The sequence below is a fragment of the Aptenodytes patagonicus genome, chromosome 7 (assembly GCF_965638725.1).
Source record: "Aptenodytes patagonicus chromosome 7, bAptPat1.pri.cur, whole genome shotgun sequence".
In the NCBI taxonomy this organism is placed as follows: Eukaryota; Metazoa; Chordata; class Aves; order Sphenisciformes; family Spheniscidae; genus Aptenodytes; species Aptenodytes patagonicus.
In genome coordinates this window covers 675,166-736,113 of record NC_134955.1, presented here as the reverse complement: position 1 = coordinate 736,113, position 60,948 = coordinate 675,166, and the positions used below count along the sequence as shown (strand labels likewise).

Below are 60,948 nucleotides of genomic sequence, written 5' to 3'. Positions count from 1 at the left end.
GGAAGGCAGAGCCAAGATCCCCGGGGGAGACCCGCGGCCGGCGGGGGTCCCCACGGGACGTCCCCCCTCGCCAGCCCCGGCGGGGCACGGCTGCGGGGCCGCTCCACCGCTCGGGGTTAAACACCCCCCCAAGTCCCTCGAACCCTCTGAGGGTTCACCCCAGCCCCCCCGGGGCTCTCGGGGCGCGGCTGCCCGGACTCCCCCCAGCAGACGGGGCGGGCGGGACCCCGCTGCCCGGGGCCGGCGGCGCGGCGGGGCGGGACGCTGGGGGCCGCCCCCGGGCACGGCCCCCCCCCCGGAGCGGCGGCGGCCCCGGGGCGGGGCGGCGGCGGCGGCAGCGCGGGGCGGCAGCGGCGGCGGGACGATGCCCTACCTCCTCATCAGCACGCAGATCCGCATGGTGAGTCCGCCCCGCCGCGGCCCCCCGGCCCCGGAGCGGCGGCGGGAGCTGCCGGGGATGGGGGGGGAACGCGGACGGGGGGCGCAGCCGCCACCGGGACGGGGAGGGACCGACGTGAGCGGCGGGACACGCTCAGCCCCCGGTTGCAACGGGCACCGCTGTCTCCGGCTGCCCTTGCTGCTGTCCCGGGCTGGGCCGCACCTGCTGCTGGGGGGGGGCGCGGGGTTCTGGGGGTGATGCCCCGCAGATTTGGGGGACCCCCGGCACGGCCGCGCTGTGCCCCAGCTGCTGACGCCCGGTGCGAGGTGTCGGGCGTGACCAGGCTGTGCACAACCGCCCTCGCGCCCCCCTTCACCCCGTCCCTTCGGCGCTTCCCCGGGGCAGCGGGTGTCGGGGAGGGGGAGAGCGCTCGGGTGCCCGTACCCCTGCCCCTTTCCCCCTAAAACCCTCCCCTCTTGAACAGCAAAGAACACGACTAGGGAAACTTGTTGTAGGATCCCATGAACGTCGAAGAACCGAATCTCTGGCCATGTGTCCTCACTATAGGTTTTCCCTCTTCCCCGAATAGCCGTTTCACAGTGGAAAATGCAGCCGTAGCCAAAGGGAAGGGCATTGCTGGCAGCGGGGCTGTTGCGCAGCAGCCCAAGCAGCGGCAGGGATCTCTGGCCGAGACCTGGACTGAGGGCGCAGCCCGTTATTCCCATATAAAGACATAAAGGAAACGTTACTTCCTAATGATTGCAGCATCTGCAGTCCACAGAGCAGTTGCTGCTGACCTGCTGTCGGCTGGCACGTCCCGCCAGGGCTGCAAGAGCAGATAGCCATGTATTTGGGTTTTTTTCCTTTTCCCAACACAAAGGGGAACTATACGTCTGAAGGCCAAAACTTGACAACGTGTTTTTGCGATAGGAAGGGGGTAATGGTGCAAAAAGCAAATCGACAAGCTGGCAGGAGTTTGGTGAAAGATGCTGCTGCTGTCATTGAAGATGTCCCGCTACACACACGTCTCAAACCAAGTGAGCAGCGAATGGAGAATGAGGACGTGTGGGGATGCTGCGGCACCGAGGCATCTGTTGGCAGTGATACTTGGCATCATACAAGTTGATTAAGTGATTATGGACTGAGATAACAGAAAGTGCCACAAGGTTGGGGTTTATAGCGCTTTAGGGAAAGGCATGCAACAGGGCAGGCTGGATTATCATCGCTTAGCATGTTTCCCCCCCGGAGACTTTGGAAACTCTGCTCTTCTGCAAGGCAAAGCAAACAATTCCAACCTGAAACGTGGCACTGAGCCGTGGCTGGAAACAGCCTGTTCTGGTCTAGCAGGGGGTGCTTGACTTGGCTGCTTTTTCCTGGCAGCGGCTGGGGCGGGGACAAGTCACTCCCTCCCATGGCATCTCTCCCGTGGGGTTCACAGTGCTGGGCTGCGGGCAGGAAGGCTGCACAGGGAGCAGCGAGCGGAGAAGGCTCTTCCTCTGCTTCAGTTTCTGTCTTTTCCAGTGCTCCAGGCAGCGGAGCATGCTGCGTGTTTGCACAGCTCGCTAAAACGTTTGATTAGTGGCGCTGTGTAAGTGCTTCTAGTTGGGGTCTGATTGAGGCTCATGATTTACATGCAATTTGCCAGCGCCGGTTTGTAGGTGGATACTGTCAGGAAGGGGTTTCACCCTCTCTGCTGCATTCAGTCCTCACCCATCCGCTTTCCCCAAACCAGCTATCTCAGCTCTCCCAGCCAAGTAGAAATTCTCTGCTTTCTCTGCTGTCAGACTGTCCGGCCACTTCGTTGCTAAACTCACCGTGGGTCAAGGTGCGCAGTTTCCCATCCTGCTGCGTTTGCTCCCGGGACCAAGGGCTCCTCACCACAACAGCGGAGCACGCAGCCTGCGAACCTCCACGTGCAACCTCTGTTCGAGGCTCGGGGACCCTGGTCCTGTCCCTGGGGTTTGCTTTCTCCAAGGGGTGATAGAGAAGAGAGGGGTCAAAAATGGTCTGGGTGATACTTAGAATATTTCTGAGGTTATTTAGGGTTGAGCGGCCCTTTGCATATTATAAAGTGTTGATAATAAACGTGATATAGGTTTGCCAGTGGATGGGGGACATCCCTCGGAAGAACAGTTTTCACTTGCAAACTTTTAATGAGTAGTGTGGAGGAGATTTAAAAGGAAACAATTGCTCCACCTATTAAAATCAATTAAAACTCACTATTTTTGGGGATAGCCTGGAGGGTGCAGGGGTAGGTTTTGGAGCACGGAGCGTCTTAGCACCCCCGTCTGCGCTGAGCAAGGAGGGGTGGGTTGTGGGTCCCACAATGGAGGTGCATGCGATGTCTCTCCCACTCACCAGCCCTCATAGCTATGGACAGTGTTCAAGGCTGTGTTTTCTGGCTCTTCCAGCCTCCCTGGCTGCTCCCCGGCTGTGCCGGAGGTGGGTTGGGAGCGGGTGATCATTGTGGAGGTCACATTGGCGCTGTCGTTATCTGCTGTGCCCTGGTACTTAGTTCTGGAAAACCTCCAGCCCAGGAATATCTCATAAAAATAACACTTTTGGAGCACTGTGCAGAAATGTCCCCGTCCCCCCCATATGACGTGTGGGAAGTCCACCTGATGGCTCTGGTGGTGAGATGACTCATGTCTCTGACTGCCTCCCCCCAGCTCCTCCGGTCTCCTGTCGCTTCCAAGGGAGCGTGACTGTCCCTCGTCATCCCATGGGTGCTCATCTGCCCCAGTCACTCCATGGCACCTTCTCACCCCGATCTTCTCACCCTTCCCAGTTAGTGGAGCCATTCCCAAAGCTGCCTTCTACCAGGACAGGCAAACGGTCCCTAACTGGCCCGGGGGTGCTCATTTCATGGTAAAACACACAGATTTGCTGGTTTTGCACGATGAAGCTGTGAGTAGCACCTCGTTGCTGTCCTACAGACTTCCCAGTGGTGGATCCCAGAGGACCAGAGCCACCGTGAGCTCAGCCAGCAGGTGGCCCTCCAGGAGCAAAGCCACCAAGGTCCTCTCCTGAGACGGGCAGGTGGCTCACAATAATTCCCTTCCCAGTAAAGCCCTTACTGGAGCTGTCCCGGGGAGCGGGGAGGGGGCTGGCCGTGCTGCCGCACATCGCTCACCCACTCTGCTGCCTTTCCCTGCAGGAAGTCGGCCCCACCATGGTGGGAGACGAGCATTCGGATCCCAGCCTGATGAGCTTCCTGGGGGCCACGAAGAGGAACATGCTGGGGAACCACTTGTAAGTCCTCCTCTGCGACGTTTCAGGCTCTCCCCTCTCCTTATTTTCCCAAGAAAACTGGGAACATTTTCACTCCTTGTATTCACCATGGCACCTTCCAGCTGCACATTTAATGCCGGGACTAGTTTGATGCTGAAAGGGCATGCACGCGTCCTTGCCCCTGCCTGTTAATGCTCACCCAAGGAAATGCTACCTGATATTTCATTTAGTTCTTTCTTTTTTTCTTGCTCTGACCCCATTTTAGCACCTGACCCACATCCTCCCCTCTCTTTACCCCTTATACACTTGGGATGCTTCTGGCTGTTACCTGATGTGTGCCCTGGCTGAAATAAAACAGGCACAGTGAGCATTTGAATCTTTCTGCGTAACTTTATCTGCCTTTACCCCACCCGTAATCCTTAAAGACAAACCTCCTCTGTCTTATTATCATTTCCAGCCCTGAGATGCTCAGAAGGAAACGGTGCCCATCCCTCCTCTCGCAGCCGTGCTCTGGCTGTGGCCTTTTTTGGGGCCAAACCACCCGACACGCTCATCCGCAGTCTGTCCCGTCACACTCTCTAGTGCAGCTTGAGGTTCCTGCCCGTTACTGAGCATCCGACCCAGCCCCTCTCGACGGCTCCTTTTGGAGCTGCTTCCCATCGTGCGTCCCCCCAACTCCAACCCATTAGCCTGCATGTTCCCAAGCCGTATATATTTGACGCTTCTCCATGTCCCCGTCTCTCTCTCTGCCCACACCGAGTTTGACACCAGCCTTCACCAAAGTGCAACTTGGAGATGTTACCAGCATGTTCTTTACATCTTGGCCCACTTTTTTTTTCTTTTTTTCCCCACTTGGTATCTCACTTCTCGTTTTTTTCCAGGGAAAAAAAAAACCCACAAAGCAAAACAAAGCCCCAAATGCAAATTAAAACAACAGAGAGGAGAAGTTAGATTTCTGCTGAAGTTTGCCCACTCACGCCGTGGCGCAGAGGAGGAGTAGGAGGAGAACCAGGCGTTAAACAGAAGGGGCCTCTCGGTCCCAGTATGTTCTCAAACTTCCATCGGCGGAGCTGGGAAAACCCACCTACTTGGTACCAGCCTGGCAAACATCGAGGTCCGGGTCCTCAACTCCTGCAGCGTTAAAAACCTGAACAGGGTGGGAGATTTTAAAGAAAGAGGAGATTAGAAAAAAATACCGAAGGACCCCCATTAAAGAGAAACCCTTCCAAATGCAAACTCGGGCCACTGCCAGCTCCCCGCATCTGCAGGAAGGCTGATCTCGGACCCCTCCTGTCACTCATCTCCCTGCCAAACAGCCCTGGGTGGGTTTGCTGGGCTGAGCCGTCTCCGCGCTGCTATTCCCAACCCTGTGGGTGGCCGGGAGATTGGCAGCAGTGTCAGCGTCATGCTGCTGCCTGCCAAGCCGAGCCCGGGAGCAGGCAGGGAGTTATGCAATGAGGGCAGGGAGACCCGAGGGGGAGAAAAAGAAGAGGCTTCAAGAAGGAAGAAGTGCTGCTGGCTCCTGAGAGACAGGGGCAAGGATCCCTAGGATTCGGGTGGAAAAGAAAGGCAAAGAAAGATAAAATGCCTCCGTGGTGTCTGCCCCAGCAGCCAGGGAGGAGATGCAGCGTTACAAGGAACCGGAGTGCCACATTTTGCTTGTTTGGGAGAAGGGATCTGAGCCGTCTATGGGATCTCCCTGGTGGATTCACCACCTTTCTTCCCTCCCTGTGGCCTGGAGCCACACCTCTTGCCCCACCTGCTCCTCGGTATGGCTTGTGTTATACCCAGGGTAACTCCGCTGTGTCCCTGCGGCACGTCTTCCCTGTTTGCGCTTGAGCAACAGGGGGTGGAGAAAATAACCTGGCTGGAATGTGGCTGCTGACACCCCGAGAGGCACGGCGGCATGCCAGCGTGTGAGCCCCGGCCGCCTCTCTGCCAGAAATCCCAACCAGGGATGAGAGCTCCTGTATTTGCACCGCGGCCGAGCAGGGTTTTCCATCCACCTGACTGCAAGGCTTCGCTAGCAGTAAGCCCGGCTATAGGACGCTGCAAATCTTGCCCTTCCCATAGCACCGTGGGCCCCAAAACTTTAAACATGACCTCGGAGGGAGCCTGAAAGAAAAGGTCTAAGCAGCATGGACCTGCTGGGGCACTGTAATATACAGATGAAGTACTTAATTGCCTCTAATAAGGGAGAACACTGATCCTGTTGTGCAGCTCTGCACTAGCTACTGCAAATGGCACGTCATTAAGTTCAATCAGCTGCCGGCACGCACTGCTGCTCCCCTATCTGATGTGCAGAGGCAGAACCCGGGGGGCATCTGGGCTTCAGCAAGCGGGGAGCCGGGCTCTGCCCCAGCCTGCGTGTTTCTCGTAGCCGGTGCGGGGCCAAGGATCAAAAGCCTGCCCTTGGCTGCTGCAGAAAAGGGGATTCTTCTGGGTCCACCCAGGTGGACGTGCACGTGTGGATGACTGCTGGGCACCGTCCCCGGCACCTCCTGTAATTATAAAGGCCATCAGCACTGTTTGGTCTTAAATGAAAACAGATGCCTCTCTGTCAAATTTTGGGAGTTGAGGTCTGAGGCACCTGCTAATACTTTAATTTAGCTGTTCCCCAGGGCACAGCCAAACCCCATCCTCGAGGACGCTAAAAGGACAGCTGGGCAGATATCACTAGGAGGTTGTCTGCTCCACCACTAAAAACAGCTGCGTGTGGAGCACGCTCCTGCCCCAGCTCAATCCCGTCCCCATGCACACTCATCTGGGCTCTCTGGTTTTGGCACATCTGGGAGGCAGGGCAGCTGGGGTCAGGTACTTAAGGATGCGCAAGTGCAGAAGTCCTCTCCGATCTCGGGTGACTTTTCTGTTCCCTGCTGGCATTTAGCTGGGAGGAAAGGCTTTGCAAACGTTCCCAGCCACTCCATCCTGATTCAGACCGGTTGCACACGGAGACAGTGGCATATTTGATACGCGCTGCATGCAATCTTTTGTTTCACTCAACACAGAGCTGTGTTTAAAGCCCTGGGCAACTCAGCTTTCTTCCTGCTTTTAGCTCAGCCACTCAGTTTTTTAGGTTCCTACAAATAACAAACAATCCCTGCCTCAGCTCCTTCCTTTGCATAATGGGAATATTTACCAACTCCAACATGTGAATCTGAAGGGTATGTGGCAAACCTCTTGGAGAAAGCATTAAGTTCAAAGACACTTATAATAATACATATTATCTTTACACCACATCTATAATTATAGCAAAGTATAGTCTGTCTTGAGAAACTGAAAAAAAGCTTTCACATCTTGGTGTTCTTTCATGCTTTAAAAGCACTCACCACTCCATTAATGTTTTGCAATCTTAGCAAGAGCAACTCCGGAAATGCTTTTGGGTCTTTTTTATTGTTATTAGTATGAAAATCAGGAGAGTCTTTGTTAAGGTGCCCAAACAAGATCACCAATGATCCTGTAGCCCATCATTATCAGCTTATCTGGCACAGTGAGTCATCTAAGAGCTAAACTATTATGAAGCTTATCCCATCTGCTCGAATAAATACTGCATCCAAAAAGACTGTGTTAAAGGAACAGAAAGGCTGCCAAATCCAGCACTGAAGGTTATACTTGCCATTTCAGCTCTGCTACTTCCCCACCTAATTCAGCCCATTTTGTGTCTGTATTGTGCCACTCTGCAATCACCGTCTATTTTCTTTACGGGGGGAGCAATCTCACAGCCCTCAAGCCTTCCGCGGAGAAGCAGCCTCAGGGACCAGGCGGAGGGAAGGACAGCTTCTGCTCCAAATACACAGAGCCAGCAGAAACCATAGAGGAATAAAAGCTGGACAAAGATCCCAAGCGTCAGCTGCCAGACATCCACAGCATGCAACTGCTCTGAACTGCCCCGGTAGAGAGGAGCCTGTGCTCCACCTTGTTTGGCAGCTCTGTTGAGGACTGATGACTTCTGGTTTTTCAAAGGCTTAATACTTGGCTAAAGGCAGCATTTTTTTTCCAATCCTCAAATTTCAAGCACAGGCTCTCAAAACCACCCAATTTACAGACACGCTCTGACATAGGCAAAACATTGGTCTTTCATTCCTTAGAAACACCTGAATCATTCTTCCCTGCTTTGTGGAGATTATCCTCTTTTTCCATGAATTCCCAGCTGTGAATACTTGTGAACCCTCTCTGCTGCAGTTTCAGCCCAGTTAACTGAGCAGCACATGGCTTTGGATAACCGGTCCCCAAACCACGTTTCAATTTAACATGACCCTTCCATTTTGGACAGGCTTCCTCCTTGGTTTGGTAGCTGTGGGTTTTGGCCTTCCCCATCTGGTTAGCCAAGACATTGCATCACACAGACAGCATGCCAGATGTGGTCACTGCAGTGTCTTGTATCAGTTTACTAGTGAGGCAGTCACTTCCACAAGGAAATTCCTGTCCCTTCCTTCTCCACCTCATTTTATTTCTCCTCTTTCCTGCTTGCAGCTGGGAGTACTATGTGAACGATGCACCACGGATAGTCCTGAACAAGCTGGAGAGCTGTGGTTACCGGGTGGTGAGCATGACAGGCGTAGGCCAGACATTGGTGTGGTGCCTCCACAAGGAATAGCGTGGAAGACTTCTGCATTCCACCTGGACAAGATCCTGCTCGGGATCATCTCACACAGGACTGACAGCAAACTTTTCCCCTTAATTCCTTTCTGTCCCAGACTCCAGGCATGGGGAGAGGAGTGTAGAGGCAAAACTTGACCCAATGGAAACTTGCCACCCCTGCCATTTCACAAGACCAGGGGGAGGAAGGTATGCCCAGTGCAGATGAAATCACACACAGAACAGATGGCTCTATCCCTGCATTCATCTGAATGGCAGTCTGGCAAATATCTTTTTACATTTTAATCATCTCCTATTTAGCATGCATTGGAGGAAGCTCAAACAACAGACATGTCTGCCTGCTCCTCAGGGCTGCCCCAGAGAGGTACATGCTGAGCTGTGAGAGTTCAGGGCATGCCTTCTCCCAGGCCATGGAGGGGAGGCCAAGCATGGATGGCATACTATCTCATCCCTGAAATGTAAGGGGGAACTACTAAACCTACACAGTGCTCTGAGAATCCCTTCACCCAGCAGCAAGGCCAGTTTCTCTCCCAACTGGGATTGTGGTTAGCAGCATCAGCCCCAAGAGTGCCATTCAAGTGAACACATTATTCCTGAAATAGCCTTAGAGCAGCACAGAAAGGGCTTGTGAACATTTCAGGTACAGGCTCTGTAATCTTAACAGCAGCAGCTGCGATGCTGGATTGTTTGGGACTGTGTATCAATCCTGCTGTAGAGGTAACACCAATAAAACATTTCTCTAAAGAGACCAGTGTCTTTCTGTGGGTTGTTTTAAACAGTTGTTGCCAAAGCCTTCTGGCTCCACAGCTCCTGAACAAGCTTTCAGGAATTAAAAAAACGCTCCAAGGTTTGGTGTTCTGATAGCACCTCACACCCTGTCCTCTGTGACTGGGCAGCTGCTCTGAGTACACAGACTGACAGGTTAATACACTTACTCTGAAGCTTATGCAGCCATTTTTTCCCCTGCTCTGGAAAGGGATAAGGGCTGCAGTCACTGAGAGTTTGCATTCCTACAACAGTTTTAAAAAAAAGGAGGTTTATTGACTTAATTTAAGAAACAGCTTTGGAAATGAAGAATGATGGGGTGGGGAGAATCCATACTCATGTTAGGTGTGAGACTCTTCCTCGTCTTCCCGCTTGAGCTGTTCAATAAGCTGCTGCCTCTCTGCTGCTTGGCGCATCCGCATCATCACCAGGCTCTCGTAATCCCGTTCTGATACCACTGATGCCTAGGAGCAGAAAACAAATGCAACTTGTCAAGGGCAGTATATACCCCAGCCCCCCTCTCCAGAAACCACGCTCACAACATGCACATTTGAGTCAGGAAGGTGGTTCATAGCATGACCCCAGAGAAATCAGATAAGGTGCAAAAGCTGCCTAGCCTACAGAAAATAGCCTGCTTCATAACAGTGTTACCGACGAGACAGAGTGGGACAGACAGGGAGCCTGAATTACCCTTTTGCTGCTCACAAGGTTGGACAGGGAAGCATGGCTTGCCTCGTTGTGTCTGGTTATTTTGGATGACAAGCTTGCTCTGCACGTACAACACTGGTGCACAAAGTCCAGCATACACTTCATCTGTTATAAAGGCTAATGCCATAAAAAAAAAATCAAACCTTTCTGTGGTTTAGTCATGGAAGCGGCTGCAGAAAGAAAATCACCAGGTACGTTCCCAAACCTGACAAGAGCTTTTTAGTTCTCAAAACCTCTTGGAGCCTTTCTGCTGTGTGTGGTAGCAACTGTCACATCATCTAAGTGGTGGTTGCAGACTCTAATAAATGTAGGCAGCAGATGACAGCTGCTATCACAGAGCAAAGTGGTGGTTTTGGCACTCTGCTTTCAAAAGCCATTTAACATTAGTAGGTGGCCTTACTATTTCAGATGTATTCAAAGCACTACAATGCTTGGAAACACCCATCTCATTTGCTTGACAGTTCAGGTAGAAATAAAAGCATCTTGACAGAAGGTGAATGAAAAAAATCTCATGTTCATTTTTCTAGGAACTAGATTTAGTGGTGATTTAAGGACATCTTAAATAGAAAATAGAAGGGATGAAAAGGCAATAGAATAGCTAAATAAGATTCTGCACGAAAATGGGGCAAGTGCAAATTTGTTATCATGTGCCAGCAAAGTGGTTCCACCAGCTGCAGAGTGTCTAGCTGCAAGGACAAAATAGAAGCCCACAATAGATGAGAAACAGACCAGGAAATTGAGACTAATATGCCGTAATTGGTGTCTTAGGAGCTGCATGAATGAAGTAACCTTTCAATACTGCACAGCACAGATTTTCAGTGTCTGAGAAAGCACCAGATTGTATCAGCCTTCAGTGGCAGAACTAGGCTTCTTCAAAGTTCCTGTTCACTAACCACAGATACTTACTGTCACTTGCTTGGCTACATGAAATAGCCTAGATAAGACTCATGCAGATGAATCACCCATACAAACCTGAATCACTACCTCACACTCTGGATTTAAATTTAAAACAGACAAGAGATTTCCAGCCTCATTTGGGAGCCCTGCTGATACAACAAGCCATCAGAAGTGGCAAAAGGGAGAGCACCAAGAGAAGAAACAGCCTGATTCAAGATGGGCTACAAGTCGATATTCATGTTGACAGTTCTCAAGCAATCCGGGTGCCTCTAAGTGAGCTTGCTTTCTCCTCAGGCAGAGTGTGGGCTGATGCTTTGCCACTCTACACACCTACTTCCTGCAATCCTGGCAATTACCAATAGTGTAAAACCCAGTTTCTGACGTGGCTGACTCAGCAAGGGCTTGGCTCAAAACAAATACATACGCACAAGGAACTGCAGCCTGGGAAGCAGTGACAGGAGGCACATGAAGAGAAGGAGGTCTTGTGGATTTTTAGCATTCCAGGTCCAACCTGGCTGAATCATCCGTGGACTGACTTGCTTCTTCCAACATCCCAGCATACTGGTGAACGTGGCAGTCACAGTTCTCCAAGCGCTTCAGCAGTTTCTCCTCTCCGCCTGTTGGACTCAGGTGCTGCTCTCACACAGCGTAAGTCTATTTTGCATTCAATTTTCCTAACATTTGTCTTCTACCTCTGCATTTTGTTGCTTTTTAAATTTCCACTTGACTGTATTTCTTTGGTTTCCTTCAGTGTGACTGAGTCACCGTCTTCCTTCCTAACCACCCACTGAGATTTTTATACTGTGCCCTTCACCATGAAGGTGGCTGGTTACCATGGTACCAAAGTGCCCTTCTGTTCTAGATGCTAGATTAAATCTGTTCTCATGGTGACTGTGTGCCTTTGCTATTCTTCATCAGCTTGTTTCTGCAGCACAGATTTAATAAGCTCAGACATTGCCATTCCTTCTCCACTGAAGGAGGAGACTCCTTAATATCTAAGACAGGCCAATTGCTCCTTAACACCAGGACGTAGTGTGAAGTTTGCGTTTCCTGCAATACCAGCCTCTCTGTTCTCCTTCCAGCTACGGGAACAGGGAAGGAAGAGGTTGTTCCTGTTGCGTGGCTTGCTGCTGATCCTGCGACTTAAGTCCAACACCTGTCTGTGAAGAATCAGCAGTTTCCTTCTCGTTGCCTTTCATCAGCATGGATACTTGGCGGAGAGGGTCCATTAAGTCCACAACGTTCTTCAGACGTTTCTCACTCAGGAGACACAAAAAGCTGGGCAACCAAGTCATCATCTTGAATCAGAACAGCCACACTCTGGACAGCGATGGACAGTGCCAGAAGAGGGAATGCTTGAGGGATCTGAAGGACAAGTCTGATTACCTGTCATGTCAGAGTGAGCAAAACCTAGCCAAGGCACAAGCACCTCCCAAGCCTCCCCGGCTGTACCTGGACAGTTCTAGCTGCCCTAACATCATTGATCACACAGATTCTCACTCTGACCTCTCCTTTTCTGGTGCTACTCATCAATACCACAAGGCCACTCAAACTCAATTCCACAAGGACCAGGCTACAGACTGTGGGACCTCAGAGACAGGTTCCCAGAATGGCACCACTCTTTCTGACCTGTCTGATCCCTTCCTGTCCTTCAAAGTGGATTTGGGGCTATCGCTTCTCGAGGATGTTCTGCAGACCCTCAGGAAACAGAATCCAAGAGATTATGCCATTTGAAGGTATTTATCATTTAACATATCACCTTTACTTGCTGCTGCCAGTTTCTCTAGTCCTAGCGGGAGGAAGCATACTGCAGCATTCCTGTTGTGTGTGGCCTGTTTTGTTGTTCTTGCCTTACCCACTACAGACTGTCCTTGTCCTTGCCAAGGAGTCCTTTGGAGCAGAGCTCACAGGCTCTGTGCTCAGATGAGAGCACTGTCTGCTGGAACCTCGTGGGCAAGTTTCCATTCTCCACACCAGGAATTTCCCACTCTTTACTGTGCATCTCCTTCTCATGGAAGAATGGCATTGTTTGGCAAAAGACTTGTTATTTTGGGGATGTGGCTGTGACACTGCGGAACACGGACAGAAAGGGATATGGCATACATCATTTGTGGATAAGCAGGCAGCTTGCAAGGAGACAGTAGCATTGCATCTCAAAGCCATAGCTATGGCAAGGGTCAAGAGACAAAAATTGGTGTTTCTTCTCCCACCATGTTTGGATGTGAAAAATCAAAGCCATTCCTCCTTTTTTTTTTCTTGTGGGTTTCTTTTCCCCTAACTCAAGTGCAGTTGGCACTCCCAGCCTGGAAACAGGTAAGCATCCATGTAGGCTTGTGATACAGCAACAGCAGTTTATTTATCCTATTAGCAGGAGAAGTTTCTCTAGATACTGCTGCTTGAAGCATGCACTGATCTATCAGCTGTACAGATGTGGAAGAATAAATGTATCTGTGACTGGAAGCGTCTTGTTGCCTCATTTCATTGGTAGCAAGCCAGAAAGAGCCCAGGCACCAAGAGCACAGGTCCCTTATCTGTAGTGACCAAGATCTATCCTCTAGCACTTCAGGTTTTTATGAGGGTGGGGAAGCAGCATGGCTCTGCTTTTCTGGGCTGGAAGGCTAGAGCTGCTGGTACTTTATCTTCCCCTGAGGAGAGTGCACGCAGTCCAGGTCAAGACCCAGCATTGAAATGAAGAGTTCTTTAACCTGTGAGCTGGACAGCGGGAAGGGCTCTGCCAGGCTGAGAACATTAGGCAGCGTCAGGGCAAACTATTAAAAGGACACTGCAGAAACTACTGGGTCACCAATTCTTACCTTTTTCATAGCTAGATTAGATACTAGGACTTTTTAAAAAAAAATCAAAAAATAAAACCTCCATGCACCCAGATAACCATAAGCTTTGGAAGCTGGCTACAGCAGAGTGCACAGAGACATTTCAGAGAAGGCACAGACAGCTCTTAACCTACTAGATTCACATCAGGCTGTAAAGTCAGATAATATAAAACAAACTCTGTGAAACCTCAAAGGAGCTTAGAAAAGATGCAAGAGTGCCAAACAGAAGGCTTTTCTCAGCACTTTAACATGGCTGAATGAATGTCCCAAAATGAATGAGGAGCACTGGTGGGGAGATCCTGCTACTAAAGGTGCAAGGAAGGCTTTCCCAGAAGCGAGTGCTTCATGCTGTTCTAGTGGCAAAATATGCTCTTCACAGCATTGTACAGCTGTTGTGTGCTTTGAACCATTCAGAGCTGCAGCAATCAAATAGTCATTGCTCTCAGTTAGCCTACAGTAACACTGGCTAATCCACAGCTTTTGTAATTCAAGCATAACTCACCTGTTTGGCTCCAGCAGCTCTCCAGGAACTGCTGGACAACGTGCACCCATTGCTGTAGAAGAAAACAAGCCAACCAAGACTGTGGAGGGCAAGTATCTTGCAACTTACTGCCTCCTCACAGCACCACTTTTCAACAATCAGCCTTGCTTTCACCTGGGAACTGCTTCCAAAGCCCCCCTGGTCTAGTTAGTGTGCAGCTGTCCTTTATTTGAAGACTTTGGTGCACAGCTCCTGGCTGACTACCCCAGGCAGGGAGCAGACAGCTCTGAAGCGGATGAGTTGTGAGTGCGTTGCCATGAGAACGCTGCAGGTCTTCGGCTGTTTTCTGAAGCAGAGCAGGGAAGGAGCTGCATTTGCACAGAGTGGGAGCAAACAGGGATGGATTCAGATAAAAATAGGAGCAACCCAGAGGGAGCAGCAAATAGGAAGCGAGGGCAGCTTAAATCAGAATGAGACTAGTGCAGCTTGAAAGCAAGAATGTGGACCCTGATGGCTGGGAAGCCAGACTGGGTATGAAAGGATGAGGCAGGGAGTAGGTTGAGGCAGTGGTAAAAGATATCTGAAAGAGTTCATTTTGCATAGTCTAGAGTTGAAGAGCTGATGACAAAGAATAAGTCAACTGGAAGCAGTACAGCCAAGAGAAGCTATTACATTACAGATTTTGGAAGCATCCTAGTGGAAGCAGCAGGAGGATTTGGGGAGGGTCTAGAGTAGGAACTAGGAAAAGCAGGAACCAGAGCAGCTTGGAGATCTTAGCCTGGACAGCAAGACTGCAATGTAATCAAAGACATTGCAGCTGCTTACACAAAAGCAGTTGAAAGGACAGAAAAGCATCAGCAGTACAATTTTTGGGAAAGGATGTAAGTCACTGGCCATAACTCCTCACCATTTTGAGAGCTAATATGGGATTGATGAGGCCATGTTGGGACAGAAGGGAGTCACCACCTCCACACAACACAAACACCATTTGCTGCTTTAACCTGCTCTCTTGCTGCTCCACCAAGCTAATCCTTCACAGCAGGCAGACACTGCAGTTCCACACCAACAAGCTTTGGTCATGGAAACAAGCCAAGATAAACTCAGTCAAAAGCCAGGGCTTTTGAACCCACAGAGGCAAGAATCCACTACCAAGCTCCAATTGCACCAGCAACCCCCTTAGGTATGAATGAGCTCTTCAGAGCCAGTTGTCATTCTCTACTAGCAAGAGATACTCAAATAAACTGGACTGGATTCTGCTTTTTTTCCCCCAATTTGCCTTCTAACACTCTGGCCACCTCTGTGAATCTGCTGTGTCTGCAGGACTCTCACTGGTTCTACATTGTGCAGATCTGTCTGGCTCCTGGGCTATGATGCTGTAACTGCCTTTGCCCCAGATTTCTGGGAAACTATGCTGCTCAGGCCAGGCTGTTCAAAGAACATGCATCCCAAGTGAAAACATACAACCCTAAACAAAACTAGGTTAACAACAAGGCATTCTGATGTATAAATGTATCTACTATAAAGTACTTAACAAAAAGTCAGGAGGGTGAATGTACAGAACAATCTCACGAACTGCTAAAATATTTAGGTAGTGATCACACACAAGGCTGACTGAGACAGACACACAGACTAAGGGCACCTGTAGAGCATGAGGAAGGAGTCCTCTCAGCAATTAGATCTTTTTGATCTTTATACCACAGGGAAGGAGTAGAGGGGAATAAGTGTCACATGAAGTTTGGACTGGAACTGAAAAAAACAGCAAAGGATCTCAGGTCCCTTCACACCTTCACAGCCAAGGAATTACTAACTAGATCAGAAGACATGCAGAGCACAAGATAAATTCTGTGCTATAGAGCAAAGTTTAATGTACCATCCTTCAAAAGTGGATACATCCCCCACTCCAGAGGGCCAACAGGAGCAAGGGGTAATGGAGAGCCAACAATGTGCTGCAGCACGTCCTCAGATTGGTTTCTATATTTTTAACCACTAGATGTTATTGCCTTCCATGTGTTTTGGGATTGGAATACACTTGCTATTCAAGAGCAACAGCTTCAGAGGGATTATCTGGTGAAATAAACAGGAAGCAGCTAAGAGTTAACAAACACCCTGCACTCAAAGTAACCACACTGGTAAAGAGGACCCAGAACAGACAATAAAGTCTCTACAAGGATATTTAATTTGATATTGCTTTCTCTTCCCTCCTGCAGACCCTAAGAATATAGGTTTCCTTTCAGCACTGAAATTTCATCCTCTTGTGAATGCAGTGCGTAACCAAGCCTCTCTAAAGAGGCTTTCTAGGAGACCCATTTCAACCAGCTATCAGCCAGAGGATTCCCACAGTCAAAGTACATTAGAAAAAATCCAGAAGAACGGCACTAGAGGTTTTGGGCTGAGCAAGGAACATCCTTGTTTTTCACTTGGAAGACAGAGCATGAGATTATGCAAAGATCCAGTCATCCAAATAGCTTGTGTTCTCACTGTGCTGCTACTCAGGCAAAAGGTCCTTTAAAAAAGCCACTGCTTCAGCACAAAAAGGCTCATCAGAAAGGCAGGCCTTTCATTAAGAGCTTCTTTTCAGCTCTGCTGAGAATCAATGTATCTTACCATAAATGCAAAGCACACTGTTAAATTTAGGTTGCTATAGAAACAGATTCAAATAACAGCAGCCTGTGTCTCCTTACCTGTGAAGTCCTAGGCTGACTAGTGCTGTCAGAAAGGACAGTGCTGGGATTGTTCCGGGGCTGGCCCTCCAGCCAGGAAATCTTTAGAGGATTATCTATTAGGCCAACTTCATTCTTCACAGCCATCTCCTACCAATGAAAATATTCTTCCATCACCATCTGAATTTCAGACCCCACTCCCTCACAGGTCACTAACAATCAAAAGTTTTTCCATCCTGGCCTGGCATCAAGGCCAAGTAGGGCACAAACAATGAAGATTTCACAGCTGCCCTACATGAGAAGCACCCTTTAAGGTCTGTATCTGCATGAAGCATAGATAGAACATAACACTGCCAGTACGTTTGATAAACAGGTCACAGACAATTCTGGGTTTTTGATTATTTGGATATATGAGTGAAAGAACAGGTGACAAGGAATAGAGACTCTTGTACAGTATAAGTTGATGGAACTACTAAAATTAAGGGTAACTGATGAGTTCTGTTTCCACAGCCACATGAATTATTAGAACTCAGTGAGTCAAGACATTTTGATTTCTTTTAAACTGCAAATGCCTGATATAACCTTTAAAACTCATTAAGCCCATCTCCACAATGGGTAATTCACCTTCAGTGAGAGCTGATTAAATGGCTCAGTGCCTGCTTTTTAAAACAGTGTCTCTTTCCTCAGCCTTTTACATGCACAGCCTGCTTGTTTATGTGCATGATCTGCTCTGGGTTTATGCCTCCAGCTTTGCCACTCCCTTCATGCATCTATACCTTTAGACTCTCATTACCCTTCTCCACTGCCTTAATGACAAGGTAGCATCTCTAGGCTGTCAGTCTGCTAACCCTTCCCTTCTGCAACACCCCTTCTTGCCCACTCTCCACTACACACATCTGGGGTCTCTGCCAGACTTACAGCAGCCTTAACCGTAGCAAATTCCACGACTGCACTCCCAGTCTTCCTACTTGAGATCAACAAATTGAGCACATCGCCATACTGTAAGACAAAGGAAGAAAAAAGTTAATTACAGACCCAGAAGAGGAGCCAAGTTCATCTATGGAACGAACGCAGAGAAAATGTGTTTTCACAGACATGAGGCTTGAGACATCACCCTTTGTCTTGCATGATGCTTCCACTGATCCCAACCTGTCATAATTTGTCCCTCCAGGAAATAATTCTGGGGAGGCATGGAGCTACACACTTTGCTTCCAGCAAGCCCCAGTGCAAGAGGGCCACTCAGCTCAGTCAGAGCTACAGGAGATACTTGCATGAAGGGAAAATAACAACCACATGCTGGGATTAATCAGATCAAAGGCTTGTCTATTCCTGTCTCTGAACTTCCCACAGCAGCTAATGTACAAGTGCTTTAAGTGAAGGCAAAAGTGCACCATAACCACACAGTCTAACTTTTATACAGGGCATGAACCATTCAGTGGGAAGAGTTTGCAGTTGCTCTGTTTCAGCAGGAGTCCCTGCTGGGAATGAGACAGAGGTGCTAGCCGGGGAACAGTTCACAGCTAATGGATCATGCTGACAATCTCTGAAAATGGCATGAGTGAGAAAGCTGGACAACAGAACAAAATGAGCCACTCCGGTTTATATGTAGCTTCCCAGAATTTACTATCCTTTCTTATACCACTGAGAGCAGGGGAAGATCAAGTAATAGGAAGGAGTGTCAGACAGGACCTTTTGTAGGATCCGCAACAGAACGTCTTTTGAGTATCCCCCTCTTGTCTCATCTTCTTTCCTGCATTTCCATTTTAGCTGGGAAATAAACATGACAGTTAATTTTGTCCATTTGAACACATGTTGCCACATTCAATACAGCTCCTGCCACCTGCACAATAACCAAGTTTGCTATTTACAGCTACACTCCCAGAATTGCCAAGACAGTGATTTCAACATCAGAATGTGCAAAGGGAACAAATTATTTGGGGAACAGGGAGAAACACTGCTCACTGAAATAAAAAAAGATAATACTTCAAAGCACACTAATGGCTATATCAGGGTAATAAGCAGATGTCTCCCCGTGCCTAAAGCAGAGACAACTCAATTTCAGGCTCAAAAATCTAGACCAGACAGTAGAGAAAAGGGTGAGGGAGGAAGGGTATTTTAAAGGCAGTGACAGGAGCTGTTTGCATGCATGATACACATTAGATAGAGGAACTTCACCTCCACTGTACAAAGGGACATGCCAGTTCAGCAGAGTTGAAGTGTCCCTTCTGTTTTCCAAAGCTGCATAATATTCTATCAGCCTTCACCAAAACCCAGCTTTATAAGGATATCTTACTTTGAGTTTGGGAGTTATTTTGCCTTCTGCTCCATTTCTTACTTGTTTGCCTAAAGAGGGGAAAGCAAAAAAAGATGGAAAGGACATAGGTGAAAACTCCTCGACTAGAGAGCATTTAGCACAAAATTCACCCTGAGAATGTATGTATGGCAACAGCAAACACTTCCGAATTTCCACTAGACCATTTCAGCCCCAAGTCTTGTGCAACACTAATCAGGAACTGTAGTACAAACTGAATATTGGATGTCAGCATTTTTCCCTTCTATGATGCCCAGACTCGCCACAATCAAGGCTAGAAACAGCTAAGTAAAAATACAAGCAGGAGACCTGTTAAGATTCTGCAACATTTTTCCCCTGCAAGAGGGTTGTGCTGGTGGGAACAAGTGCAGAAACATTAAGGGCAGACAAAAAAAGGATAGCATAGCCTAAGAATTTAATCTGGCCCTGCAACTAAATACTTTGTAATGATGTGCTCTCATTGCAAGGATCTCAAAGTGTTTTACACTAAGCAAATGGTCAACATCCTCCCCAATTCCTGATACGTGAAATTAAGTTAAGAAAGACTAGGGTGGGCTGAATAAACCTTGGTGACCCCAAAAAGTTTCTGCATCTGGACCTCTGGTGTTATTTTTTTTAACTCAGATTAATATTTTTCCTGTGAGAAAGCAACAGATATTATGCTATAGCCTCTGCCAGAATGAAAGGGGTAGAAAGCAAGAGACAATAAATCTTCCCATTGAACTGAAAACCTGAACAGCACTCTAATTAGTTTTGGAAAGAACAGAACTTTCTGAAACATAAAACTGTATTTTTAAGCCCACACAGATACAGAATATTAAAAAAGGCAATTCACTGTAGAAATGTGTGGATGGGAGTGAGGCTCAGGAATACCAAAGGATGAGGTTCTGGGATTCTGGAAAAGTCTCATCCCCTCCTGTATGAAGGAGACTAACCATAGCTACTGAACAGCCCACAAGAATTAGAGGGAGACAACTTCAAACACGATAACTACCTACTGTTGTATGGCAGCACAGAATGCAGATGTTTTCCAATTCAGTGTGTTGCTCATTTCCCAACACATTTGTTGCTGGTCTTTGTACAAACCTGGGATGAAGACTGTGTATGCCCAAGGAACATGACAGAACCAAATTCCAGAAAGTAAAGCCTCAGCAATCGTAGACTAAAAACTTTATTCACCACACGGAGTCCCTTTTGGGTGATAGGTACTGAGGACTTTCAAGGGGATACAGAAGTAGTAACCCAATGACAACTATTTTTTACAGACTCAAATCATTCCCTATTTTGAGTCTGCAACACTGACTGCTTTAATTGTGACAGATGAGCAGGACTTTAGGCTCCCTCCAGCATCATGGGGCTCCACATCAGACCATCTAGGTTCAATGCCTTAGAATATTTATTGAAAAGGAGCAGCAACAACATGTTGAAGAGCAGCATGCCACATATAAGAAAGCAACCCCATAGAAATACTAGTCTTTCAACTTATCCCTGAAAAAGGTGCTAAGTAGGATCCCACATATGGCAATGTGACCAAGTCAGAAGGCTGCATCTGTACGTGAGCTCTGTCTACAGAAGAGTTGGAGTCCCACGTGCATGTAGTTTGGCTGAGGGCTCCAATCTCATCTGTTCTCACCTTGGATGTGCTGCTCTCTTTCAAGCCGGATCTGTTCTTGAATGAGTCTCTGCTGCTCCTCAAGCTGACGGGAGCCTTCTTCACGCAGGCGTATTATCTACAGCAAAGGTAAGACAGCATGGATATCTGAGGGCACAGTTCCATGGTTGGTTCATGCCAGCTAAAGTTTGCCAAGGACAGCTTTTGTCTTATACCCATCTCCTGGGGCAACCCTCCTGCTAGTTCCCCTGTGACAGCTCCAGGGCTCTTAAAATTGGACCCCTCATGTTCCTAGTGACACAGTCCCTACCAGCCAGCATATAACCAATTAGCTGTTGTTATTGTCTGCTATGCAAAAGGAAAAGGGCAGATAAATAAAATCCTGAGATTGACACATTTGCCAGATGCTACAAGATCCCTTGGACATGCCTCTTTCATAGAGCCCATTAATCCGAAAGGCTGAAGGACTGATATACATAGATTTGCCGCATCTCATCACATGGTTTTCATTATGACTGCAAAGACTTCCAGCAATTCTTCTCAAAAGAAGCAGAGAAATCTAAGAATTTATCATTACTTCTTGTTCTAATGATCTCGTTATCCTGATCTCCTCCTCTTCACTTTCATGGGTCTGGGCTTCTCGTTCTCTGGCTTCAAGATCTGCAGAGAAAGAAACAAAATTAAAACAATCCAAAGAATTTTCACTGCTGACTAGAGGTGGATGAGAAGATCACAAACTTGGCTACACCTACACCAATTTCAAAGTAGAGTCCTGATAGCTCTGCTACCTCTCCTCTGCCCAGGCACATCAATGTATCAGCAGTCTTAACAGTCATCAAAACCCCTAATTCCTTCCCAGAGCAGGACCATCCCCAGATACAACTGCAGGAGGAGATTTCAGATGGCTACTATATTGTACTGGGCATAAAGAAACCACAACCATCACAAATGGACAGCAGATTAATCAATGGCGAGTTCCAGTGGTAGAAGAAATGCAAACACCCAGCTAACGAAGACTTCAAGCCAAGAGAAAATGGAGTTTTGATTTTATTACCAAGCTTTACTTTCTTTCGCTTCTCATCAAGTTTTTGCGTCCTTTCTGCAGCTTGCTTCTTAGCCTTTCTCACTTTGTCATATGCCGCCTGTCAAAGAACCAACACAATAGTGTGAAACTATATAAAGCAGAAGAGATAAAATGGAAAGCAGTGAATAAAGGCGAGATCAGATATTGAAACACTAAGCAGAGGGGAAGCATTTTCTGCTTCTTGCTAGCATTCCTCCTAAAAGCGTTGGAAGTTAACACAAATACCCTGAAAACATGAGAAGAGGCCCAGGGATCTCCAGATGGAGCCTGAAAGGGTGAGGAAGTCCAGGAATAACTGCAAAGCATACTGGAGAGAAAGTCTGACCCATCGTCAGAGGTGGGAAGAATATTTTAGTTTCCTGAACATGCCAAAAGTAGCTTTAGGGGCACTGGTAACAGATCAAGTTTGGTTTAGAGCAAAGTTTTACAATTAAAAAGGTCTATTTTATATGACAGATTTATTCACAAGACAGCTGTTTGACTCACATGAACGTATTAGATCAAAGACCATCAGAACTCTTCAGGAGCAATAACACATCAACATTCCATTTAGCACTATAGAAACTTAACTGGGGTAAACTGGCAATTTCACTAGCACCTGTTTAAACCAGTTGATAATCTGTTCATCAACCTACACAGAACTTTTCTGTAGTAGGTAAAGCACAGACCAGCACAAATGCTCAAGTATTACTTGTAGAATAGCTGTACAGGAAAGCACTGGTCTTGTTTAGTAAACTAGAAAAGCTGATATTTTTCCTTTCCTGCATGGGAAGGGTTTGCCAAACACTTTTTCCTTTTTAAAATGTAGAAGCCAAGAAGTTCTTGGGTGCCAAAAGCTTAAGTGCCCCTTGGAGAGGAGATTACAAGCTTTGCCAATGTTTGAAAAGAGGAGAGTTATTTCATGTTTTTAAATCTTATCATCTGAAATTTTAATATGCCTTCTCTCCTGAGTTCATCTGGATAGAGTTACTTGCTCATTTTTATTTTGTTTTTATCCTTTCCCTTCACATGTCCAGATTACTTCCCGGCCTTGAGCAGTAGGCACTCAACCACTTCCTCACAGCAAGTAAACAGTCCAAGCTACATCTGGAAGCCTGCAAAGCTCTTGCAGCAAAAGGATAGAGATCATTACTATGATTCAGCTTTTCTGTTTACAAGTCTCTTGTGCACGATGGAAAGAAAGGCTTTGAGCCTTAGCAATCACATCTAGATAATATTTATTTGTCAGACCTTGACTTCAAGGGAACTGCAAATGCACCGCTGTCATGGGAATTTAATGCATCCCTGAATCAGTGGTGGTTGTCATTTATTTTTTTAAATGGGATATGCTCCAGTCCAATACATTATTAAAGACAGTATCTCACCCTTGCAGCAAATGGACAGAGCTACTCTCAGCACATCAAATCAGAAAAAGAACATTTGCCCAAGTTCTTATCTGGCACCTACTATTTGATCTCAGAGAATAACAGATGAGACTTGCACTCATGAAGTCACAATTGGAGAAGAGAGCAGGACAGACAGGAAGCGAGTTTCCAATACTTCTCTGGCATGCTTGCAGAGAATAAGACCACACAATCCCAACATCACCAAGGGATGGGCATCCTTACCCTTGCTGCTGCATCTGTTAGCACAGCTAAGGCCTGAGACAGTTGGTGGAAGACTTCCGCTGGGAATTAGAAGAAAAAAGGGTAAGAAGCAGAAAACCATACTAGCGGCCTGGAGATGAACCAGAAAAGACAATCCCTTATGGAAAAGACCTGCAGAACATCAGAAAAAAGAATAATCTTTCCAAAGTATTTGTAAGCCAACCTATAGCCAAGATCACCGCAACTCAAAGGACATTTGTTACATAAACTTCAGTGTAAATTAAGAAACAAAAACTGGGACCATTTCATTTTAACAGAAATCTTGAAACATGAATTCAACAGAACCCATCTACAGAAACATATCACTCAACCTGCAGTCAGCCTGAAATAGGCTGTTACAGACTCTCTTTCATATCAATAGCTTTTCAGCCCAAGATTCAAACTTTGCATTTTACATCAATATTGCTGACCCTCTTCCTAGAAGGTTACACAAATAAGCCAGAGGCCTCCCCACACACTTCAAATCACTTCTCAACCTTCTGCAGATATCAAAGCCCTCAGCTTTCCTCTCATTGCTGCCAAAATCTTTTTTTTTCTGGTGGAAAAATTCTCTGTGCTACAGTTACAAATTTTCCATCTATAAGACTGTAGCCCAAACTGGAAAATGCAAGATAGAGAACAATGTTTATTTTGATGTGCCCTGATGAACAGCATCCTTTAGTTACCACTGCTGTTCACTGCTACCTGTAGATACAAAACTTAAAAACAGAGTAGCTGCAGAAGCCAGACCTGGCTAACAGTTTAGGTATACTCAGTTCCACAGAGTCAGGGCCTGGTCTCTAACAGACCAAAATGGGCATTGCCCATAGATAGTAAGATTTATAAGCTTGCTATTGAAGTTTGGACTGTGAGAGGTATGAATTAAAATAGTGACCAGCCAGTAAACACTGGGGACAGCATGGCCAAAGGCCTGGGATTCAAGTACCATGTGGGAAGATTCTGAGAAGTGCAAATATAATTTCAGCACTGACTTAACACTGATGTTTCTAAAACCAACATGTATGCATTCAACCTTAAAAAACAGAGCTCTCTAATAGTGATGAAAATAACTTAGTGCTGTGTATGTATATTATATGTATATTACTTCACATAACATATACCCAGGCATTCCCTTAATTACCTGCAAAGATAGACCTGAAGTTAAGCAGAGCCACTTCCAGGAGTCTGCACATGCAAAAGCAAACATGAAGAGTTGTTTGTGTCTGCACAGCCCCATCTTACCTGCTCTGGGATCGTCGGGGTTCTTATCTGGGTGACAAGTCAGGGCCTTCTGCCGGTATGCTTTCTTAACCTGCAAGAGTCAGAATTGAGATTTACTGGTTGGTACTGGTTTAGTCTGTGTTGAAAAAAGCAACTTGGGAAAAAAAACAACACTGCAGAAACAAAAAAAACCAACTCTTTTGTTGTTGGTTTTGCTTAGCTTAAAACACACCTCCTTATCATAAGTAGAAAGCTGTGGTTGAACCAGCATTCATTTGCAGGACTACATGTCCCCCCAGGCCTGACAGAAAATAAAGGCCATTTTTGGAGAACTGATAGCTCCGTTACCCCCTCATATTGAAAGGTAAAGCAGCCTACTGTAATAGCAAGAGACCTCTGAAAAGCTCAGTTTTCAACCTCAATGCAGTGACCTGTCCTTTTTAATCACACTGTACTGCAAGGATAAGCATTTGAGCCCGGGACACTTAGTAGGCAGGCAGCCACATTTTGAATGAGTCTAAGCTTTTCAAAGGCAGAAGTTTTACTTCTTGGTGCATTGCATTACAACAGTCAAGCCTCACAATCATCAAAGCCAAGTCTGGTTCACCAAGGCAGTTTTCTAGCCAGAGGGATACCGTGTTCTTTGCAGCTGTAGCTGTTTGGGGCAGAGACAGTACCATTTACTGTGCAACAATTGAGTTTGGCAAGGCGAAGAAATTTTGACCAAAGACTGTTTAATCTCCTCTACACTTCAAAGAAAAAATGACAACTTTATGAGCTAAGTAACTACTGAGGCTTTTAACAATCTGAGTTCCCTTTGTCAGGAAAACATCTGCATGCAAGAAAGGAGAGGAAGAAAAGCTGCTCGGTTCCACTGCCAAGCAGTCCTCTGCTAAAATGAGTGGAATAAGTGGTGGCCCGGCACCACCTGGTGGACAAAGCTCTTGAAGGGAAATGCACAGCTAAAAGCCTCGCAGGCTAATCCTATCTCCTGCATAAGCAAGACTCCAGTTAAAAGAGATACTCCAGTTAAAAGAGAGCTAAGTCCCCTCACCATGCATCAGTCTCAACTATTAGAATAACTGTTCTACATGGCAAGTTCAGATAAGGCTTCTCTAAACAGTGAGGTTAAATTACTTTAACAGTCTTGCTCTCCTTTGTTCCTCTTTTGGCCATGCTTCTCTGAATACAAAGGGTCTTTGGGTTGCTGCAAGTACATCAAGGATTAGCACTCTAAATTACACTTGTCAGGTTTTAAGTCACATTGTAACATCCAATTTGTAATTTTCTCTTTTTTTTCCACGGTGGAAAGCTCAGCAGCAAAGCTGAGGTCACCCAAAGTCTTTCATCTCATTCAACCCTGTGCATTACACTTGGCTTTTTCCCTTTCTGTGCTTATGACATATGGAACTTCCAGACAGCCTCAGACACATTTGCTGGTTAGGCCCAGACTGTAGCTTCCAAGTTTCACCCTATTGTATTGCTCTCTACTGCTAAAGAGAAAAAGAGAGAAAGCCTAAGAGGAAAAATAAAGTTTTTCTTTCACATTTAACTTGTTCAGGTGTTACTTTTACTCAGAGTCTTACTTCCCTTTCCCAGCTCAGTAGCCTAAGTCTTTTGTATTTAGTCTTGACTTACCTATTAAAGGAAAAACCAGAAACATGTAATTCCAAACCCACAAAATTAATAAGATGGCTCAGGGGACCCTACAGTACCTAGACCGACCTCTAATAACTGGATTTTTGGTTAACACAGGAGGAGCTTTCCTTCTGAAGGCACATAAACAAACAAAGTGAGAGAAACGTCATCTAAGACTAATTTTGCAGTTCTCTCCAACTGATTTCACTCTCTTCCAAAGCCAGGCCTCACCCCGCTGGCTTAAGAGAAGAAAACAGAAGGGTATATTGAGCACAGCAAAGCCAACATCAGAAAAAACGGGCTTTCCCACTTATTAACAGCTCCAGCCGACAACGCAGCAGTGCCCAGGGCAGAGATATCACATTGAAACAGAGCTTGGAGCAATCGCTCAGCTAAATATCCGGAGAGCAGCAGACGCAGCCCCACGGCCGAGCCGCCTTCTGCCCTCAGCAATAGCCCCCGGTCTGAGGGAAAGGCGGGGGGCGGAAGAACCGGGCTGGAGGCGCCGAAGGCGGGGAGGGAAGAGAGGGGGCCCCGGTCCGAGCTTCTCCGCGGCCCCGTGAGGGTTCCCGGCCCGCGGCCCTGACCTCCTTCTCCGACGCCTTCTCGCCGACCCCCAACAGGCCGTACAGGTCCAGCTGCAGCAGGTCCTTATCAACCGCCATCTCGGCGCTGACCGGCTTCCCCACTCTCTGCCGCCGGGGCCCGCGCCGCCCGCCGGGAAATGGAGTCTCCCCTCGCTGCCGTACCCCCTCCCGCGCTGGCAGGAGCGGGGAGCTCGACTACATATACCAGGATGCATCGCGTTTCCCGCCGCAGGGGCCGCTCCCAGCGGGCTCAGCGGGGCGCGATGTTTGCTGGGCGCTGTAGTTTTCCGGCGGCTCCTGTAAGCGGGGCGGCCGAGGGACTACAACTCCCGTCGGGCTTTGCGCCGCCGCGGGGGGGGGGGGCCGCGAGGCTGGAGGCGGTTGCGGTTACGTCACCGCGTAGGGAAGCGGCGGGTTTCGCTCACCGCAGCCTTAGCGGGCTCTTGTTGAGATTCGCGTCGGTGTGAGAAGAAAAAAGCTCCACCGCAAACCATAACGATGCGCCGGCCTCGGGGGAGAGGCGAGCGTCCCGCAGGCAGCCGTTTCTTGAGGAGGCAGCTCGCTAGGCCGGAGCAGGGCCAGGCTGTGGGGTGCCGTGAGCCCCGCTGCAGGCCCTTCCCAAAAACGTCCTGAACACGGGCTGCCAGCCCAAGGCACAGCTCCTGGGGAAACTCCTCTCGTTGCTTGTTATTTCCAAGACACCTTCAATTGTTTCCATATCTTTAAATACTGAAAAAAATCCATTCAATACACAGGGGAAGGAATTCCCCCCCCCCCCACCTTTATTCCCATATTCCAGTAGGAGTTGCATGCTGGTGTCTGAAGACTAAGAGCCTTCATGCCATTTATCTTAATCAGCAGCAAATAATAACTGATCTGAGACATCAGCAAGAAAACTAGATAACTACAAATCCAGCAAGGTGGATATTTGGGAGAGGCTTTCTAACCCAGCAGTGTAATATAACTAAAGAAGTCACGGCCTATTACTGTGGAGGCTTGGCAATGCTCTCAGTGGGTGCAGACTAAAGTCTACGCAATAACTGAGTGCCTGCGTTCTCTTAAAACATCATCTGAGGTAATTAGAAATAAGATTGTACACTCAAATGGATTCCAGCTTATTGTGGAAAAGTTTACACCTCTGCTGCACACTGAATTGAATGGGCCTGTGATAGATAGCCAGCAGGCCTTTACCCAGTGCAAAAAATATTTAATTGGAAGCGTTATTGGAGAAATCCATCTTGTAGGTACGCCCCTTGCATTTTGGGATCACTGATGGCAGTGCTAGTGCTATCTTAAAGCTGTTGCATTGGGAAGCTGCTTTTTCCAAGACACACAGAGTTACCCAGTGTGCGCATGGCTTTTTTGTCTCTAAAGGCACTGTAAAGCAGGAAGAAACAGCAGATGGCTTTAGAGATGGATATTGGGCCATGATTTTGGAAGATCTTTCCAAGCCCAACCTCAGGCTTAGGTCAATGCTCAGGCCTTTGGCAAGTCAGCTCCCTTTGGCCTCAGTTTCCTTTTCATAAAAAGGCACAAGCGATACTCTCCTCCTCACCTGCTGCTTTCCTTGCACACACAGCCCCTTGCAGTAAAACTATTTGGATCTCTTCCCTCTGCAGCAGGGATTGCGTCTCACTGGGCACTGCTCTACTGTCTGCCACAAGCAGACTGGGGCTCCAGCCTTCATTGCAGTACAGACAATTTGGTGGACATTGCTGAAGAGCAAGTTCGGTTCTTGCAAGAGCAAGTACGTATATCTGTTTACCTTCCAGACAATATAGCTCCATGAACTAATTAAAGGCGGTGTCTTTGGTTCTCTAATAATCTACACACACATACACATGCAACCTACCTTTGGACTCCAGGCAGCGTCACGGTGATAGTGTAGGTCCAAGTCCAAGCCAAGAAGCCAATTCACAGGCCAGGGTTAGGATCAGATCCAGTGGTTGCCAGGCAGGTTCAAGGTGATGACAAGATGGGGCCAAGGTCAAGCAAGGAACTCAGCCCACAGGTTGAGGTCTGGATCAAGAGGCTCCATGGCCAGGCAGGGACCAGTGCTCCTCTGACACAGCTCCAGAAAAGACTGAAGGCCCAGGGCTGAGCTTAAATAGAGCTCCTGGGCGCGTGAGTGTGGGTGGAGGTCCCAGGTGAGGCTGATCAGGGCCATTAAGGCTTATTAGTGCACTCAGGGGCCTGACAGGGACCTTTACTGCCAGCACTGTTTTTGGTAACTCCTGCAACCTCTCTTTGATCTGAGAGGTGAGTCGTGAAGATGCTTGATCGCCAGTGGGGATCCTTGTGTTCCTCACGTTGTGCAGAACAGGCGGCAGGAGGAAAGGCTGAGGAACCCAAGAGCAAGCAGAACCCAAGAGCTTCAGGGACCAAACTGGAGCTAGGCAGAAACACCTGAAACCAATGTTTCTGTGCTGTTCCAGTGTGTATTTGGCCACACCGAGTGCACTCTGCAGGACCTGATGTGCTGCTATATTGCGTGGGGTGGGAGGAGGGAGACCATTGTTCAGCAATTCCTGTGGCTTGTTAGTGACATTGATGGATAATACAGGCTGGATTCTCACACAAGGGGAGATCAGCTTGTATAAATTCAGCCAGAATTGATGGGATGCCAGATACCCATGTATCTCCGCAAGCTTCTACTTGTTTGCAGACAAAAATGTGGTCACAGAATCATAGAATATCTCGAGTTGGAAGGGACCCATAAGGATCATTGAGACCAACTCTCTGCTTCTTACAGGACTACCAAAAACTAAACCATATGACTAAGAGCATCGTCCAGACGCTTCTTGAACTTTGACAGGCTTGGTGCTGTGACCACTTCCCTGGGGAGCCTCTTCCAGTGACCGACCACCCTCTCAGTGAAGAATGTTTTCCTAATGTCCGCTCTGAACTTCCCCTGATGCAGCTTCATTCCATTTCCTCGTGTCCTATCGCTGGTCACCAGAGAGAGGAGATCAGTACCTCCCCCTCCGCTGCCCCCCTTGAGGAAGTTGTAGACTGCGATGAGGGCACCCCTCAGCCTTCTCTTCTCCAAGTTGAACAAAACAAGTGACCTCAGCCGCTCCTCATAACTCTTGCTCTCAAGACCTGTCACCATCTTGGTCGCCCTACTCTGGACACACTCTAATAGCTTGACGTCCTTCGTATATTGAGGCGCCCAAAACTGCACACAGTGCTCGAGGTGGGGCCGCGCCAGTGCAGTGCTGAGTGAGACAGTCGCCTCCCTAGACCAGCTCACTATGTTGTGCTTGATGCACCCCAGGACACGGTTGGCCCTTTGGGCTGCCAGGACACACTGTTGACTCATATTCAACTTGCCATCAGCCCAACCTCCCAGATCTCTTTCCAGCCTCTCCTCCCCCAGTTTGTATGTATATCCAGGATTACCCCGTCCCAGGTGGAGAATCCGGCACTTGCTCTTGTTAAATTTCATGTGGTTGGTGATTGCCCAGCTCTCTAGCCTATCCAGATATCTCTGTAAGGCCTTTTACCCTTGAGGGAGTCTACAGCTCCTCCTAATTTAGAATCGTTGGCAAATTTACTTAATGTACATTCGACTGCTGTGTCCAGATCATTTATAAAAACATTAAAGAGCACTGGCCCTAAAATTGAGCCCTGGGGAACCCCACTGGTGACTGGCTGCTGGCCAGATGTTACCTCATTTACTATAACTCTTTGAGCCCGGCCTGTCAGCCAATTGTTCACCCGACATATTATGAACTTGTCTAGCTGTATGCTGGACAGGTTATCCAGAAAGATACTGTGAGAGACAAGAAAAAAATATGAACCATTTGGGATAAGCAACCAAATAGTTAGGGATGAATTTGGGGATACAGAAAAATACAGCTTCACTTCCCAACTGTATTTCCAGAGCCTGCAGCTGTAAGGGTTTACGGCTCTAAATGTCAGTCTGAGTCACCTCAAAGTGCATTTATAATCATTAGATCATTTATAATAATCTATCTTCCTCAGTTTATTGCTAACAAAGGAAGCTTGAATGACCAGCAAAAATTCATAGCCAGACTTGTTGATAAGCAAACCTGAGTGAGCTGAATCCCACCCTGTATATGCTGGTGAGATCAGCCCTTCCATGATCCAAGCCCAAAGGGGACACGTTAAAGGGTTACCTCTGAAACACAAGACATCTTATCTAGGATCTGAATCCCCTTCTGCACCTGCCTCGTCCTTCACTCTATAGGGACCTAGAGTGACTAAGATCGTGACTTACATCCCTAATTTATGTTCCTGATGTAGGGTGACAAGCAGCCATCCCTGGAGTTCTGGTCAAGCTTGGTTACACAGAGATTTTCAAGCTATTGCGGAGCTTAGAAAATTCTAGATAATTCTGGTAGACTTATTGTCACCACAGAGAAGACAAACAGGCAGGTACCACCATCCACATGCCCATCAGCAGCAGCACAGCCACCACCTCAAGGGCCTTCTGTGTGGGATCGACTCCTCGCGTCCCGTTGCCTGGAGGAATCCCGGCCTGCCCGCCGGCGGCGCTCGCTCCTCCCGGCGAAGGCGTGGACATCCCGTTCGGGCCTTGGGGCTCGGCCCTCATCAGGATCCCTGCTCCTCCACCGCCTCCGCCTTGCAGAGGAGTGATGGGCCGCAGTGCCCGGGTGCCCCGTGTGGACTTCCTGGCCTCGCCTGGGGGACCTGGTCGGTTGCCTCTCCCAGGCACGGGGACGCTCCCTGTTCCTGCTCCACCACCGTTGCCTGCTGTGGTGGGCCCGTGAGTGCTCCCACCGAGCTCGGCCCCTGGTGCTGCGGGACCTGCGCGGGGATCGGCTCCTTGTCGCGTGCCGTTGCCTGGAGGAATCCCGGCCTGCCCGCTGGCGGCGTTCGCTCCTCCCTGAGGAGGCCGGGACGTCCCGTTCAGGCCTTGGAGCTCGGCGTTCATCCTGAGCAGCGTCCCAAGCCCTGCTCCTCTGCCGCCTCCTGCTTCTCGAGGAGTTGTAGCCCCGGGTGTGATGAGCCTGTCTGTGGCCATCGTGGTGCCGCCTTGGGGACCTGCTTTGTCCCCTCTCTGGGGCCCCGGCATGGCCACCGCCACTGTCGCTGCTGGAAGAGCTGCGGTGCTGGTGGCCTGAAGAGCGCCACCGCCTCCTCCTCCTTTCCGCAGGGCGGGGTCGAGATCTCCCTCTGTTGTCGTAGCGCGTGATGTTATGCACCTCATACTCGTGGGGTCCCAGCTTGCGGAAGATGTGCTGAAAAGACCCCCGGCAGATGGGGCACACGGCTTTTCTGCGGGCCCACTCCTGTATGCAGGGAAAACAGAAACGGTGCCTGCACCCGCTCACGCAGGCTTCGTCGTTGATGGTGTCCAGGCAGATTGGGCAGTCTGGGTCCTCAGGGGCATCCAGCGGCACAGCCTGGGGCACCTGGCTGGTGCTGGCAGCAGAGGAAGAGGTGCCCTGTTCTGCCAAGTCCTCCTCCGACGCCATCTCGTGCTGCAACCAAGAGAGAGACAAAGCTCATGACCTGCCCTGGAGACGCAACCTGCAGGAAGCAGCAAAGCTGATGAAGCAAAGCGCTAAAGAGGTGCCTGCTCTGCCTCGGGGCTGTGCTTGTGCTGCCACAAACGCCAGGGACCGTCCCGGAGCAGGGGAGTGACCCCAGGGGCATCTCTGTGTGGCTCTGCTCTCCGGGCAGGGCGGTGACTGACCTCTCCGACACGTGCAGGCAGGACTTGGGAAGGCAGGAAAGCGGTTCCTGGCCTCTCGGCAAGGGCAGCACAAGGGTGGGGATGCGGCAGGTCGGGACCGGCGCCCCGGGCCCTGCCAGCCTCCCGTCCGGCAGATCCTCTCTGCGCCCTCGGCAGGGAGCCCGCGGGATGGGGGGTCCTTCGTCCCCCCACCTGCAGACGGCTGTCCCCCACGCACGAGGACAGCACTGTGGCCCTTCAGGGCTGCCCCACGCCTCAAAAGGACTGATGTCACGGGGGTCACAGTGACCCTCTGGTGACATCACAGGGCTTTTGGGGACCACACCCAGAAGACACAAGCCCCGGTGCTGGGGGAAGAAAAAGCCCCATTTGGCAAGCGTACTGTGTCCAGCGCTGGGCTCCCCAGTACAAGAGAGACGTGGACGTACTGGAGAGAGTCCAACACGGGGCCACAAGGATGCTGAAGGGCCTGGAGCATCTCTCCCGTGCGGAAAGGCTCAGGAGATCCCCAGGAGAGACCTGGTGATCAAGGGAGCTTACATGCCTTGGTCGCACACGGGCACCGACCTTCACGTAGTTTTCCTCAAGTCTCTTAATCGCCAGGCAGATCCGGAATGGAATGGAATGGAATGGAATGGAATGGAATGGAATGGAATGGAATGGAATGGAATAGCATAGCGCAGTTGGAAGGGACCTACAAGGATCATCTAGTCCAACTGCCTGACCCCTTCAGGGCTGGCCACGAGTTAGAGCAAATTACCCGCCGCAGCGAGGCTGCCCAGGAGCTGCAGCGACTGGTGCTGTTGGCACGGAACAGGCCCAGGGCGTCCCTGGGGCTGGGCTCCTTGGCCGCACAGGACCCCGGCACCTGGCAGGCTGCATGGCAGGACGTGGGGGAGCGGGGCCGCCTGCCCTGCCATGGCTGCGGCTTCTCTGGCTCCTCCGAGAGCCTCGGCGCTCCTGAGGGTGTGAAAGGTATCTACCTGACCGCGGACGCAGGATCCCCCGTCGAGCTGGGGTCCGCCTGCTCCCTCGGACCCGTGCGTGGCAGCGGAGCCTGTTCAGCCCTGAAGATGCACGTGGCCAGGAAAGGACTGGAAGTGCAGCTGGGGGCCCTGCCCGTGCCAGTGCAGCTGTCCCAGCAGCAAGCGGTGCTGCAGCAGGGCTGCCGTGTTCTGCCGAAGCTCATCCGTCCGGGGCAGAGCCAGCCCTTGCCATGGCACAGACCGTACCCCTCGCTGCAAGGGCATGCAGATGCCATTGCAGACAACGTAAAAGAGAAGCAAGTGCGGAGGCTGTGGGGGGACCGCCTCCCCACCAAAGAGTCCCTGGCTCTGCTGGTGTTGTGCCCACCACCGCTGCTCGCTCCTCTGGACCCGCCGCTTCCCCAGGAGCACAGCGTGTGGGGGCCCCAGGCCCAGGCCCAGGCCCAGGCCCCTCCGCTCCTGCGCTCAGCCCAGGCTTGCGGGGGCAGAGGGGCTCCAGTGCCTTGTCGGCGGTGTCCAGTGACAGGACAAGAGACAACGGGCACAAACTGAAATAAAGGAACCCCTCGGTAACCGTAACACAAGACTGGTTTATTTGGAGGGAGGTCAAGCCCTGGAACAAGTTGCCCAGAGGGGTTCTGGAGGCTCCATCCTTCGAGATCATCAAGGCCTGACTGGATGCAGCCCTGGGCAGCCAGCTCTGGCTGCCCCTGCTCGAGCAGCGGGCTTGGACTAGATGATCTCCAGAGGTCCCTTCCCACCTCTCCTCGAGTCGGTGATTTGCCACGAGAGGAGAGGACAGGAGGGCTTTCTGCCGTGGATTTCATTCCTCGGCAGGAGCAGTGGGGCTGGCTTGATCCTGTTTGCTGCCACTGCCAGAGTTGGAGACCACCCAGGTTGCGACTGTGCCACTGCCACTGCCCGTCCACGTGCCCCTCAGCAGCAGCAGCACAACCACCACCTCGAGGGCCTTCTGTGTCCCTGGGCTCGTTGCGCTGCCTTGGCAGGCGATGGTCAGGGGGCGAGCGCTGCATTTCCCTTCTTGGTAGGGGGTGCTACCAGGCCCTGCGCCCGGCAGGGCTGCGGGACCCCCGCCGGGATCGGCTCCTTGCTGCACGCCGTTGTCTGGAGGTGTCGCGGCCTCCCCGCTGACGGCGCGCTCTTCTCCCAGAGGAAGATGGGACTTCCCGTTCGGGGCTTAGAGCTTGCCCCTCATTGCGATCCCTCCTCCTCTGCCGGTCTCGCTGTGCTCGCCTCCTGGTGCTGCGGGACCTGCGGCGGGATCGGCTCCTTGTCGCGTCCCGTTGCCTGGAGGAATCCCGGCCTGCCCGCCGGCGGCGCTCGCTCCTCCCGGCGAAGGCGTGGACATCCCGTTCGGGCCTTGGGGCTCGGCCCTCATCAGGATCCCTGCTCCTCCACCGCCTCCGCCTTGCAGAGGAGTGATGGGCCGCAGTGCCCGGGTGCCCCGTGTGGACTTCCTGGCCTCGCCTGGGGGACCTGGTTGGTTGCCTCTCCCAGGCACGGGGACGCTCCCTGTTCCTGCTCCACCACCGTTGCCTGCTGTGGTGGGCCCGTGAGTGCTCCCACCGAGCTCGGCCCCTGGTGCTGCGGGACCTGCGCGGGGATCGGCTCCTTGTCGCGTGCCGTTGCCTGGAGGAATCCCGGCCTGCCCGCTGGCGGCGTTCGCTCCTCCCTGAGGAGGCTGGGACGTCCCGTTCAGGCCTTGGAGCTCGGCGTTCATCCTGAGCAGCGTCCCAAGCCCTGCTCCTCTGCCGCCTCCTGCTTCTCGAGGAGTTGTAGCCCTGGGCGTGATGAGCCTGTCTGTGGCCATCGTGGTGCTGCCTTGGGGACCTGCTTTGTCCCCTCTCTGGGGCCCCGGCATGGCCACCGCCACTGTCGCTGCTGGAAGAGCTGCGGTGCTGGTGGCCTGAAGAGCGCCACCGCCTCCTCCTCCTTTCTGCAGGGCGGGGTCGAGATCTCCCTCTGTTGTCGTAGCGCGTGATGTTATGCACCTCATACTCGTGGGGTCCCAGCTTGCGGAAGATGTGCTGAAAAGACCCCCGGCAGATGGGGCACACGGCTTTTCTGCGGGCCCACTCCTGTATGCAGGGAAAACAGAAACGGTGCCTGCACCCGCTCACGCAGGCTTCGTCGTTGATGGTGTCCAGGCAGATTGGGCAGTCTGGGTCCTCAGGGGCATCCAGCGGCACAGCCTGGGGCACCTGGCTGGTGCTGGCAGCAGAGGAAGAGGTGCCCTGTTCTGCCAAGTCCTCCTCCGACGCCATCTCGTGCTGCAACCAAGAGAGAGACAAAGCTCATGACCTGCCCTGGAGACGCAACCTGCAGGAAGCAGCAAAGCTGATGAAGCAAAGCGCTAAAGAGGTGCCTGCTCTGCCTCGGGGCTGTGCTTGTGCTGCCACAAACGCCAGGGACCGTCTCGGAGCAGGGGAGTGACCCCAGGGGCATCTCTGTGTGGCTCTGCTCTCCGGGCAGGGCGGTGACTGACCTCTCCGACACGTGCAGGCAGGACTTGGGAAGGCAGGAAAGCGGTTCCTGGCCTCTCGGCAAGGGCAGCACAAGGGTGGGGATGCGGCAGGTCGGGACCGGCGCCCCGGGCCCTGCCAGCCTCCCGTCCGGCAGATCCTCTCTGCGCCCTCGGCAGGGAGCCCGCGGGATGGGGGGTCCTTCGTCCCCCCACCTGCAGACGGCTGTCCCCCACGCACGAGGACAGCACTGTGGCCCTTCAGGGCTGCCCCACGCCTCAAAAGGACTGATGTCACGGGGGTCACAGTGACCCTCTGGTGACATCACAGGGCTTTTGGGGACCACACCCAGAAGACACAAGCCCCGGTGCTGGGGGAAGAAAAAGCCCCATTTGGCAAGCGTACTGTGTCCAGCGCTGGGCTCCCCAGTACAAGAGAGACGTGGACGTACTGGAGAGAGTCCAACACGGGGCCACAAGGATGCTGAAGGGCCTGGAGCATCTCTCCCGTGCGGAAAGGCTCAGGAGATCCCCAGGAGAGACCTGGTGATCAAGGGAGCTTACATGCCTTGGTCGCACACGGGCACCGACCTTCACGTAGTTTTCCTCAAGTCTCTTAATCGCCAGGCAGATCCGGAATGGAATGGAATGGAATGGAATGGAATGGAATGGAATGGAATGGAATGGAATAGCATAGCGCAGTTGGAAGGGACCTACAAGGATCATCTAGTCCAACTGCCTGACCCCTTCAGGGCTGGCCACGAGTTAGAGCAAATTACCCGCCGCAGCGAGGCTGCCCAGGAGCTGCAGCGACTGGTGCTGTTGGCACGGAACAGGCCCAGGGCGTCCCTGGGGCTGGGCTCCTTGGCCGCACAGGACCCCGGCACCTGGCAGGCTGCATGGCAGGACGTGGGGGAGCGGGGCCGCCTGCCCTGCCATGGCTGCGGCTTCTCTGGCTCCTCCGAGAGCCTCGGCGCTCCTGAGGGTGTGAAAGGTATCTACCTGACCGCGGACGCAGGATCCCCCGTCGAGCTGGGGTCCGCCTGCTCCCTCGGACCCGTGCGTGGCAGCGGAGCCTGTTCAGCCCTGAAGATGCACGTGGCCAGGAAAGGACTGGAAGTGCAGCTGGGGGCCCTGCCCGTGCCAGTGCAGCTGTCCCAGCAGCAAGCGGTGCTGCAGCAGGGCTGCCGTGTTCTGCCGAAGCTCATCCGTCCGGGGCAGAGCCAGCCCTTGCCATGGCACAGACCGTACCCCTCGCTGCAAGGGCATGCAGATGCCATTGCAGACAACGTAAAAGAGAAGCAAGTGCGGAGGCTGTGGGGGGACCGCCTCCCCACCAAAGAGTCCCTGGCTCTGCTGGTGTTGTGCCCACCACCGCTGCTCGCTCCTCTGGACCCGCCGCTTCCCCAGGAGCACAGCGTGTGGGGGCCCCAGGCCCAGGCCCAGGCCCAGGCCCCTCCGCTCCTGCGCTCAGCCCAGGCTTGCGGGGGCAGAGGGGCTCCAGTGCCTTGTCGGCGGTGTCCAGTGACAGGACAAGAGACAACGGGCACAAACTGAAATAAAGGAACCCCTCGGTAACCGTAACACAAGACTGGTTTATTTGGAGGGAGGTCAAGCCCTGGAACAAGTTGCCCAGAGGGGTTCTGGAGGCTCCATCCTTCGAGATCATCAAGGCCTGACTGGATGCAGCCCTGGGCAGCCAGCTCTGGCTGCCCCTGCTCGAGCAGCGGGCTTGGACTAGATGATCTCCAGAGGTCCCTTCCCACCTCTCCTCGAGTCGGTGATTTGCCACGAGAGGAGAGGACAGGAGGGCTTTCTGCCGTGGATTTCATTCCTCGGCAGGAGCAGTGGGGCTGGCTTGATCCTGTTTGCTGCCACTGCCAGAGTTGGAGACCACCCAGGTTGCGACTGTGCCACTGCCACTGCCCGTCCACGTGCCCCTCAGCAGCAGCAGCACAACCACCACCTCGAGGGCCTTCTGTGTCCCTGGGCTCGTTGCGCTGCCTTGGCAGGCGATGGTCAGGGGGCGAGCGCTGCATTTCCCTTCTTGGTAGGGGGTGCTACCAGGCCCTGCGCCCGGCAGGGCTGCGGGACCCCCGCCGGGATCGGCTCCTTGCTGCACGCCGTTGTCTGGAGGTGTCGCGGCCTCCCCGCTGACGGCGCGCTCTTCTCCCAGAGGAAGATGGGACTTCCCGTTCGGGGCTTAGAGCTTGCCCCTCATTGCGATCCCTCCTCCTCTGCCGGTCTCGCTGTGCTCGGCCCCTGGTGCTGCGGGACCTGCGGCGGGATCGGCTCCTTGTCGCGTGCCGTTGCCTGGAGGAATCCCGGCCTGCCCGCCGGCGGCGCTCGCTCCTCCCAGCGAAGGCATGGACATCCCGTTCGGGCCTTGGGGCTCGGCCCTCATCAGGATCCCTGCTCCTCCACCGCCTCCGCCTTGCAGAGGAGTGATGGGCCGCAGTGCCCGGGTGCCCCGTGTGGACTTCCTGGCCTCGCCTGGGGGACCTGGTCGGTTGCCTCTCCCAGGCACGGGGACGCTCCCTGTTCCTGCTCCACCACCGTTGCCTGCTGCGGTGGGCCTGTGAGTGCTCCCACCGAGCTCGGCCCCTGGTGCTGCGGGACCTGCGCCGGGATCGGCTTCTTCTTGAGTGCCAGTCCCTGGAGGAATCCCGGCCTGCCCGCTGGCGGCGTTCGCTCCTCCCTGAGGAGGCTGGGACGTCCCGTTCAGGCCTTGGAGCTCGGCTCTCATCACGAGCAGCATCCCAAGCCCTGCTCCTCTGCCGCCTCCTGCTTCTCGAGGAGTTGTAGCCCCGGGTGTGATGAGCCTGTCTGTGGCCATCGTGGTTCCGCCTTCGGGACCTACTTCGGCCGCTCTCTGGGGCGCCAGCCTGGCTACCGCCACTGTCTCTGCCACGGTGCTGGCGGCCCGAGGAATGCCGCCGCCTCCTTTCTGCAGAGCAGGGTCGAGATCTGCCTCTGTTGTCGTAGCACGTGATGTCGTGCACCTCATGGCTGTGGGCTCCCAGCTTGGGGAAGATGTGGTGAACAGGCCGCCGGCAGTTTGGGCACACCCTTTTTCTGCGGGCCCACTCCTGTATGCAGGGAAAACAGAAACAGTGCCTGCACCAGCTCACACAGGCTTCGTCGTTGCTGGTGTCCAGGCAGATTGGGCACTCTGGGTCCTCAGGGGCATCCAGCGGCACAGCCTGGGGCACCTGGCTGGTGCTGGCAGCAGAGGAAGAGGTGCCCTGTTCTGCCAAGTCCTCCTCCGACGCCATCTCGTGCTGCAACCAAGAGAGAGACAAAGCTCATGACCTGCCCTGGAGACGCAACCTGCAGGAAGCAGCAAAGCTGATGAAGCAAAGCGCTAAAGAGGTGCCTGCTCTGCCTCGGGGCTGTGCTTGTGCTGCCACAAACGCCAGGGACCGTCCCGGAGCAGGGGAGTGACCCCAGGGGCATCTCTGTGTGGCTCTGCTCTCCGGGCAGGGCGGTGACTGACCTCTCCGACACGTGCAGGCAGGACTTGGGAAGGCAGGAAAGCGGTTCCTGGCCTCTCGGCAAGGGCAGCACAAGGGTGGGGATGCGGCAGGTCGGGACCGGCGCCCCGGGCCCTGCCAGCCTCCCGTCCGGCAGATCCTCTCTGCGCCCTCGGCAGGGAGCCCGCGGGATGGGGGGTCCTTCGTCCCCCCACCTGCAGACGGCTGTCCCCCACGCACGAGGACAGCACTGTGGCCCTTCAGGGCTGCCCCACGCCTCAAAAGGACTGATGTCACGGGGGTCACAGTGACCCTCTGGTGACATCACAGGGCTTTTGGGGACCACACCCAGAAGACACAAGCCCCGGTGCTGGGGGAAGAAAAAGCCCCATTTGGCAAGCGTACTGTGTCCAGCACTGGGCTCCCCAGTACAAGAGAGACGTGGACGTACTGGAGAGAGTCCAACACGGGGCCACAAGGATGCTGAAGGGCCTGGAGCATCTCTCCCGTGCGGAAAGGCTCAGGAGATCCCCAGGAGAGACCTGGTGATCAAGGGAGCTTACATGCCTTGGTCGCACACGGGCACCGACCTTCACGTAGTTTTCCTCAAGTCTCTTAATCGCCAGGCAGATCCGGAATGGAATGGAATGGAATGGAATGGAATGGAATGGAATAGCATAGCGCAGTTGGAAGGGACCTACAAGGATCATCTAGTCCAACTGCCTGACCCCTTCAGGGCTGGCCACGAGTTAGAGCAAATTACCCGCCGCAGCGAGGCTGCCCAGGAGCTGCAGCGACTGGTGCTGTTGGCACGGAACAGGCCCAGGGCGTCCCTGGGGCTGGGCTCCTTGGCCGCACAGGACCCCGGCACCTGGCAGGCTGCATGGCAGGACGTGGGGGAGCGGGGCCGCCTGCCCTGCCATGGCTGCGGCTTCTCTGGCTCCTCCGAGAGCCTCGGCGCTCCTGAGGGTGTGAAAGGTATCTACCTGACCGCGGACGCAGGATCCCCCGTCGAGCTGGGGTCCGCCTGCTCCCTCGGACCCGTGCGTGGCAGCGGAGCCTGTTCAGCCCTGAAGATGCACGTGGCCAGGAAAGGACTGGAAGTGCAGCTGGGGGCCCTGCCCGTGCCAGTGCAGCTGTCCCAGCAGCAAGCGGTGCTGCAGCAGGGCTGCCGTGTTCTGCCGAAGCTCATCCGTCCGGGGCAGAGCCAGCCCTTGCCATGGCACAGACCGTACCCCTCGCTGCAAGGGCATGCAGATGCCATTGCAGACAACGTAAAAGAGAAGCAAGTGCGGAGGCTGTGGGGGGACCGCCTCCCCACCAAAGAGTCCCTGGCTCTGCTGGTGTTGTGCCCACCACCGCTGCTCGCTCCTCTGGACCCGCCGCTTCCCCAGGAGCACAGCGTGTGGGGGCCCCAGGCCCAGGCCCAGGCCCAGGCCCCTCCGCTCCTGCGCTCAGCCCAGGCTTGCGGGGGCAGAGGGGCTCCAGTGCCTTGTCGGCGGTGTCCAGTGACAGGACAAGAGACAACGGGCACAAACTGAAATAAAGGAACCCCTCGGTAACCGTAACACAAGACTGGTTTATTTGGAGGGAGGTCAAGCCCTGGAACAAGTTGCCCAGAGGGGTTCTGGAGGCTCCATCCTTCGAGATCATCAAGGCCTGACTGGATGCAGCCCTGGGCAGCCAGCTCTGGCTGCCCCTGCTCGAGCAGCGGGCTTGGACTAGATGATCTCCAGAGGTCCCTTCCCACCTCTCCTCGAGTCGGTGATTTGCCACGAGAGGAGAGGACAGGAGGGCTTTCTGCCGTGGATTTCATTCCTCGGCAGGAGCAGTGGGGCTGGCTTGATCCTGTTTGCTGCCACTGCCAGAGTTGGAGACCACCCAGGTTGCGACTGTGCCACTGCCACTGCCCGTCCACGTGCCCCTCAGCAGCAGCAGCACAACCACCACCTCGAGGGCCTTCTGTGTCCCTGGGCTCGTTGCGCTGCCTTGGCAGGCGATGGTCAGGGGGCGAGCGCTGCATTTCCCTTCTTGGTAGGGGGTGCTACCAGGCCCTGCGCCCGGCAGGGCTGCGGGACCCCCGCCGGGATCGGCTCCTTGCTGCACGCCGTTGTCTGGAGGTGTCGCGGCCTCCCCGCTGACGGCGCGCTCTTCTCCCAGAGGAAGATGGGACTTCCCGTTCGGGGCTTAGAGCTTGCCCCTCATTGCGATCCCTCCTCCTCTGCCGGTCTCGCTGTGCTCGGCCCCTGGTGCTGCGGGACCTGCGGCGGGATCGGCTCCTTGTCGCGTCCCGTTGCCTGGAGGAATCCCGGCCTGCCCGCCGGCGGCGCTCGCTCCTCCCAGCGAAGGCATGGACATCCCGTTCGGGCCTTGGGGCTCGGCCCTCATCAGGATCCCTGCTCCTCCACCGCCTCCGCCTTGCAGAGGAGTGATGGGCCGCAGTGCCCGGGTGCCCCGTGTGGACTTCCTGGCCTCGCCTGGGGGACCTGGTCGGTTGCCTCTCCCAGGCACGGGGACGCTCCCTGTTCCTGCTCCACCACCGTTGCCTGCTGCGGTGGGCCTGTGAGTGCTCCCACCGAGCTCGGCCCCTGGTGCTGCGGGACCTGCGCCGGGATCGGCTTCTTCTTGAGTGCCAGTCCCTGGAGGAATCCCGGCCTGCCCGCTGGCGGCGTTCGCTCCTCCCTGAGGAGGCTGGGACGTCCCGTTCAGGCCTTGGAGCTCGGCTCTCATCACGAGCAGCATCCCAAGCCCTGCTCCTCTGCCGCCTCCTGCTTCTCGAGGAGTTGTAGCCCCGGGTGTGATGAGCCTGTCTGTGGCCATCGTGGTTCCGCCTTCGGGACCTACTTCGGCCGCTCTCTGGGGCGCCAGCCTGGCTACCGCCACTGTCTCTGCCACGGTGCTGGCGGCCCGAGGAATGCCGCCGCCTCCTTTCTGCAGAGCAGGGTCGAGATCTGCCTCTGTTGTCGTAGCACGTGATGTCGTGCACCTCATGGCTGTGGGCTCCCAGCTTGGGGAAGATGTGGTGAACAGGCCGCCGGCAGTTTGGGCACACCCTTTTTCTGCGGGCCCACTCCTGTATGCAGGGAAAACAGAAACAGTGCCTGCACCAGCTCACACAGGCTTCGTCGTTGCTGGTGTCCAGGCAGATTGGGCACTCTGGGTCCTCAGGGGCATCCAGCGGCACAGCCTGGGGCACCTGGCTGGTGCTGGCAGCAGAGGAAGAGGTGCCCTGTTCTGCCAAGTCCTCCTCCGACGCCATCTCGTGCTGCAACCAAGAGAGAGACAAAGCTCATGACCTGCCCTGGAGACGCAACCTGCAGGAAGCAGCAAAGCTGATGAAGCAAAGCGCTAAAGAGGTGCCTGCTCTGCCTCGGGGCTGTGCTTGTGCTGCCACAAACGCCAGGGACCGTCCCGGAGCAGGGGAGTGACCCCAGGGGCATCTCTGTGTGGCTCTGCTCTCCGGGCAGGGCGGTGACTGACCTCTCCGACACGTGCAGGCAGGACTTGGGAAGGCAGGAAAGCGGTTCCTGGCCTCTCGGCAAGGGCAGCACAAGGGTGGGGATGCGGCAGGTCGGGACCGGCGCCCCGGGCCCTGCCAGCCTCCCGTCCGGCAGATCCTCTCTGCGCCCTCGGCAGGGAGCCCGCGGGATGGGGGGTCCTTCGTCCCCCCACCTGCAGACGGCTGTCCCCCACGCACGAGGACAGCACTGTGGCCCTTCAGGGCTGCCCCACGCCTCAAAAGGACTGATGTCACGGGGGTCACAGTGACCCTCTGGTGACATCACAGGGCTTTTGGGGACCACACCCAGAAGACACAAGCCCCGGTGCTGGGGGAAGAAAAAGCCCCATTTGGCAAGCGTACTGTGTCCAGCGCTGGGCTCCCCAGTACAAGAGAGACGTGGACGTACTGGAGAGAGTCCAACACGGGGCCACAAGGATGCTGAAGGGCCTGGAGCATCTCTCCCGTGCGGAAAGGCTCAGGAGATCCCCAGGAGAGACCTGGTGATCAAGGGAGCTTACATGCCTTGGTCGCACACGGGCACCGACCTTCACGTAGTTTTCCTCAAGTCTCTTAATCGCCAGGCAGATCCGGAATGGAATGGAATGGAATGGAATGGAATGGAATGGAATGGAATAGCATAGCGCAGTTGGAAGGGACCTACAAGGATCATCTAGTCCAACTGCCTGACCCCTTCAGGGCTGGCCACGAGTTAGAGCAAATTACCCGCCGCAGCGAGGCTGCCCAGGAGCTGCAGCGACTGGTGCTGTTGGCACGGAACAGGCCCAGGGCGTCCCTGGGGCTGGGCTCCTTGGCCGCACAGGACCCCGGCACCTGGCAGGCTGCATGGCAGGACGTGGGGGAGCGGGGCCGCCTGCCCTGCCATGGCTGCGGCTTCTCTGGCTCCTCCGAGAGCCTCGGCGCTCCTGAGGGTGTGAAAGGTATCTACCTGACCGCGGACGCAGGATCCCCCGTCGAGCTGGGGTCCGCCTGCTCCCTCGGACCCGTGCGTGGCAGCGGAGCCTGTTCAGCCCTGAAGATGCACGTGGCCAGGAAAGGACTGGAAGTGCAGCTGGGGGCCCTGCCCGTGCCAGTGCAGCTGTCCCAGCAGCAAGCGGTGCTGCAGCAGGGCTGCCGTGTTCTGCCGAAGCTCATCCGTCCGGGGCAGAGCCAGCCCTTGCCATGGCACAGACCGTACCCCTCGCTGCAAGGGCATGCAGATGCCATTGCAGACAACGTAAAAGAGAAGCAAGTGCGGAGGCTGTGGGGGGACCGCCTCCCCACCAAAGAGTCCCTGGCTCTGCTGGTGTTGTGCCCACCACCGCTGCTCGCTCCTCTGGACCCGCCGCTTCCCCAGGAGCACAGCGTGTGGGGGCCCCAGGCCCAGGCCCAGGCCCAGGCCCAGGCCCAGGCCCCTCCGCTCCTGCGCTCAGCCCAGGCTTGCGGGGGCAGAGGGGCTCCAGTGCCTTGTCGGCGGTGTCCAGTGACAGGACAAGAGACAACGGGCACAAACTGAAATAAAGGAACCCCTCGGTAACCGTAACACAAGACTGGTTTATTTGGAGGGAGGTCAAGCCCTGGAACAAGTTGCCCAGAGGGGTTCTGGAGGCTCCATCCTTCGAGATCATCAAGGCCTGACTGGATGCAGCCCTGGGCAGCCAGCTCTGGCTGCCCCTGCTCGAGCAGCGGGCTTGGACTAGATGATCTCCAGAGGTCCCTTCCCACCTCTCCTCGAGTCGGTGATTTGCCACGAGAGGAGAGGACAGGAGGGCTTTCTGCCGTGGATTTCATTCCTCGGCAGGAGCAGTGGGGCTGGCTTGATCCTGTTTGCTGCCACTGCCAGAGTTGGAGACCACCCAGGTTGCGACTGTGCCACTGCCACTGCCCGTCCACGTGCCCCTCAGCAGCAGCAGCACAACCACCACCTCGAGGGCCTTCTGTGTCCCTGGGCTCGTTGCGCTGCCTTGGCAGGCGATGGTCAGGGGGCGAGCGCTGCATTTCCCTTCTTGGTAGGGGGTGCTACCAGGCCCTGCGCCCGGCAGGGCTGCGGGACCCCCGCCGGGATCGGCTCCTTGCTGCACGCCGTTGTCTGGAGGTGTCGCGGCCTCCCCGCTGACGGCGCGCTCTTCTCCCAGAGGAAGATGGGACTTCCCGTTCGGGGCTTAGAGCTTGCCCCTCATTGCGATCCCTCCTCCTCTGCCGGTCTCGCTGTGCTCGGCCCCTGGTGCTGCGGGACCTGCGGCGGGATCGGCTCCTTGTCGCGTCCCGTTGCCTGGAGGAATCCCGGCCTGCCCGCCGGCGGCGCTCGCTCCTCCCGGCGAAGGCGTGGACATCCCGTTCGGGCCTTGGGGCTCGGCCCTCATCAGGATCCCTGCTCCTCCACCGCCTCCGCCTTGCAGAGGAGTGATGGGCCGCAGTGCCCGGGTGCCCCATGTGGACTTCCTGGCCTCGCCTGGGGGACCTGGTCGGTTGCCTCTCCCAGGCACGGGGACGCTCCCTGTTCCTGCTCGACGACCGTTGCCTGCTGCGGTGGGCCCGTGAGTGCTCCCACCGAGCTCGGCCCCTGGTGCTGCGGGACCTGCGCCGGGATCGGCTCCTTGTCGCGTGCCGTTGCCTGGAGGAATCCCGGCCTGCCCGCTGGCGGCGTTCGCTCCTCCCTGAGGAGGCTGGGACGTCCCGTTCAGGCCTTGGAGCTCGGCGTTCATCTTGAGCAGCGTCCCAAGCCCTGCTCCTCTGCCGCCTCCTGCTTCTCGAGGAGTTGTAGCCCCGGGTGTGATGAGCCTGTCTGTGGCCATCGTGGTGCCGCCTTGGGGACCTGCTTTGTCCCCTCTCTGGGGCCCCGGCATGGCCACCGCCACTGTCGCTGCTGGAAGAGCTACGGTGCTGGTGGCCTGAAGAGCGCCACCGCCTCCTCCTCCTTTCTGCAGGGCGGGGTCGAGATCTCCCTCTGTTGTCGTAGCGCGTGATGTTATGCACCTCATACTCGTGGGGTCCCAGCTTGCGGAAGATGTGCTGAAAAGACCCCCGGCAGATGGGGCACACGGCTTTTCTGCGGGCCCACTCCTGTATGCAGGGAAAACAGAAACGGTGCCTGCACCCGCTCACGCAGGCTTCGTCGTTGATGGTGTCCAGGCAGATTGGGCAGTCTGGGTCCTCAGGGGCATCCAGCGGCACAGCCTGGGGCACCTGGCTGGTGCTGGCAGCAGAGGAAGAGGTGCCCTGTTCTGCCAAGTCCTCCTCCGACGCCATCTCGTGCTGCAACCAAGAGAGAGACAAAGCTCATGACCTGCCCTGGAGACGCAACCTGCAGGAAGCAGCAAAGCTGATGAAGCAAAGCGCTAAAGAGGTGCCTGCTCTGCCTCGGGGCTGTGCTTGTGCTGCCACAAACGCCAGGGACCGTCCCGGAGCAGGGGAGTGACCCCAGGGGCATCTCTGTGTGGCTCTGCTCTCCGGGCAGGGCGGTGACTGACCTCTCCGACACGTGCAGGCAGGACTTGGGAAGGCAGGAAAGCGGTTCCTGGCCTCTCGGCAAGGGCAGCACAAGGGTGGGGATGCGGCAGGTCGGGACCGGCGCCCCGGGCCCTGCCAGCCTCCCGTCCGGCAGATCCTCTCTGCGCCCTCGGCAGGGAGCCCGCGGGATGGGGGGTCCTTCGTCCCCCCACCTGCAGACGGCTGTCCCCCACGCACGAGGACAGCACTGTGGCCCTTCAGGGCTGCCCCACGCCTCAAAAGGACTGATGTCACGGGGGTCACAGTGACCCTCTGGTGACATCACAGGGCTTTTGGGGACCACACCCAGAAGACACAAGCCCCGGTGCTGGGGGAAGAAAAAGCCCCATTTGGCAAGCGTACTGTGTCCAGCGCTGGGCTCCCCAGTACAAGAGAGACGTGGACGTACTGGAGAGAGTCCAACACGGGGCCACAAGGATGCTGAAGGGCCTGGAGCATCTCTCCCGTGCGGAAAGGCTCAGGAGATCCCCAGGAGAGACCTGGTGATCAAGGGAGCTTACATGCCTTGGTCGCACACGGGCACTGACCTTCACGTAGTTTTCCTCAAGTCTCTTAATCGCCAGGCAGATCCGGAATGGAATGGAATGGAATGGAATGGAATAGCATAGCACAGTTGGAAGGGACCTACAAGGATCATCTAGTCCAACGGCCTGACCCCTTCAGGGCTGACCACGAGTTAGAGCAAATTACCCGCTGCAGCGAGGCTGCCCAGGAGCTGCAGCGACTGGTGCTGTTGGCACGGAACAGGCCCAGGGCGTCCCTGGGGCTGGGCTCCTTGGCCGCACAGGACCCCGGCACCTGGCAGGCTGCATGGCAGGACGTGGGGGAGCGGGGCCGCCTGCCCTGCCATGGCTGCGGCTTCTCTGGCTCCTCCGAGAGCCTCGGCGCTCCTGAGGGTCTGAAAGGTATCTACCTGACCGCGGACGCAGGATCCCCCGTCGAGCTGGGGTCCGCCTGCTCCCTCGGACCCGTGCGTGGCAGCGGAGCCTGTTCAGCCCTGAAGATGCACGTGGCCAGGAAAGGACTGGAAGTGCAGCTGGGGGCCCTGCCCGTGCCAGTGCAGCTGTCCCAGCAGCAAGCGGTGCTGCAGCAGGGCTGCCGTGTTCTGCCGAAGCTCATCCGTCCGGGGCAGAGCCAGCCCTTGCCATGGCACAGACCGTACCCCTCGCTGCAAGGGCATGCAGATGCCATTGCAGACAACGTAAAAGAGAAGCAAGTGCGGAGGCTGTGGGGGGACCGCCTCCCCACCAAAGAGTCCCTGGCTCTGCTGGTGTTGTGCCCACCACCGCTGCTCGCTCCTCTGGACCCGCCGCTTCCCCAGGAGCACAGCGTGTGGGGGCCCCAGGCCCAGGCCCAGGCCCAGGCCCAGGCCCAGGCCCCTCCGCTCCTGCGCTCAGCCCAGGCTTGCGGGGGCAGAGGGGCTCCAGTGCCTTGTCGGCGGTGTCCAGTGACAGGACAAGAGACAACGGGCACAAACTGAAATAAAGGAACCCCTCGGTAACCGTAACACAAGACTGGTTTATTTGGAGGGAGGTCAAGCCCTGGAACAAGTTGCCCAGAGGGGTTCTGGAGGCTCCATCCTTCGAGATCATCAAGGCCTGACTGGATGCAGCCCTGGGCAGCCAGCTCTGGCTGCCCCTGCTCGAGCAGCGGGCTTGGACTAGATGATCTCCAGAGGTCCCTTCCCACCTCTCCTCGAGTCGGTGATTTGCCACGAGAGGAGAGGACAGGAGGGCTTTCTGCCGTGGATTTCATTCCTCGGCAGGAGCAGTGGGGCTGGCTTGATCCTGTTTGCTGCCACTGCCAGAGTTGGAGACCACCCAGGTTGCGACTGTGCCACTGCCACTGCCCGTCCACGTGCCCCTCAGCAGCAGCAGCACAACCACCACCTCGAGGGCCTTCTGTGTCCCTGGGCTCGTTGCGCTGCCTTGGCAGGCGATGGTCAGGGGGCGAGCGCTGCATTTCCCTTCTTGGTAGGGGGTGCTACCAGGCCCTGCGCCCGGCAGGGCTGCGGGACCCCCGCCGGGATCGGCTCCTTGCTGCACGCCGTTGTCTGGAGGTGTCGCGGCCTCCCCGCTGACGGCGCGCTCTTCTCCCAGAGGAAGATGGGACTTCCCGTTCGGGGCTTAGAGCTTGCCCCTCATTGCGATCCCTCCTCCTCTGCCGGTCTCGCTGTGCTCGGCCCCTGGTGCTGCGGGACCTGCGGCGGGATCGGCTCCTTGTCGCGTCCCGTTGCCTGGAGGAATCCCGGCCTGCCCGCCGGCGGCGCTCGCTCCTCCCGGCGAAGGCGTGGACATCCCGTTCGGGCCTTGGGGCTCGGCCCTCATCAGGATCCCTGCTCCTCCACCGCCTCCGCCTTGCAGAGGAGTGATGGGCCGCAGTGCCCGGGTGCCCCGTGTGGACTTCCTGGCCTCGCCTGGGGGACCTGGTTGGTTGCCTCTCCCAGGCACGGGGACGCTCCCTGTTCCTGCTCGACGACCGTTGCCTGCTGCGGTGGGCCCGTGAGTGCTCCCACCGAGCTCGGCCCCTGGTGCTGCGGGACCTGCGCCGGGATCGGCTCCTTGTCGCGTGCCGTTGCCTGGAGGAATCCCGGCCTGCCCGCTGGCGGCGTTCGCTCCTCCCTGAGGAGGCTGGGACGTCCCGTTCAGGCCTTGGAGCTCGGCGTTCATCTTGAGCAGCGTCCCAAGCCCTGCTCCTCTGCCGCCTCCTGCTTCTCGAGGAGTTGTAGCCCCGGGTGTGATGAGCCTGTCTGTGGCCATCGTGGTGCCGCCTTGGGGACCTGCTTTGTCCCCTCTCTGGGGCCCCGGCATGGCCACCGCCACTGTCGCTGCTGGAAGAGCTGCGGTGCTGGTGGCCTGAAGAGCGCCACCGCCTCCTCCTCCTTTCTGCAGGGCGGGGTCGAGATCTCCCTCTGTTGTCGTAGCGCGTGATGTTATGCACCTCATACTCGTGGGGTCCCAGCTTGCGGAAGATGTGCTGAAAAGACCCCCGGCAGATGGGGCACACGGCTTTTCTGCGGGCCCACTCCTGTATGCAGGGAAAACAGAAACGGTGCCTGCACCCGCTCACGCAGGCTTCGTCGTTGATGGTGTCCAGGCAGATTGGGCAGTCTGGGTCCTCAGGGGCATACAGCAGCACGGCCTGGGGCACCTGGCTGGTGCTGGCAGCAGAGGAAGAGGTGCCCTGTTCTGCCAAGTCCTCCTCCGACGCCATCTCGTGCTGCAACCAAGAGAGAGACAAAGCTCATGACCTGCCCTGGAGACGCAACCTGCAGGAAGCAGCAAAGCTGATGAAGCAAAGCGCTAAAGAGGTGCCTGCTCTGCCTCGGGGCTGTGCTTGTGCTGCCACAAACGCCAGGGACCGTCCCGGAGCAGGGGAGTGACCCCAGGGGCATCTCTGTGTGGCTCTGCTCTCCGGGCAGGGCGGTGACTGACCTCTCCGACACGTGCAGGCAGGACTTGGGAAGGCAGGAAAGCGGTTCCTGGCCTCTCGGCAAGGGCAGCACAAGGGTGGGGATGCGGCAGGTCGGGACCGGCGCCCCGGGCCCTGCCAGCCTCCCGTCCGGCAGATCCTCTCTGCGCCCTCGGCAGGGAGCCCGCGGGATGGGGGGTCCTTCGTCCCCCCACCTGCAGACGGCTGTCCCCCACGCACGAGGACAGCACTGTGGCCCTTCAGGGCTGCCCCACGCCTCAAAAGGACTGATGTCACGGGGGTCACAGTGACCCTCTGGTGACATCACAGGGCTTTTGGGGACCACACCCAGAAGACACAAGCCCCGGTGCTGGGGGAAGAAAAAGCCCCATTTGGCAAGCGTACTGTGTCCAGCGCTGGGCTCCCCAGTACAAGAGAGACGTGGACGTACTGGAGAGAGTCCAACACGGGGCCACAAGGATGCTGAAGGGCCTGGAGCATCTCTCCCGTGCGGAAAGGCTCAGGAGATCCCCAGGAGAGACCTGGTGATCAAGGGAGCTTACATGCCTTGGTCGCACACGGGCACCGACCTTCACGTAGTTTTCCTCAAGTCTCTTAATCGCCAGGCAGATCCGGAATGGAATGGAATGGAATGGAATGGAATGGAATGGAATGGAATGGAATAGCATAGCGCAGTTGGAAGGGACCTACAAGGATCATCTAGTCCAACTGCCTGACCCCTTCAGGGCTGGCCATGAGTTAGAGCAAATTACCCACCGCAGCGAGGCTGCCCAGGAGCTGCAGCGACTGGTGCTGTTGGCACGGAACAGGCCCAGGGCGTCCCTGGGGCTGGGCTCCTTGGCCGCACAGGACCCCGGCACCTGGCAGGCTGCATGGCAGGACGTGGGGGAGCGGGGCCGCCTGCCCTGCCATGGCTGCGGCTTCTCTGGCTCCTCCGAGAGCCTCGGCGCTCCTGAGGGTGTGAAAGGTATCTACCTGACCGCGGACGCAGGATCCCCCGTCGAGCTGGGGTCCGCCTGCTCCCTCGGACCCGTGCGTGGCAGCGGAGCCTGTTCAGCCCTGAAGATGCACGTGGCCAGGAAAGGACTGGAAGTGCAGCTGGGGGCCCTGCCCATGCCAGTGCAGCTGTCCCAGCAGCAAGCGGTGCTGCAGCAGGGCTGCCGTGTTCTGCCGAAGCTCATCCGTCCGGGGCAGAGCCAGCCCTTGCCATGGCACAGACCGTACCCCTCGCTGCAAGGGCATGCAGATGCCATTGCAGACAACGTAAAAGAGAAGCAAGTGCGGAGGCTGTGGGGGGACCGCCTCCCCACCAAAGAGTCCCTGGCTCTGCTGGTGTTGTGCCCACCACCGCTGCTCGCTCCTCTGGACCCGCCGCTTCCCCAGGAGCACAGCGTGTGGGGGCCCCAGGCCCAGGCCCAGGCCCAGGCCCAGGCCCAGGCCCCTCCGCTCCTGCGCTCAGCCCAGGCTTGCGGGGGCAGAGGGGCTCCAGTGCCTTGTCGGCGGTGTCCAGTGACAGGACAAGAGACAACGGGCACAAACTGAAATAAAGGAACCCCTCGGTAACCGTAACACAAGACTGGTTTATTTGGAGGGAGGTCAAGCCCTGGAACAAGTTGCCCAGAGGGGTTCTGGAGGCTCCATCCTTCGAGATCATCAAGGCCTGACTGGATGCAGCCCTGGGCAGCCAGCTCTGGCTGCCCCTGCTCGAGCAGCGGGCTTGGACTAGATGATCTCCAGAGGTCCCTTCCCACCTCTCCTCGAGTCGGTGATTTGCCACGAGAGGAGAGGACAGGAGGGCTTTCTGCCGTGGATTTCATTCCTCGGCAGGAGCAGTGGGGCTGGCTTGATCCTGTTTGCTGCCACTGCCAGAGTTGGAGACCACCCAGGTTGCGACTGTGCCACTGCCACTGCCCGTCCACGTGCCCCTCAGCAGCAGCAGCACAACCACCACCTCGAGGGCCTTCTGTGTCCCTGGGCTCGTTGCGCTGCCTTGGCAGGCGATGGTCAGGGGGCGAGCGCTGCATTTCCCTTCTTGGTAGGGGGTGCTACCAGGCCCTGCGCCCGGCAGGGCTGCGGGACCCCCGCCGGGATCGGCTCCTTGCTGCACGCCGTTGTCTGGAGGTGTCGCGGCCTCCCCGCTGACGGCGCGCTCTTCTCCCAGAGGAAGATGGGACTTCCCGTTCGGGGCTTAGAGCTTGCCCCTCATTGCGATCCCTCCTCCTCTGCCGGTCTCGCTGTGCTCGGCCCCTGGTGCTGCGGGACCTGCGGCGGGATCGGCTCCTTGTCGCGTCCCGTTGCCTGGAGGAATCCCGGCCTGCCCGCCGGCGGCGCTCGCTCCTCCCAGCGAAGGCATGGACATCCCGTTCGGGCCTTGGGGCTCGGCCCTCATCAGGATCCCTGCTCCTCCACCGCCTCCGCCTTGCAGAGGAGTGATGGGCCGCAGTGCCCGGGTGCCCCGTGTGGACTTCCTGGCCTCGCCTGGGGGACCTGGTCGGTTGCCTCTCCCAGGCACGGGGACGCTCCCTGTTCCTGCTCCACCACCGTTGCCTGCTGCGGTGGGCCTGTGAGTGCTCCCACCGAGCTCGGCCCCTGGTGCTGCGGGACCTGCGCCGGGATCGGCTTCTTCTTGAGTGCCAGTCCCTGGAGGAATCCCGGCCTGCCCGCTGGCAGTACTCGCTCCTCCCTGAGGAGGCTGGGACGTCCCGTTCAGGCCTTGGAGCTCGGCTCTCATCACGAGCAGCATCCCAAGCCCTGCTCCTCTGCCGCCTCCTGCTTCTCGAGGAGTTGTAGCCCCGGGTGTGATGAGCCTGTCTGTGGCCATCGTGGTTCCGCCTTCGGGACCTACTTCGGCCGCTCTCTGGGGCGCCAGCCTGGCTACCGCCACTGTCTCTGCCACGGTGCTGGCGGCCCGAGGAATGCCGCCGCCTCCTTTCTGCAGAGCAGGGTCGAGATCTGCCTCTGTTGTCGTAGCACGTGATGTCGTGCACCTCATGGCTGTGGGCTCCCAGCTTGGGGAAGATGTGGTGAACAGGCCGCCGGCAGTTTGGGCACACCCTTTTTCTGCGGGCCCACTCCTGTATGCAGGGAAAACAGAAACAGTGCCTGCACCAGCTCACACAGGCTTCGTCGTTGCTGGTGTCCAGGCAGATTGGGCACTCTGGGTCCTCAGGGGCATCCAGCGGCACAGCCTGGGGCACCTGGCTGGTGCTGGCAGCAGAGGAAGAGGTGCCCTGTTCTGCCAAGTCCTCCTCCGACGCCATCTCGTGCTGCAACCAAGAGAGAGACAAAGCTCATGACCTGCCCTGGAGACGCAACCTGCAGGAAGCAGCAAAGCTGATGAAGCAAAGCGCTAAAGAGGTGCCTGCTCTGCCTCGGGGCTGTGCTTGTGCTGCCACAAACGCCAGGGACCGTCCCGGAGCAGGGGAGTGACCCCAGGGGCATCTCTGTGTGGCTCTGCTCTCCGGGCAGGGCGGTGACTGACCTCTCCGACACGTGCAGGCAGGACTTGGGAAGGCAGGAAAGCGGTTCCTGGCCTCTCGGCAAGGGCAGCACAAGGGTGGGGATGCGGCAGGTCGGGACCGGCGCCCCGGGCCCTGCCAGCCTCCCGTCCGGCAGATCCTCTCTGCGCCCTCGGCAGGGAGCCCGCGGGATGGGGGGTCCTTCGTCCCCCCACCTGCAGACGGCTGTCCCCCACGCACGAGGACAGCACTGTGGCCCTTCAGGGCTGCCCCACGCCTCAAAAGGACTGATGTCACGGGGGTCACAGTGACCCTCTGGTGACATCACAGGGCTTTTGGGGACCACACCCAGAAGACACAAGCCCCGGTGCTGGGGGAAGAAAAAGCCCCATTTGGCAAGCGTACTGTGTCCAGCGCTGGGCTCCCCAGTACAAGAGAGACGTGGACGTACTGGAGAGAGTCCAACACGGGGCCACAAGGATGCTGAAGGGCCTGGAGCATCTCTCCCGTGCGGAAAGGCTCAGGAGATCCCCAGGAGAGACCTGGTGATCAAGGGAGCTTACATGCCTTGGTCGCACACGGGCACCGACCTTCACGTAGTTTTCCTCAAGTCTCTTAATCGCCAGGCAGATCCGGAATGGAATGGAATGGAATGGAATGGAATGGAATGGAATAGCATAGCGCAGTTGGAAGGGACCTACAAGGATCATCTAGTCCAACTGCCTGACCCCTTCAGGGCTGGCCACGAGTTAGAGCAAATTACCCGCCGCAGCGAGGCTGCCCAGGAGCTGCAGCGACTGGTGCTGTTGGCACGGAACAGGCCCAGGGCGTCCCTGGGGCTGGGCTCCTTGGCCGCACAGGACCCCGGCACCTGGCAGGCTGCATGGCAGGACGTGGGGGAGCGGGGCCGCCTGCCCTGCCATGGCTGCGGCTTCTCTGGCTCCTCCGAGAGCCTCGGCGCTCCTGAGGGTGTGAAAGGTATCTACCTGACCGCGGACGCAGGATCCCCCGTCGAGCTGGGGTCCGCCTGCTCCCTCGGACCCGTGCGTGGCAGCGGAGCCTGTTCAGCCCTGAAGATGCACGTGGCCAGGAAAGGACTGGAAGTGCAGCTGGGGGCCCTGCCCGTGCCAGTGCAGCTGTCCCAGCAGCAAGCGGTGCTGCAGCAGGGCTGCCGTGTTCTGCCGAAGCTCATCCGTCCGGGGCAGAGCCAGCCCTTGCCATGGCACAGACCGTACCCCTCGCTGCAAGGGCATGCAGATGCCATTGCAGACAACGTAAAAGAGAAGCAAGTGCGGAGGCTGTGGGGGGACCGCCTCCCCACCAAAGAGTCCCTGGCTCTGCTGGTGTTGTGCCCACCACCGCTGCTCGCTCCTCTGGACCCGCCGCTTCCCCAGGAGCACAGCGTGTGGGGGCCCCAGGCCCAGGCCCAGGCCCAGGCCCAGGCCCAGGCCCAGGCCCCTCCGCTCCTGCGCTCAGCCCAGGCTTGCGGGGGCAGAGGGGCTCCAGTGCCTTGTCGGCGGTGTCCAGTGACAGGACAAGAGACAACGGGCACAAACTGAAATAAAGGAACCCCTCGGTAACCGTAACACAAGACTGGTTTATTTGGAGGGAGGTCAAGCCCTGGAACAAGTTGCCCAGAGGGGTTCTGGAGGCTCCATCCTTCGAGATCATCAAGGCCTGACTGGATGCAGCCCTGGGCAGCCAGCTCTGGCTGCCCCTGCTCGAGCAGCGGGCTTGGACTAGATGATCTCCAGAGGTCCCTTCCCACCTCTCCTCGAGTCGGTGATTTGCCACGAGAGGAGAGGACAGGAGGGCTTTCTGCCGTGGATTTCATTCCTCGGCAGGAGCAGTGGGGCTGGCTTGATCCTGTTTGCTGCCACTGCCAGAGTTGGAGACCACCCAGGTTGCGACTGTGCCACTGCCACTGCCCGTCCACGTGCCCCTCAGCAGCAGCAGCACAACCACCACCTCGAGGGCCTTCTGTGTCCCTGGGCTCGTTGCGCTGCCTTGGCAGGCGATGGTCAGGGGGCGAGCGCTGCATTTCCCTTCTTGGTAGGGGGTGCTACCAGGCCCTGCGCCCGGCAGGGCTGCGGGACCCCCGCCGGGATCGGCTCCTTGCTGCACGCCGTTGTCTGGAGGTGTCGCGGCCTCCCCGCTGACGGCGCGCTCTTCTCCCAGAGGAAGATGGGACTTCCCGTTCGGGGCTTAGAGCTTGCCCCTCATTGCGATCCCTCCTCCTCTGCCGGTCTCGCTGTGCTCGGCCCCTGGTGCTGCGGGACCTGCGGCGGGATCGGCTCCTTGTCACGTGCCGTTGCCTGGAGGAATCCCGGCCTGCCCGCCGGCGGCGCTCGCTCCTCCCGGCGAAGGCGTGGACATCCCGTTCGGGCCTTGGGGCTCGGCCCTCATCAGGATCCCTGCTCCTCCACCGCCTCCGCCTTGCAGAGGAGTGATGGGCCGCAGTGCCCGGGTGCCCCGTGTGGACTTCCTGGCCTCGCCTGGGGGACCTGGTCGGTTGCCTCTCCCAGGCACGGGGACGCTCCCTGTTCCTGCTCGACGACCGTTGCCTGCTGCGGTGGGCCCGTGAGTGCTCCCACCGAGCTCGGCCCCTGGTGCTGCGGGACCTGCGCGGGGATCGGCTCCTTGTCGCGTGCCGTTGCCTGGAGGAATCCCGGCCTGCCCGCTGGCGGTGTTCGCTCCTCCCTGAGGAGGCCGGGACGTCCCGTTCAGGCCTTGGAGCTCGGCGTTCATCCTGAGCAGCGTCCCAAGCCCTGCTCCTCTGCCGCCTCCTGCTTCTCAAGGAGTTGTAGCCCTGGGCGTGATGAGCCTGTCTGTGGCCATCGTGGTGCCACCTTGGGGACCTGCTTTGTCCCCTCTCTGGGGCCCCGGCATGGCCACCGCCACTGTCGCTGCTGGAAGAGCTGCAGTGATGGCGGCCTAAGGAGCGCCACCGCCGCCTCCTCCTTTCTGCAGGGCGGGGTCGAGATCTCCCTCTGTTCTCGTAGCGCGTGATGTTATGCACCTCATACTCGTGGGGTCCCAGCTTGCGGAAGATGTGCTGAAAAGACCCCTGGCAGGTGGGGCACACGGCTTTTCTGCGGGCCCACTCCTGTATGCAGGGAAAACAGAAACGGTGCCTGCACCAGCTCACGCAGGCTTCGTCGTTGATGGTGTCCAGGCAGATTGGGCACTCTGGGTCCTCAGGGGCAGGCAGCAGCGCGGCCAGGGAGATTGGGCAGTCTGGGTCCTCAGGGGCATACAGCAGCACGGCCCGGGGCACCTGGCTGGTGCTGGCAGCAGAGGAAGAGGTGCCCTGTTCTGCCAAGTCCTCCTCCGACGCCATCTCGTGCTGCAACCAAGAGAGAGACAAAGCTCATGACCTGCCCTGGAGACGCAACCTGCAGGAAGCAGCAAAGCTGATGAAGCAAAGCGCTAAAGAGGTGCCTGCTCTGCCTCGGGGCTGTGCTTGTGCTGCCACAAACGCCAGGGACCGTCCCGGAGCAGGGGAGTGACCCCAGGGGCATCTCTGTGTGGCTCTGCTCTCCGGGCAGGGCGGTGACTGACCTCTCCGACACGTGCAGGCAGGACTTGGGAAGGCAGGAAAGCGGTTCCTGGCCTCTCGGCAAGGGCAGCACAAGGGTGGGGATGCGGCAGGTCGGGACCGGCGCCCCGGGCCCTGCCAGCCTCCCGTCCGGCAGATCCTCTCTGCGCCCTCGGCAGGGAGCCCGCGGGATGGGGGGTCCTTCGTCCCCCCACCTGCAGACGGCTGTCCCCCACGCACGAGGACAGCACTGTGGCCCTTCAGGGCTGCCCCACGCCTCAAAAGGACTGATGTCACGGGGGTCACAGTGACCCTCTGGTGACATCACAGGGCTTTTGGGGACCACACCCAGAAGACACAAGCCCCGGTGCTGGGGGAAGAAAAAGCCCCATTTGGCAAGCGTACTGTGTCCAGCGCTGGGCTCCCCAGTACAAGAGAGACGTGGACGTACTGGAGAGAGTCCAACACGGGGCCACAAGGATGCTGAAGGGCCTGGAGCATCTCTCCCGTGCGGAAAGGCTCAGGAGATCCCCAGGAGAGACCTGGTGATCAAGGGAGCTTACATGCCTTGGTCGCACACGGGCACTGACCTTCACGTAGTTTTCCTCAAGTCTCTTAATCGCCAGGCAGATCCGGAATGGAATGGAATGGAATGGAATGGAATGGAATGGAATGGAATGGAATGGAATGGAATGGAATGGAATAGCATAGCGCAGTTGGAAGGGACCTACAAGGATCATCTAGTCCAACTGCCTGACCCCTTCAGGGCTGGCCACGAGTTAGAGCAAATTACCCGCTGCAGCGAGGCTGCCCAGGAGCTGCAGCGACTGGTGCTGTTGGCACGGAACAGGCCCAGGGCGTCCCTGGGGCTGGGCTCCTTGGCCGCACAGGACCCCGGCACCTGGCAGGCTGCATGGCAGGACGTGGGGGAGCGGGGCCGCCTGCCCTGCCATGGCTGCGGCTTCTCTGGCTCCTCCGAGAGCCTCGGCGCTCCTGAGGGTGTGAAAGGTATCTACCTGACCGCGGACGCAGGATCCCCCGTCGAGCTGGGGTCCGCCTGCTCCCTCGGACCCGTGCGTGGCAGCGGAGCCTGTTCAGCCCTGAAGATGCACGTGGCCAGGAAAGGACTGGAAGTGCAGCTGGGGGCCCTGCCCGTGCCAGTGCAGCTGTCCCAGCAGCAAGCGGTGCTGCAGCAGGGCTGCCGTGTTCTGCCGAAGCTCATCCGTCCGGGGCAGAGCCAGCCCTTGCCATGGCACAGACCGTACCCCTCGCTGCAAGGGCATGCAGATGCCATTGCAGACAACGTAAAAGAGAAGCAAGTGCGGAGGCTGTGGGGGGACCGCCTCCCCACCAAAGAGTCCCTGGCTCTGCTGGTGTTGTGCCCACCACCGCTGCTCGCTCCTCTGGACCCGCCGCTTCCCCAGGAGCACAGCGTGTGGGGGCCCCAGGCCCAGGCCCAGGCCCAGGCCCAGGCCCAGGCCCCTCCGCTCCTGCGCTCAGCCCAGGCTTGCGGGGGCAGAGGGGCTCCAGTGCCTTGTCGGCGGTGTCCAGTGACAGGACAAGAGACAACGGGCACAAACTGAAATAAAGGAACCCCTCGGTAACCGTAACACAAGACTGGTTTATTTGGAGGGAGGTCAAGCCCTGGAACAAGTTGCCCAGAGGGGTTCTGGAGGCTCCATCCTTCGAGATCATCAAGGCCTGACTGGATGCAGCCCTGGGCAGCCAGCTCTGGCTGCCCCTGCTCGAGCAGCGGGCTTGGACTAGATGATCTCCAGAGGTCCCTTCCCACCTCTCCTCGAGTCGGTGATTTGCCACGAGAGGAGAGGACAGGAGGGCTTTCTGCCGTGGATTTCATTCCTCGGCAGGAGCAGTGGGGCTGGCTTGATCCTGTTTGCTGCCACTGCCAGAGTTGGAGACCACCCAGGTTGCGACTGTGCCACTGCCACTGCCCGTCCACGTGCCCCTCAGCAGCAGCAGCACAACCACCACCTCGAGGGCCTTCTGTGTCCCTGGGCTCGTTGCGCTGCCTTGGCAGGCGATGGTCAGGGGGCGAGCGCTGCATTTCCCTTCTTGGTAGGGGGTGCTACCAGGCCCTGCGCCCGGCAGGGCTGCGGGACCCCCGCCGGGATCGGCTCCTTGCTGCACGCCGTTGTCTGGAGGTGTCGCGGCCTCCCCGCTGACGGCGCGCTCTTCTCCCAGAGGAAGATGGGACTTCCCGTTCGGGGCTTAGAGCTTGCCCCTCATTGCGATCCCTCCTCCTCTGCCGGTCTCGCTGTGCTCGGCCCCTGGTGCTGCGGGACCTGCGGCGGGATCGGCTCCTTGTCGCGTCCCGTTGCCTGGAGGAATCCCGGCCTGCCCGCCGGCGGCGCTCGCTCCTCCCGGCGAAGGCGTGGACATCCCGTTCGGGCCTTGGGGCTCGGCCCTCATCAGGATCCCTGCTCCTCCACCGCCTCCGCCTTGCAGAGGAGTGATGGGCCGCAGTGCCCGGGTGCCCCGTGTGGACTTCCTGGCCTCGCCTGGGGGACCTGGTCGGTTGCCTCTCCCAGGCACGGGGACGCTCCCTGTTCCTGCTCGACGACCGTTGCCTGCTGCGGTGGGCCCGTGAGTGCTCCCACCGAGCTCGGCCCCTGGTGCTGCGGGACCTGCGCGGGGATCGGCTCCTTGTCGCGTGCCGTTGCCTGGAGGAATCCCGGCCTGCCCGCTGGCGGTGTTCGCTCCTCCCTGAGGAGGCCGGGACGTCCCGTTCAGGCCTTGGAGCTCGGCGTTCATCCTGAGCAGCGTCCCAAGCCCTGCTCCTCTGCCGCCTCCTGCTTCTCAAGGAGTTGTAGCCCTGGGCGTGATGAGCCTGTCTGTGGCCATCGTGGTGCCGCCTTGGGGACCTGCTTTGTCCCCTCTCTGGGGCCCCGGCATGGCCACCGCCACTGTCGCTGCTGGAAGAGCTGCAGTGATGGCGGCCTAAGGAGCGCCACCGCCGCCTCCTCCTTTCTGCAGGGCGGGGTCGAGATCTCCCTCTGTTCTCGTAGCGCGTGATGTTATGCACCTCATACTCGTGGGGTCCCAGCTTGCGGAAGATGTGCTGAAAAGACCCCTGGCAGGTGGGGCACACGGCTTTTCTGCGGGCCCACTCCTGTATGCAGGGAAAACAGAAACGGTGCCTGCACCAGCTCACGCAGGCTTCGTCGTTGATGGTGTCCAGGCAGATTGGGCACTCTGGGTCCTCAGGGGCAGGCAGCAGCGCGGCCAGGGAGATTGGGCAGTCTGGGTCCTCAGGGGCATACAGCAGCACGGCCCGGGGCACCTGGCTGGTGCTGGCAGCAGAGGAAGAGGTGCCCTGTTCTGCCAAGTCCTCCTCCGACGCCATCTCGTGCTGCAACCAAGAGAGAGACAAAGCTCATGACCTGCCCTGGAGACGCAACCTGCAGGAAGCAGCAAAGCTGATGAAGCAAAGCGCTAAAGAGGTGCCTGCTCTGCCTCGGGGCTGTGCTTGTGCTGCCACAAACGCCAGGGACCGTCCCGGAGCAGGGGAGTGACCCCAGGGGCATCTCTGTGTGGCTCTGCTCTCCGGGCAGGGCGGTGACTGACCTCTCCGACACGTGCAGGCAGGACTTGGGAAGGCAGGAAAGCGGTTCCTGGCCTCTCGGCAAGGGCAGCACAAGGGTGGGGATGCGGCAGGTCGGGACCGGCGCCCCGGGCCCTGCCAGCCTCCCGTCCGGCAGATCCTCTCTGCGCCCTCGGCAGGGAGCCCGCGGGATGGGGGGTCCTTCGTCCCCCCACCTGCAGACGGCTGTCCCCCACGCACGAGGACAGCACTGTGGCCCTTCAGGGCTGCCCCACGCCTCAAAAGGACTGATGTCACGGGGGTCACAGTGACCCTCTGGTGACATCACAGGGCTTTTGGGGACCACACCCAGAAGACACAAGCCCCGGTGCTGGGGGAAGAAAAAGCCCCATTTGGCAAGCGTACTGTGTCCAGCGCTGGGCTCCCCAGTACAAGAGAGACGTGGACGTACTGGAGAGAGTCCAACACGGGGCCACAAGGATGCTGAAGGGCCTGGAGCATCTCTCCCGTGCGGAAAGGCTCAGGAGATCCCCAGGAGAGACCTGGTGATCAAGGGAGCTTACATGCCTTGGTCGCACACGGGCACTGACCTTCACGTAGTTTTCCTCAAGTCTCTTAATCGCCAGGCAGATCCGGAATGGAATGGAATGGAATGGAATGGAATGGAATGGAATGGAATGGAATGGAATGGAA

The 60,948-nt window shown here is 56.3% G+C and overlaps 3 protein-coding genes across 4 annotated transcripts; 2 read left to right on the top strand and 1 right to left on the bottom strand.

Annotated features, from left to right (window-relative positions):
• Positions 1–328: 328 nt before the first annotated feature.
• GCHFR (GTP cyclohydrolase I feedback regulator) lies at positions 329–8,957 on the top strand. The gene is made up of 3 exons (XM_076343616.1): positions 329–400; positions 3,537–3,631; positions 8,084–8,957. Exons 1-3 carry the CDS (start codon positions 365–367, stop codon positions 8,205–8,207), a joined length of 255 nt encoding a protein of 84 aa, XP_076199731.1. The 5' UTR covers positions 329–364; the 3' UTR covers positions 8,208–8,957.
• Positions 4,536–26,745, bottom strand: DNAJC17 (DnaJ heat shock protein family (Hsp40) member C17). 2 transcript variants are annotated; one of them, XM_076343614.1, is made up of 12 exons: positions 26,630–26,745; positions 24,426–24,495; positions 23,166–23,224; positions 21,529–21,616; positions 21,052–21,134; positions 20,496–20,592; positions 18,845–18,894; positions 18,241–18,318; positions 17,470–17,550; positions 16,573–16,701; positions 9,311–9,438; positions 4,536–4,757 (listed from the first exon to the last, which is right to left on the bottom strand). In XM_076343614.1, the coding sequence occupies exons 1-11, from the start codon at positions 26,705–26,707 to the stop codon at positions 9,316–9,318; spliced, it is 936 nt and encodes a 311-aa protein (XP_076199729.1). In that variant the 5' UTR covers positions 26,708–26,745; the 3' UTR covers positions 4,536–4,757; positions 9,311–9,315. The 2 variants fall into 2 exon arrangements, with proteins under 2 accessions (XP_076199729.1, XP_076199728.1); XM_076343613.1 differs by lacking the exon at positions 4,536–4,757 and having other exon boundaries at positions 9,229–9,438.
• C7H15orf62 (chromosome 7 C15orf62 homolog) lies at positions 10,324–13,031 on the top strand. Its single transcript, XM_076343615.1, has 2 exons — positions 10,324–11,227; positions 11,662–13,031. The coding sequence occupies exon 2, from the start codon at positions 11,783–11,785 to the stop codon at positions 12,311–12,313; it is 531 nt and encodes a 176-aa protein (XP_076199730.1). The 5' UTR covers positions 10,324–11,227; positions 11,662–11,782; the 3' UTR covers positions 12,314–13,031.
• Positions 26,746–60,948: the final 34,203 nt, after the last annotated feature.

What these genes read in the sequence shown, in the direction of transcription:
- GCHFR (XM_076343616.1), top strand. Translation starts at nt 365, where the DNA reads ATGCCCTACCTCCTCATCAGCACGCAGATCCGCATG. An exon ending in TCAGCACGCAGATCCGCATG is followed by an intron (nt 401 to 3,536) that starts GTGAGTCCGCCC and finishes CTTTCCCTGCAG; the next exon opens with GAAGTCGGCCCCACCATGGT. An exon ending in AACATGCTGGGGAACCACTT is followed by an intron (nt 3,632 to 8,083) that starts GTAAGTCCTCCT and finishes TCCTGCTTGCAG; the next exon opens with CTGGGAGTACTATGTGAACG.
- C7H15orf62 (XM_076343615.1), top strand. Translation starts at nt 11,783, where the DNA reads ATGGATACTTGGCGGAGAGGGTCCATTAAGTCCACAACGTTCTTCAGA.
- DNAJC17 (XM_076343614.1), bottom strand. Translation starts at nt 26,707, where the DNA reads ATGGCGGTTGATAAGGACCTGCTGCAGCTGGACCTGTACGGCCTGTTG. An exon ending in AGAAGGCGTCGGAGAAGGAG is followed by an intron (nt 24,496 to 26,629) that starts GTCAGGGCCGCG and finishes TGACTCTTGCAG; the next exon opens with GTTAAGAAAGCATACCGGCA. An exon ending in TTGCTACGGTTAAGGCTGCT is followed by an intron (nt 16,702 to 17,469) that starts GTAAGTCTGGCA and finishes TTTCATTGGTAG; the next exon opens with GAGATGGCTGTGAAGAATGA.